The sequence below is a fragment of the Magnolia sinica genome, chromosome 3, assembly GCF_029962835.1.
Source record: "Magnolia sinica isolate HGM2019 chromosome 3, MsV1, whole genome shotgun sequence".
Classification (NCBI taxonomy): domain Eukaryota; kingdom Viridiplantae; phylum Streptophyta; class Magnoliopsida; order Magnoliales; family Magnoliaceae; genus Magnolia; species Magnolia sinica.
This window is the reverse complement of record NC_080575.1, coordinates 2110623-2182711: the sequence shown is the minus strand read 5'-3', so window position 1 is coordinate 2182711 and position 72089 is coordinate 2110623. Positions and strand designations below refer to the sequence as shown.

The window sequence follows — 72089 nt, the reverse complement described above, 5'->3', positions numbered from 1 at the left end:
GATTTTTTAGCCGAAGCTAGATCAAGTAGGCTAATATCAGCGTCCTCCAAGAATTGGGGACGAGCTGGCTAGGAGCCAACTTTAGACGTATGGTCATGGCACGCACGAAGGGGTGAATCGGAATTTGGAGCCCGCACTGGAGGGCGCAGATGAAAATTTCTACATCACCTTTAGCAAGGTCCCTAAGGGCATCCAAAGGATTTGGAGCATAGATATACACCGAGCTCGGAATTTGATAATTCGTTTGGATCTCATCCATCTGAGATTCTATCAAGACCGAGCCCTGGGGATGAGCTCGGCAGGTCAGCCACCCGCCGGTCCAGTAACCACCCTTCCCATCGGATCCTGAGGCATTCTCTTGGAGCTCTTAGAGCAAGCTCCAACTTTGGTACCCTTATCTTTTCTGGCATGAGGTCAGAGGGTATCACTTCCAGTGAACTTTCTGAAGCCTCACGCTTAGAGTCTGCACTCTCTGGCTCTGAATCTTCCTCAAATGCATAAACTTCACGAGCTCCACCCGACCCATTCGACATCGTAGAATGAACGGAAAATGAAAAGATAAGAGAAAAGGGGGGCCAGAAAGAGAAAAAACTCACCGGAAATCGCCTGCTCTGGGGATTTGCTAGCAGCAAGCGTCTTCCAGGAGAAATAGAGGAGAGATTCAAATGAGGGGAGGAACCAGCTTTTATAGCCTCAATCGACCGTCTATAATGATGGTAGACAGCTGTACCCGAAGCTAGAATGTCATAGAGCTGAACCCTGCGGTGTATATGCCAGTACACTGTTGGTTCAGACTCACGTCCACCGAGCCACGCGCTATTCGCATTTAATGGGAGTTAATGTGCAGACGTCTTTCCACCTGAAGTTCATGCGACAGCTCCCCGTTCACTCTAACAATTCGAATCCTTAACCATCGTCACGTGTTCGCCAGCTATAGGCTCAAAATCGAAAAGCTACCTCCGTAGTACGGTGCCTCAGTAACGGAGAATCATGATTACGATTATCTGCCTCGATTTGGTTGATTCCTCATCGTGGGGGGGCGCGACGTACCATCTCCCTAGGCATTTACTCCCTGAGTTCGAGTTCGAACTCAGAGAGTAGGGGGCTTCTGTTATGAGAAAATTTGAGCCGATTCCAATTGAGGTAAACATGGCTCAACCGGCCAAGCAAGATAAGCCGACTCGTGGTCTGGAACAAGCCATACTACTTTGTTCAAGTTCTTTTGTAGAGCTTTCATGTCAGCCTGGAACCTAGAAGAAGTCATTACACACCTCGTCCGCCAACCTCAAATAGGTGCTCATCAACAACGCGGCTAAACCGTCACAGGAAGGACTTGGATAATAAGGTTGGCTTGGACGGAGATATGCCCTACAATCACGCTCAAGTCTTAACTCTAGTAACACACGTATAAAGCAATATCCGGCGCATAATCTCAGGACAACTGCCAACTTCAGCACATGCATTGTTCCCGCTAAATGGCATAAGTTGTGTCGAGAATGATGGGCACGGTCACTCTATCCAAAAGGTATAAATAGGGGACTCATTCGCATGGACAAGTACGCAAAATCTCTCACCCAAACCCCCATCTACACGACTTAGACCCAGATTCGTATCCTGACTTTAGCATCGGAGGGTCTCCTCTTCTAGCCAGGGCCTCCTTTGTCTTTCTCCTATGCAAGCATAGGGGGCTCACCGCAAGTGCTTAGAGCTCAGAGGGGGTGAGCCAGATTTCTGCATAAACGGGGGCATACACGGGATTCATGCCACCTAGCCCAATCAAAGTGTAACATGTGCACCTGTAACTATGCGGTAAAAGTAGAGATTCCTCGGTGAAATAACTTTTTTGCCATCAAGTCTACATCTGAAAGTCCTCACTGCAACGACAGTCCTTTTCACTGCAACGTCCAAATCTGGCCACATCAGGACTGCAGGCAATTTGCGTGCCATATATAGTAAATTAGAATCATGCGGTTCTTTTGAGCGTGCAAGGAAAGCATTTGGTGAGTCTCTCTCAGGAGTGCATTTGGTGAGTCCCGGACTCACCCAAGACGGTGTGGCCTTCCATGGGGCCCACCTTGACGTATGTATTCTGTATCCACGCCAAGCTGTCCATCTGGTATTTTAGATCAAACTGATATTTGTTTTTTTCTACTTCATCCAGAGACTTTATCAACAGATTGGATGGCTAATAAATACTATATAAACATTAAGGTGAGCCCTGAGAAGTTTTTAATGGTAGGACGTTCAATCACCACTGTTTCTAAAAACGGATGGACGAATGACATGGATACAAGATACATACATTAAGGTGGGCCCCACAATAAAGGCTGCACAGTCTTGGGTGAAACCCAGGTCTCACCCGGTCTCAGCTAATCTGCTCTCATCCTTCCTTTTTTTATTCCCTCACACCCACACACACCACAATGGGTACTCGAATAGAAACTCCTGTGAGTCTACAGCTAAGCCATGAGTTTCATTTTAGTTATCAGTAGTTATCTATTAAAGATCTTAGAGATGATCACTAATACATAATTACTATTAACATGAACTCATTATGCACTACTGATCAAAAGCCATATCAACTTGTTCATAAGTACCTATCAATTAGGGCCTTGGGATTATGTGAAAAAATATAAAAATTATTGCGCAAATCTGCTATTTAAGATGGATTACATTTATTTTTTTTCTTTCACCATTGTCACCATTCCCATGATCATCATTGTTATCATCAATATCTCCAGCTGACTTATTTTAGAGAGTATTTTACTGAAATCCAATTTCCTATTGGCAAAACCTAATATTGCGGAAACTTGAGTGTGAATTGCATGCAATGACGGTCTAACCATGACATGCAACCAATGAAAAAACACTTTGTGCACATGTCAAATGTGAGACTTCCGATTAAAAGTAAAAATTCCTCTACACAATTTTGTGTGAGGGTTCCATTGTCTGAAATGCACTTGACACATTTTCATTAGCCTCACATCATCATTGGACAGTAAGGGTTAAAACAAGATTGGTAAAAAAAAAAATACTTGCTTAAAATGAAAAAAGAAGAAGATATTAGTAACCAATTTTAAAACTATTCCACTTCCCTTGGCCTTTAAAACATAGTCCATTCATGAATAACCGGGGTAAATCATTTGCCGGTTTCATATCCAAACAACCCCTTTGAGAAGAGATTGATATTTCACGCCTTTCCCTAGCGATTTAGAATGGTAATTTCTACTGCTATTGAAACATGGAAAGCTAGAAACAGGGGGTATTGCATGGAAAATAAAAAGGGCATTATGGAAATGGGACCACCAAAAAATAAAGGGTATGTCATCATTTCCTAGACCATATAAACAGTGGACTCTGCTTGGATGTGCAGGAAACTTGAATCCTGAATAAAGAACATTCAGTGTAATCATGAAGAAATTAAGAAAGGACATTCTATGTATACTTCCCAGTATTGTAGTGTGATAAAGTAGCCATCAAATGGCAGCTACCTTTACTTGGACTCCAACTTGCATTTTGCAGCTGAGGCCCACAACTCATCCCACTTCAATACCCTGCGTCCAAACATACCCTGAACCTCCAGCATGCAACACTGATCTATAGAACAGGAAAAAAAAACAAAAACACCAGCTTCCTATATATGTATCTTGTTTTCAGATTGAAGGGCTTTCACTGCGAACAACATAAGAGGAACTATCTGAACCTTGGCCTGAGGCTACATAGTGCTCTCAGGCGGCAGAGTCCAATGACTTCGAGCTTGGAGGACCCTAGTCAAAATCTGGGGTCAAATCTCTGGTTGTGTTCCGTCAAAGTGTGTGGACCGTGATGTCCTCTCCATTATCAGTCTATTTGCAGACCATCAATCGAAGGGTTAGATTCTTGCATCTGAATGATTTCAGGGCAACATGAGCCCATCAGCTCAGGGCTCAAGTGCAATGATTCAGGACTAAGAACATATATACAGTCTTTGAGGTGAAGTCAAATAATTCCTCTAACAAAAAAGTTCTGTGCTGAGTGCAGCGAGAAGAAGACTAGAAAGAGATGAACAACAGAGAATGCCATGATGTAACAAATAACCAAAGACGTCTGAGATTGCTCAACGCTAATTTGGCTATTAAGGCGCTTGTAATGACATTCAACCTAAGAGGGAGGAATTATATGATCCTTGGCCCAAGAATATGCGATGTACCCCCATGCCCAGAGTCCCTACAAGTGTGGACCACTTTTTGATGATCCACCAATAATCTCTTAGGCAACGCCGTTGATGAACCATTTACCAAAAATCATCTGACTGGAAAATCCATAACATCCACTTGCTGGCCTGCAGGCGGCAGTGGCAAGCCACATTCAAAGAGAAATGGCTATGATTGGATGGCTGGGATCTACCAATCTGGCGATTTTCAGGGCATATTATATCCAATGCCAGCCGAAAGATCAGCACTCAGATCACCAAAATGTGATCCACTTCACAGTAACCTAGCATGAAACATATCCCGGCCCGAGGATCATATTCTTTCTCAAGAAATGCATACCACTAGCCATAGTCCACACATGAAAGATTTCCAGCTACAAAAACACATCTTCTTAAATACAGTTCAAAACAACAATACCTTCTTCCATTCTTCAGATGCTTTGCAAGTCAGTGCATCCTGCCTGACTAAGGGAATGGAATGGCTTCAGTCAACTACCTATCTCTTGTGATACAACAATCCGCTTCTTTTTCCGTTGGCTTTTTCTACGTTGGCCCGGTGGCGGACAACCAATGCGACGGATACGGGGAGGATATATGACTGTGCCTAGGCTAACATCTTCATTTGTGGGCTTGTCTACATCCGGTACTGGATTGATCTGCTTTGAATATGTTAAACGGTAGCGGTCCAGTGTATAGTACCCGGAGCAGTAATCATAACTGTTCCTACTCATCCGATCAAAGACCGCAACTGCGTGCATGCACGGCAAACCAATGATCTGCCATCTCTGGCATGTACACTCCCATGTCTCAAGGTTCACAATGTTGACAGTGTCATCGCGAACCTCAAACATGCTGCCTGATTGGGATACCACATTGAGAACCTGTGAGCGGTGCATCTCTTTCCGTAGCTTTTGCTCCATCGCATGCGTGAGCGTTGTCGACCACCTGTTTGCTGCCTCCCGACGTGAACAAATCATCTCCATCATCTTACACCGTATCACATCTACCATTTTTATCACAGACAGCTCTCGCTCCTCCGATATCCAGCCCACAAAAAGCTCAGTGATGCTTTTCGGGACAGATACATGATCATACCGTGAACCCCTGAAGTACACATTCGACCAATGCTCGGGCGTACTAGCCAGGACCCAAGCAGTGATGCCTGGTGAGACGTTTTTCATGTTCTCAATGCATGAATTGAAATCGACAACCCTGCAAGCATGGGCGGCCCGCCTAAATTCACCCGACATCTGCTCCCTCATCGGTTGTGGGCACGACCGTGTCAGCTCTGTCTGGAAGTCCCTTATGAGGTGGCGTAGGCTATATGCATGATAACTGTCCTCAAATACTTGAGGCACGGCTTCTGCCAGACCCTTGTGCCTGTCAGACACAAAAGTTATGGTGCGGGTCTTTGACACTGCAGATTTCAACTCAACTAGAAACCAGTGCCAGCTATCATAAGTCACGTCCTCTACTATAGCAAAGGCAATTGGAAAAATACCATCGTCTGCATCGACTGAGGCTGCAACCAACAACGTCCCCCAATACATGTCTTTCAGAGATGTCCAATTGAGGAAAATAAGGGGGCGGCAGCCATGCTCAAACCCATGTTGTGAAGCATGGAAAGAGACAAAAAGGCGGTGGAACCTCGAGTCATCAGTTGTGGCCAATGTAACACGGCTGCCCGGGTTCGTCTCCCTTATCTTCTCACAGAACCAAGGCAGATGATTGTATGTTTGTGCGTGAACACTCTGAAGCTGCTCCTTCGCAACCTGCTTTCCATGCCTTACCTGATGGTATTTCAAGCTAACTCCGTAATCTCGGTGGAGATCATCCACAATGTCCTGGGTTTTATACAGTGGAAAGCTTCGCAGCTTGTCTTTTATAATATTCACAAGCCATTGCTTCGTAGCCAGAGGATGGCCATAGTTGCCTCTAACCCCTCCGCACGTATGTACATTGGTTAGCGATCTAACTCTAAGCTTTTGTGTACTCTTCACTTTGGATGCGTGTATCCGCCATGGGCAGCCGTCAGCTTTACACTTAGCATGTAGGCGGCCTGATTCGTTTCTAACAAATATGCAGACAAAAGATTTCGCCATGGAATACTTGCGTAACGCATCGCGGAAGTCATGGGCACTGTCAAATTCTTGGCCCACGCCGATGGTAGCTTTCTCCCCGGTGTTTGTTAGCCTCAGCTGCCTAATAGGGTCGGCAGGAGCAATAGTAGAAGAAATAGGGGTGACAGAGTCTACAACCGCAGTCCTGCTTGCAGTCCCGCTTCCCCTGCAAGATCAGGCATTCCATGTAATGTCATCATGCAAAGTATAATTCCTGTATGCACTGTGGCCTGAACTTAGGCAAAAGGAAATATACAATTTTCAATCAGCTTTTGTTCGGTCCAGCAAACTGTTCATGTTGAGCCCACCTTCCAGTGATCCAAATAATTTGCACAGAGGGCCCCATAGTCGATGGTAGATGCCCCAAGGATGTTCCTAATCAGATTATTTCTAACCATCCAATTCAACCCCAATTAAATGTAGACCATTGTAGTCGTTAATTTGCATCAGATGCGCAGGAGCATCTGGTTGGGAAGATATTAGGGCACTGGCCACCCCATCGTGAGTTCGACCACATCAATGGCTTAGGTTGCACAAAGGTGGGTACCACATGAACCATTGCAGGGTCAAAAAAAATGCCATTTCAGCGAGCATTATGCAAATAATTCAGGCAAATACCTTGGGCCAACTGTGTTCAACACAATGTGAGGAACAGCATTGTGATGAACGGTATCTCCTGCTACGATGTAAACATCTATCGTTGCCGACTGCTTGTGAAAATCAATCATGCGTTGCAAATCTTTGTCATTTGATACTGTGATAGGAGTTCGCTTGTTTCCTGGGAGGAAGTACTTAATGGAAGAGGTACCTACATCACATTTTCCCATCTCAGCTATTTCGGACTTAAAATCGTCCAAGTTTGTGTTGCGATCAACCTCCATTGCATGTGCTTCGCCGCCCATATATAACATGGTCCCATCATAATTTGGCACGAACTCCCCACCAAATTGGCAAATAACCACAATTTTCCCCGTCTGGCTGCAATTATCTAAGATTAGACATTCAAAGAGAATTCAACAAGTGAGATGTAAAACCTACAGAACAAAACAACCAATTTCTTATTAGATAGTCTAGCATTTGTGCATCTTCATTCAACAAAATATGATTAAAAGTTCAACATAAAAGCCAAGAAAATGCATATATGGCTCATGTACACAAGTTTTGATACAGTTCAATACATGTAGACAGTGTAAACAAATTATTACTAAAAGTTTAACATAAAAGCCATGAAACTATATATAAAGCTCATGAACACAAGTATATACATTTCAAAACATATCGACGATAACAATGACACTTTGAGATATCTATAAATCATTGTCGTCATCATAGTCAGCATCATAGCCCAGCCCTAAGCTATTTGGGGTCTGCTGGTTCTGAAAAAAGATTGGTTGGCAAAGTTTGATTATCTGCTGCCCATCTGATATTCATTATCAAACTTCATCCTTTGGAGTGTCACATCCAGGCAAAGTCTATAAAAAAATAATAAATAAAATTGTCTAGTACAAGAAAAACAAAAGTTTGAAGCCAATGCCTTGCTTAAATTAACTTGATATGCTTCACATTTACCGCCATGAATTCACATGCAAATGATAGAAAAAAATATCTGAGTACATGAGAAGAATAAATTCGAACATAATGACAAAAATAACTAAAGCAGAGTCATTGTCAGTGCCATCTTCATCATCATCCAAATGCCTGGGTAATGTAGGGGCATTTTCACACCGGGCTCGAGTGGGGTTGCCTGAGGGATGTAGGGGCACGCTTGGGATGGGTGGCCCGTGTGAGGTAGGTGGCTTGCATGAGGTGGTACCCATGTGATTTGGAGCCCACGAGGAGGGTTCGGCCGAGATCCTAACCCATGAGATGTGGGGCCTGGGCTATGAGATAAAGGGATTGATTCGCCATGCTCTAACAGTTCAAGCTTTTAGAGCAAGTGGTTAATTGTCCTACATCACTGGGTCTGATACACAAATCTTGTTTCGCCATTCCACTCTATCAAGGGCCAGACCTTCAGTTAGACTGTAGGTCATCAAATCTTTTCTTACTACCTCCATCCACATCCATTTGGGCCTTCCCTTGCTCTTTTAGAGCCTTCAATGTGTACCAACTCACTCCTAGCCAAAGCAGCTATTGATCTTTGTTGCACATGACCAAACCATCTAAGTCTACTTTCCCTCATATTATTACCTATTGGCACTACTAAATTCCCTCAAATGCATTGATTTCTAATTCTATCCTTCCTTGTCTTGCCACTCATCATCCATCTCAACATCAGGATTTCAACTACACTCATCCTATGAACATGTTCCTTACTTCCTTAATTGCCCAACATTCTTTCCCATAAAGCACGGTTGGTCTTATAGCTATCCTATATATTTTCCCTTTAAGTTTGAGTGATACACGATGATCACATAAAACTCCAGAGGCACGTCTCCATTTCTTCCACCCAACTTGAATTCTATGGGCAACATCTTTCTCAATCTCTCCACTCTCAAGAATTATTGACCCAAGGTATCAAAAGTGGTGATTTTTGGAAACTTCTTGGTCAACAATTGTAACTAATTCCTCGTTTTCACCCCTATTGTTACTGAAATGACACCCCATATACTCTGTTTTAGTCCAACTAATTTTAAATCCTTTAAATTCTAAAGCATCCCTCCATAAATCTAGTGTTGTGTTTACACTCCCCCTCATCTTGCCAATCAAAACTATGTCATTTGCAAATAACATACACTATGGGATCTCTTCCTACAAATGCCTCATTAACTCGTCCATAACCAATGTCAAAGGCACAAGTTCAATGGCCAATGCCAAACCCTGATGCAAGCAAACAATAATTGGGATCTCTTCCTACAAATGCCTTGTTAACTCGTCCATAACCAATGTGAAAGGTATGGGCTCAATGGCCAATGTTGACCACTGATGCAAGCAGACAATAATTGGGAACTCACTTGTCTTTAAAAAATAATAATAATAATAATAAAATAAAAACAACTAGGAGCTCACTTGTCTCTCCAATAGGGATCCTCAAATTTGTTACTGCTCCCTAACGTCATGCATATCCCTAATCATGTTAATATATCCTCTTGAAATTCCCTTCCTTCCTAGCACCCACCAAATTAACTCTCTAAGGAGTAAAGACCCTATCGTAAGCTTTCTCTAAATCAATAAATACCATGCGGAGATCCTTCCTCCTCTTGCTATATTTCTCCGTCAATTGTCTAAGTAAGAAAATAGCTTCAATTGTAGACCTCCTAGGCATGAAACCAAATTAATTTTATGATACATTTATTTCATGCCTTACTCTTTACTCAATCACTCTCTCCCAAAGTTTCATTGTATGGCTCATAAGTCTAATCCCGCGATAGTTAGTGTAGCTATGTATGTCTCCTTATATTCTTATAAATAGGTATGATGGTACTTTTCCTCCATTCATATGCATTTTCTTCAAGCTTACAATCTTGTTGAATAGCTTTGTCAACCAAAATAGCCTAGTATCTCTCATACACTTCGAGGCCTCCGTTGGTATACCATTTGGTCCAAGAGCCTTTCTTGTTTTCATCTTATCTTTCTCAAAGCTTCTTTCATTTCAAATATCATATCCTGCGAAAGTATCTATGGTTTCTGATACTATCTAAATCTATGATTCCAAAACAACATAAGTAGAGTTAAGCCTAAAAGTTTTGGAGATCCTAAGCCTTGAAATGGAAAAACGAGAAGATTTCCAAAAAAGGCCATTTGTAAAATAGGGGATTCACAATTTCACATATATGTATGTATATGTGCGTCTGTCTATGAGAAATTATGACATCCCTACCTTCATGGGATGCTATCGATGTCGCCAAACCTTTAGATTGACGTGTGGTACAATCTATCTTTAACATTCTTAATCATAAAGCGGCTAGGAAATTTTGGGAATACTTTCTGCAAGTATTAGTTGTATAATAGGTATTCTAGAGGAACTTAGCAAGATGCTGGTGAGTGATATGGTACTTAGGAGGCATATTTCTTTCGAAATGAACGACTGATTATGTGGAGAATGCTCCCTTTGACACTATGTAGGAACCTTGGAAGGATTAGGACACTAGGATTTTCAACAATAAAGTGGAGAATCGATGAAGGTAATGCTCATGATGAAGGACTTTATCAATGAACAGCCATTGGTAATTCAAGGTATGGCTATCGAACCTGAGAACGGATTTGAAAGAGGTCACTGAAAGTAAAAGGAAGGCACTTTCATTTCCTATTGTCATCATGTGTAAGCATACCTTCAACACTTGTCTTTTATTACCAGACAAACTCAACATAGAGAAACCCAAGAACTTTAGTCTCTAGACTCCCAAACAATCTTCAAATGTGCCCCAACTCATATCCACCAGCTTAAAAGAAAAATGAAAGTCTAGAATCATCTCACCCATGAATTGGGTTGGACATCCAAGGGCTGGAAATCCAACGGAAAGACTACTCCACTTCTGCTTTCGTGATTGGTGAAAACAGTTGCCAACTTGCCACTGCATTTCGCAAATGAGATGGTTTAGGCTTTTTGTTTGGATGCATTATTGAAATAGAAATGCAAAAGTAAGTTCAAGAAAATGGCAAAGGCCAAATTGCAATCGCATTCCTTAATCCTTAGTATTCACATTAATGGCTAGCTCCCAAGCAGTTAATTTCAAGGTGGACTTGAAAGGCTGTAAGCGTGATTTGAAGGGTACTGACTCATTATGATAAGATGATGAAAACTTGGGGATTCACTCTTTATTGAACTAATTCTTCATCATAGTTCAATTCAATAATGCATTAGCCTTAAGAATCAGCACCAGTTCACAAACTCAAAGGCATCTAACATCTAGAAGGCATATACAACTCAATTGGGCAAAACAATAAAATGAATGAAGTTCTTCGTAATGAACTTCTGTTTTACCTTGCTGCCGAAAGGGCAAAGCACCAGAATCTGCACCAGAAGAAGGAGAAGAAGGAACTGCTAATGCATCACAAAAAGCTCTATGTGCAATGAAGCTATTTTTCCTGACCAAAAAAAAAAAGACAAATAAAAGAAGTTACTGATTCAGCACAATGGTGATCCTTATAATGCAATTCCAGGATAAATGACACAGGGCACAGTAGTCCATGATCTGGATTGTTCATTGAGCATGTTCCACCATGAATCAACCACAGCCAAAAAAAACCTCACTGATCATGACAGGCTTCAATGCCTGATTAGTGACCTACAAACCGATGGTAGAAATGAATATTCACATTCATCAGCACTGAAGAGGAGAGGGCCTACTGTCCAATTCATAAAATTCACTAAGAGCAGTCAATCCACAGTAAGAACCACCTATCGAACAGGCCAGAGAGCATGGAGTTGTGCCACATGTGAACTTGAGTGCAACAGTGAACAAAAAGGATGAAATGTGCGACTGCTCAATCAACCTTTCTTTCCACCGAACAAACTGAACCTTGTCTTCTAGTTATCCACATCACTCACAAGGTGCTCACACAGTTTGCCAAACAAGTTGATTGATCAATATTATACGAATCCAACCGTTCAAATTGTTTGATTGATGATCTGGACTAGATCTGTGGTTTGATGATCAATCTAATGGGATCAATGGTTAGATTACATTGTGGGGCTGAGAGACTCAATGGATAGCCATTATTTTTTTAGGATTTACGTGTTTTAGTTGGTAATTAGGGTTTGACAAGTATTTAACAAATTTTTCGATTTTATATTTTTGTCACTTTATTGGTAGGCCACTTTTGGAGTACCAAATGATTTATGAATGACACCAAAATGGCCCATTTGGTAGCCTATTATTGAGTAAACAAGCACAAGATAATGCAATTTCAGGACCATTTGGGTGAGATATGGTCCATTTACATAACACCATATGGTAGTGACAGGATTTAGGGGCAATTTGGTCATTTTCTATTAGTAGGATTTCTCTTTTTTTATTTAAGCCTAAATAAGGCTGTGTTACTGTGAATGCTAGGAAATCGGTGCCCACACTGATTTTGTTATTTAGTTGAGGAGTGATTGGGCTGATTTGGATTGATGATGCAAATAGACTTGGAGTCGCCACTAGCCATTTAAATCAAAATCCCGCAGTCGGCTAGAAGCTACAAAATATGTAAAGCCAAAGAATCCAAGGACTCTCTTGCCTTAAGTTAACTCCTGATCTGCGACCTGGAATTCTGAGTAAGGGACCTTGGTTACAAAGAGGGAAGGTGTTAGGCACCCTCTCTGCCCGTACAAATGTACGGTCTCTATTTCGTGTAATAAGCTGATCTTAGGGGACAAAATGGTAGGATATGAAGTATTAAAAATGGACTATGCAGAATCGAATTTCTAATATGGCAGGTCCGAAATCCCAGCAAGCTGCGGAGCATACGTCCAGAGAATGTCTATAGGAGTTTTTGAACAGGTGTGATGATGGTAAAATATCATTAAAAGAGGACTAGGCTACCATAAGTTTCTAATGTGACAAGATCCGGTATTTGGTAAGTCACAGTGCATACATTCAATGGCAACTTAGAGAAGCGGGGAAGTTGAGAAGGGAAATAATGATGCTATTGATGAAATATAAATACCTAATGATGATTGCATGATCTTTGACTTGCACTTGAAATGACTTAAATGTTTGGATGCACCATGGTTGAGAATGATTGACCCAAGTAGGATTATAAGGCTAAGAGATGACTAGAGGAGGCTAGAGGGAGTTGAAGAGATGGGAGCTTGAGAACTCAAGTACTTCCTCTCTCTCTCTCTCTCACACACACACCCTCTCACCCTTTGTGGATTGGTAGTTGATTGTTGGTTAGAAATGAGGAGAAGTGAAGAGTATTTATAGCCTTTTAGGATGGCCTTTTGGTAATTCTCAGGACATTGGAGGGTGAAGGATGATGTGATGGCTTATGATTAGTTGAGAGAAGGGTAATGTCACATGGCATTCCCTTATATGCTCTTGAGCTTGGTAGGATGGTAAATAAGGTAAGTTTTGGGATTAATTGTATAGGAGAGTTGACTTTGGGAGGGAGGAACAGTTGTGTGCTCAAAGAGCACATTGGTCAAGGCAAGGCGGTAATCAGATTACTGTCTGGCTCCGCGCACATTTTTCGAGAGGGGCGGTAGTCCGATTACCGCCCGCGGTAGTCAGATTACCGCCCAGGTACAGTTGCTCCCGTAATTTGATTGGTGGGCCTATTTCGAGCCCGAAGAGTGGCCCAAAGCCCCTTTTTGGATATTTGGCCCAAAATAGCTAAAAATTAGCTCGATTATGACTGAAAGTGGCTTGGAAAATGAATTGATAATGGGTGAAGGTTTGGGCATACTTTGGTTGGGTAATGGCTTGAGATCGGCTAGGGTTTGGATCAGGTTTGGGAAATGGTTGCGATTTTGGGTAGGGTGTGAGGTTTAGGTTCAGTTCCTAAGGATCATCCATGCCTTATCAAGTTGCTAACCTGGGTGGGGTGTCTGCAGTTATGGAGGTGTAATATATTTTTATTTTTATTTTTTTGAGAAGTGACGAAATTTTATAAAAGAAGCAAGGAAAAAGATACAAGGGAGTTGGCCCGCTGAGATAGCAAACCAAAACCCCACAACTTAAGAAAAACTAAAATAAAACGCTCCTAGAAGCGTGCAACCCATGGGAGGCCCATTCCACTATAAGAAAATGGACCCTCCTAATAAGATACCCGATGACATTAGACTCCCCACTGAAGCATCTCCCGTTACGCTGTTCCCAAATCGCCCACCACACTGCTGCTAGCGCCATTCTCCAAATCTGATTTTTCTGATTACCGAAATATGCCCCATGCCAAGCTTTAACTAGACTAACGGTAGAGGAGGGGAGAACCCATGAAGTATTAAACCAAGAGAAAACCACTGTCCCTAACTGTAGCGTGAGGGGGCAATGGAGGTGTAATGCATTATTATGATCATCTGAATAAAACTTCTTTGGTTTGTTGTTTCCTTACTTGGTTTAAGAGGTTTTTCGCAGTCTCTAACATTTAGCTAGAGGATTGTTGGGTTTTTCCCACAATCTATTTCTTCCTTTCTTTGATCTCAAAGCAAGTTCCTCCTTCGGTAAACTGAAACAAGGTAATTTTCTCATCTCAATCATTCCCTTTCTTTTTTCCCTTTTCCTCAATCCTTCATCTTCCCTTTTCTTTTCTTTTTCCTTTTCCCTTTTCCCTTCCTTCCCAAATCAAAAACCCTAAACCATGCCCTTTCCTTTTTTCCCTTCCTTCCCAAAACCCTTCAAAACCTAATCGCATCCACCTTCAAAACATAAAAATAAAAGAAGAAGAAGTTTCCACTCCCTAAAAACACTTGGATCAGCACTCCGAGCCTAAAATCTGGCATATGTTCTTTCTTAGAGATTTTGTGGATAGGAAGATGGTCATACGCCTCGTATGATTATCCCTATCTGGATTCCTATTTCCCTCTATATCCCTCAAATTATTCTTATCTAGGTTACCTTGGCTATCATGATTGTCCTTCATATTGCCTTGAGTCTTACCCATCTCCAGATGTGTCTCATGGCAATTTCTTTCAACAACCCTCCCGATATTTATGAATGGCGACAACCACATGTCGGTTACTCCAAAAGCATTTTCTTACACGGAAATGTCAGCAATGGCTAAGAATGTTCAAGAGACGTGGGAAGAGAATCTTCATGAACTCTAGAATGATATTAGAGCATTATTAAGGGAAGATATTAGAAAAGAATTCAAGGACCTCCAAGATGCGGTAAGAGCTTACTTTGAGCCCTTGATTGAAAGGGAAACGCATATAGACTTCAAACTATATTATCTGGAGTTCCTAGGGATGACGTGGTTGTAGATAGTGTAACAACCTAAAAAAGAATCCTCCTTTGGAATGCTTAATGGATCTATGGATGGAGATGGATCAACAGTCAGATCAGAGGAAGTTCGAGTCAAACCAAAATATCATATGGCGGATAACCCAATTGAAAAGTTTGAGGGTTTAACAAATATGGACAATCTGATGTTCAAAGAGATGGAAAACGCTACAATCATAGTGGCAAATTCTATAGAGGTCAACATAATGGCACAATCTCAACGTCAATCAGGGTGCACGGATCGTAAGCAAACTGTGATGAAGGGGCCACAAGCAATGTCTAGAACACGGAGGACCAACAAGAAGTGAAATAAAAGATGGCGTGTATTTCAATGTTGTATTATGCACAAGCTGCTTGTTAGGTATGTAGGTCTCCACCATCAACTGCCAATGAAGCCAAAGAATAACTGCAAACGAGGATCTTTGCTGGAGATTAACACTACTAATTTAAACTCAAGGACGGGTCCTTTTCTAAGCCGGATGGAATCGATGCAACCAAGTGGCCACGCAAGTTGAGCGATCAAGATTTTAAAAATCCAACCGCTCACAATATCTTCATTAATGATCTAGGCCAAATCCATGGTCCGATGATCAATCTGATGTGATCAATGGTTAGATTACATTGTGAGGCAGAGAGGATCAACGGACGGTCATTATATTTCTACATTTTTTTTGGTTTGGCTAGTTATTAGGGTTTGATTAATCATTTAATAATTTTCCCTTGTATTTTTGTCACTTTTTTAGTGAGCCACTTTCGGGGTACAAACGATGTCCAAATGACTCGATATTGGTCTTGTTTGATAGCCTATTGAGCAAGCTTTCAAACAAGCCCAAGATCGTGCAATTTCGAGGCCATTTGGGTGAGAAATGCCCATATGGTAGTGGCATAATTTAGGGGCAGTTTGGTCATTTTCTATCCTTAGGGCTTCTCTTTTCTTGATTTAAGCCTGTATAAGGCTATGCTATGGAGGTGTAATGCATTATTATGATAATTTGAATAAAATTTATTTGGTTTTTGTTTCTTTATTCAGTAGAAGATTTGGAAAGGAGGTTTTTTCATGGTTTCTAGCATTTGTGTAAAGGATTGTTGAGTTCTTTCCGACGATCTCTTTCTTCTTTTCTTTGATCTATTTGCATCCCCTTTTGGGGTTTGCATTACAGTTGATGGGAGATGCCCCTCGAAAGATTCTCCACATCATGACCTGAATCATCCCAGTTGGTCCCGTTCAAATGACAGCCACTTCTTACAGTCACCCATTTCGCCCAATGGCTATGATCATTTAGCGGGCGAGATATTACAGCAGGGCCCATACAAAGATGAGGTCCAAGTGATCACCACCTCAGTCCACTGAATCATAGGCCCAACAATAAATGTAAACCACTTTTTGTATCACCCACTTCACCCAACGTCTACAATCATCTAGAGAGCAAGATGTTAGAGCAGGAGCCCATTCCAAGATGAGGGTCCACCTGATCAACGGCTCAGGCCACTGAATCATGGGCCCCACAAGTAGTGTTGTCCAATTAAGAATAAGAGGAGCAACTTATCAACATTCTGCTGCATTTGGGTAGGCACATCTCTAAATAAAAATTCCTAATCCTCTCGAGAACGGAGGAGGAATGGCAAGGTAGAAACCTGGAGAAGACGCTACCACAGCCGCAGCGGTGCCCCATCCTCCTGCTCCTACCACATGTCTTGGAGTGTGTCTTCCAGTCAGCCTCCACCGCATACTCCCGCTCGCACCGCCCACACTTCCACTTCTTCTCTCCGTGCTTCCTCCTGTAATGCATCTTGATCGCCGTCGGGTCGCCAAGCGCCCGTGCTGGGTCGTGCCGGTCGCACGTAGGCTCTGGGCATATGTAGACCCGCTTCCGGCCTGCCGCTTCCTCCTCCTCCCTCGCCCGCCGCTCCAGCTCCTGCTGCTGCTGCTGCAGCAGCTGCTGCGGCAGGTTGTGTGTCCGCAGGTGCATCTGGAGGTTGTGGTCCCGCTGGAACTCTTTGTTGCAGATAACGCATATGTAGCGGTTGATGGCCGTTAGTGTTTCGGGCGAGAGAGCGATCACCTCCGCGTCTGGATCTGCGCCAAAATGAGAAATGCAAATATCGTATTAGAAATGCTTCTAGGGTTTGACATTTTTGCATCTTTTCCCCCTTTTTTCGTCCTTTTACCTGGTGTGAGATCTCGCTTTCTCTTAGCTGTCGATGCCATTTTTGCAGGTTTTCCTTTCTTCTTTGAACAGCTCGGGATGGATTGGGAATTTCGGATTCTAGGGTTTTTTTTACAGAGATTCCAGTGGGGGTTGGATGGAAAGAGGGGAACAGGAAAAGGAGCTTTCGACACACCAACCTTGCAGAGCAGGAATTATGAGAGGTGGACCCTAGTACTCGGCGAGTCTACGTACGGTTTACTCACTCGCGGGGTTTTTGTGTGTGGGGCCCACTGGTTTGTGATTCTAGCCGTTGGTTTTGATGGGGAAATATGTAGGTGGGGATGATTCGGACATCTCCTTGGTTTCGGTAGATCCTGGTCGCTACATTGGTGGCCCTCAAATAAACGGTTAGGAGAAGGTCGATTAATGGCTGTCAGAGTTTTGATCGCACATGAATGGCGCCCGCGTGCGCTGCATGCGTAGTGCGCGTACCCGACGAATACTTACATATTTAAAAAATTAGCACTGGAATTGTGTGTTCGTCGGGGGCATGGGAGTTTTGTGTCCAACACCCAAACAATAGAGCTCGTGGCACACGTGTGTGTGATACTAACCGTTCGTCGAGTGGAAACAGCAGCTGATGGCTGCAGAAAGACAGACTGATCCGATGATCTAATCCATCAAACTGAAGAACTTAGCCTGCAGTATGTGTACCGCAGCTTTCTTCCTAGTCCGTTAGTGCCCATCTGCAGTAGAATCAAGACCATCCGATTGGACTCTCCAATGTGGGCCCAGTAATGGACAGTGCAGATCTAGCCCACGTGTTTCAACTGTGCGCTTTAAAGTGGACTTGAAACATGAGTGGGCCCGACCTATTTAAAGCTGAAAGAAATCATCCGACATGTCACTGCTCGTTTTTTGTAGCTGGCGGGGTACAGCGTCCTAATCTGCTGTTTCTCACAGCTGAGGCCTTTATTTCAGGGATCTGGACCGTCCATTTTACGGATCCCAGTGTATTCAGTACATATTCTAGCACCCCAATACCGACACGCCACGTGTTCGATAAAAATACGCACTTGTCGAAATATATGGCTGAGACCCATCTGGGAGTTTTAATGTCCATTGCCATCTATGGCTGTATAAGCAGGGCGTGCTCTGTCGGTTTTATGTCGATACTGGCACGTGGGTTTTCTTCACAGACGACGTGAACTCCGGTACGAGGGCCAGGTGCGGACCCGGTCCAAAGATCAGCCAGTATCATTATCAGGTGGGCCATGCGAGAATCTTCTATATTCGATGCACACGTGTAACCTCATGATAAGTGAGCTGTTCTGGTTTTTTGGGCCAGTGCTCGTGGACAGTGCGTAACGTGAGATGAATGGCTAAATCCTGCATCCACGTGAGGGACACCGGGCATGCTTCAGACCTGACTTTTCATCCTTGCCTGCAGCAGATCTGGCCCTCATGGTACACCGTACACGTGCGTGAGTTCCAGCCCATTCATCAGGTGGGGCCTGTCCTTGTTATGAATCGGGCTGGTTCAGTTATACCCATTGGCTTTGTCGGTGGTTGGGAGAGGTTGGGCTTGGCGCATATGGCCCGATCAATTCTCAGGTGTGCTGCAGGTTAAGGTTGCAGGAATGCATTCTAACGTGTTGTGATATGATAATTAAGGGTGTACATCAAGTTGAATCAAGTTGGGCCGGCATTAGCTTAACTCGGCTCAGCCACTAATTGGCCTCAGCTTGAACTCGGTTCAGATCGGTCCCCTTGAACCTAACTACCCAGCTCAGCTCAGTTCAGTCAGTTGCTTAGGCCAATTCAAACCAAGTTATAAAAAAGATCGAGTTGCGTTCGCTTGTGCAGTATTTTCACAAACACCTGGATTGCACCTTTAAAATACCATTGTATGTAAAACAACAGCAAAAGTTTTTCAGATATTTTATCAAACACCTTTTAAATAATATAAAAATCAAGAAAAAATTGGTATTTGTTTCGGAGATATACCTTCCTTGCCGTCAGCCACACTTTGTTGAGTCATTTCATCAAACACTTGGTGAGCAACATCAATATCAAAATAACCAAGTCACCAAACTAGTTCGATTCGAGTTGGGTTTGATTCGAGTCGAGTCGAGTTGGAGCCAGCTCAAACTCAGCTTCGAACCGAGTTGAATAGAGCTTTTTCGAGTCGAATCAAGCTAACCCATGTACACCTCCAAGGACAATATACATTCCTAGCATCAACATCTACAAATGTATGGCACATTTGAATATATGGAAATATATTGTGGGAAGGAAAATTGCCGAATGTGTCACGTTAGTTAGCTTTGAAAAACACTTACAAAATTGTTGAATTTTTTGATAAAATTTCAAGAGACGTTAAAAATACATCATCACATGATTAAAAATAAAAGATCACATTAAAACCAGGATGCAGAATACATTTTCTCCATATGAAGTATTACACTATGCATTATTTGACACAAGCTATACAATTGCATACAAATCCATTCATATCATTTGGAGCTCTAAAAAAACTTGTTTGAAAGCATAAATGAACATTGATTAATCTTGAATTTTTAAAAATATTTTTATATATTTAATTTTAAAATAAAATAAAATCATCAACCTGTAAATCAGCCTCCAATGCATTCAATGTGATTTTTCCGCACTCTACTTGTAATTTAAATGTGTGAAATGAGAGAAATTCGGATTTCCTTTTCCTCCAATTTTTTCCAAATTCACTATTGAATGTTAAAATTCGTGATTAAGTACACAAAACATGCAGAAAATCATGTGATTTATATGAACAAAATGAATTAAATTTGAAAAAATATCACCAATTAAAATTGGGCTCACCTATTGTCCAATCTCAATTTCCATACAAAAAATCTCATTATTTCTTCATAAAGTAGAAGAGGGATGATTAAAATTAGTTTATAACTAAATAGTAAGAAAAAGAGTTGGAAACAATACAATTTTCAAGAGTATTTTTAGATTATTATTTTTTTAACAGGGAGCTCTTGTGGTTAAAATTGTACGAGGAAATTGTTGCAATGTAGCATAGATGCCGATAAGTTTTTAACTATGATATCATCACTGTATCAATATGTTGTGGATGCAGTGTGATATTTTACTGTATCTCATGCAGTGCTTCGAAGTTTCAGAATGTTTCATATTTGGCCCATTTGGTACTGATAATTGCTATACTGCGAACATTGGTGGTAATTACTCGATGCATTCCAACATATTGCAAGGTAATGAGTGAGATTGCATCTGAATCTTGATCACCTTCCATTGTTCTTAAACTTTAATACGGGGCTTTTTATTGTTCGTATTGGATATACAACAGAGAAAATATCTCATATTTGACTATTTCAATTGACTGAAAATTTGAAAAAATAAATAAAACTAAAAATTCTTTGAAAGTGGAAAGTGAATGATGAAGAGCTTTTATATAATAAAATAATCCAGATACTCAATGCGAGGTATTTTTGGCACGTTTCCCATGAAAGCATTGTAAACTAAATTATTTGGCTCATTGAAAACAAACCAAATCCAATAGGATGAAATCCCAACATACTAGACTGCAACATTGAGATTATTCAAGCAGGGGTTGTTATGCAAACATGCTAGTCCAATTACATGTCTAAAGGAAATGGCAGCATAGCTCAGCTTTTTTAGTCGAGGGAGTAGTCAGGTTCACGTAAGTTGGACAACTTGCCTTTGTTGAGATTGTCTAGGGAGAGTGATTGGTTGAACTGAACTATAACTAGTCCAATCAAGTCCAAGTCAACTTTGATAAGCTGTATTTAATTCATCCAAGTTTAAAAACCATGGTTTGGTCCTTAAGGGCCTATTTGGGTGCCACCCCACTAATGCAGAAAAATGTACCCTCTTAAGTCAAGTTGGTCTAGTAAATAATCTCCAAAAGTAGCTTGATATTTTAAAGTTGCTTATAGCCATAAAAAATTTATTACTTTTAACCTTTATAGTTTTCTCCTCCCCCTTTTCCTTATATAATGGACAATTCATGTCAAAGGTGGCCCCACATGATGTACAAACCACATTAAAGGTTGGGTCCACATGATGGATGGTCCTTATCAAAGGTGGGCTCATCATAATGACTAGTGGACATTGAAGGTGGGGCCCGCATGATGGAAATTAACATATGATGGGCCCACACAATGATGACCCACATCAAGGCCCACGTGAAGATGACCCACATCAAGGTTAGCCTCAACACAATGGGTGTTCCACACCCAAGGTTGGACCCTAGTGATAAATGACCCACATCCAAGGTGATGATGACATGTACTGTAGGAAGCAATAGCGATAATGATGTCTATCTTTGAAACCTTCACGGGGCCTACGTTAATGTTTATTTACCGTTAAACCCATTCATAAGGTTGTACGAACTTGAACGAAGGCACGTAATGAGTATTAGCTTTATCTAAAACTCTTGTAGCTCTTGAGAAGCTTTTAATAGTGACGTTTAATCCCTATCGTATGGTCCACTTGAGCCCTGAATGTGCTTCTTTTTTTGGGTTTATATCCTAAAGCGATATGGCAAAATAGATGAACAATGTTGATAAACCCATGTATCAAATGGGCCATATTATTATGAAGAAAGAGCAATTGAGTGAAATTCACCCGCTCAATCATGCTTTTCATTCAAGTTAGTGGTGCACACAGTTTGGTTTGGTCCGGTTCTAGAGTGAAACCAAAATCGAACCGTTCCTTATGGTTTTAGGATTTTCATAACCGGAACCAAACCGTTAGCACCCCAGAACCGAACTGGAATCGGACAATGAAAATCAGTTCAGTTCCAGATCGGTTTCACGATTCTGGGCTTTTTATAATCCAGCCCAATTACATGTTCTGTTTTATAGTTTGGCCCATGTCCATTTGTGTTGTGATCCATTTGATGAATGGTTTAGATATTGTATGTGGTGTAAAAAAAATACATTTATAAAAACAGTCAAAGGGTGCATTGTAAACCATAAATCACAAGTCAAATATACAACCAAAACATACTGTAAACTAACAGTTATAGGTTCGGTTCCACAGTTCGGTTCCAAGTTTAGTTCCACAAATCGGATCCACGGTTTGGATCACGGTTCGGTTCAGTTCTACATACTCCCAAACCGGAACCGAACCGAACTAAACGGTTCTTTAATTTTTAGAATCAGAACCGATGCACTCTAGAACCGAACCAAACCGGACCGTTTGGTCGGTTCTGGTTTGGTTCCACGGTTCTACCGGTTCGATGTACACCCCTAATTCAAGTACAGGTAATGAGAGGACTTGAATCCAATCACCTAACCCAAACCTATATTAATTATAGGTGGGGCCGTCTCATCGACCAATAAAAAACAAGCGGTTTTTTTATGTTTACTCACCATTAAACTTGTTCACGAGGTCACGTGGACCTAAATGAAGGCAAAACATGAATATTAGCCTTATTAAAAGCTCATGCAACTCTCAAGAAGTTTTTAATAGTGGCCATTTAATCTCCACTGTATGGTCCACCTGGGCCATGGATTTGCTTCTTTTTAGGGCTTATATCATAAAATGATATGCCAAAATAGATGAATAATGTTGATAAACCCATACATTACAATGGATCCCTTGGAGCCCAACCTTGTTTCGAGCTCAAGCAAGGGGTGGTGTCTAATATGCGCCTTATCAATTGAGACCTGAAACTCATGAGTTTTGACGTGGTTGATAGTGAATCATCTGCTTTTATGTATATAGATCTCGTAATCAGTAATTTTTTCTATATATAAGTTGTATCTCTATAAAAACCCCATTGAAGCTATAATAATATACAAAAAACACATAAGAAATCTCCATATCACCTCCATTATCATAGTATCAGACTGGTTTAGATGGGCATTCGATTGTTAAGCCCATTTCTCTGAAGATCACTGCCCATTGTCGCAGTCTATCGCTCCGTCACAATTCCATTCATAGCTTGCTATTAGCACTCCGCACGATGTCGCAGGACCCATCTTTCCAAAGATCCCAAGATCCTGCCGCTCTCGTCTCCTTGATTGGCTCCAAAACCCAAACCTATTTGCCTTCAAAACCCATTTAGGCCGCACCCATCTTCCCTACTCCAAATCCATCCCCTCTCTATCAAACTCTTCATCACCACTCTCTTCCCAAAATAAATCCAACCCATCCTTGCTTGCTGTTGCCATCTCTAGCCAACCTTAAACCTATTTGGTCGCATGTCATTACCATGGGACTCTAGCCGCATCATCATCTTTCCCAACGTGCCTCGGCCCATTCGCGCCCCTGCCTCGCCCCACTCTTGCCTCTATCACACCCCTCCCGTGCCAAATATCGCCCCTTTGCTGAGGTACTTTCTGCTTACAGTGAGATCGTTTGGTTACGAGGCCTCATTTTTTTGTTTTAGAATTCAGGTTACTACACCAACTCTTCACCATACAGATGATACTAGTGCCATCCAAATTGTTTTTAATAATATATTTTATGAGCGGACAAAATATATTAAGGTTGATTGTAACTTCATTCAAGAAAAATTTTAGTATGGAATTATTTGAATTTCACACATGGCGTCTCATAATTAAAATGCGAATATTCTTACAAAAATGATGGTAACTATCCGACATTTTTTAATAATTCACGAAATATTGTTGATTGATCTCCACATCATTTTTAAAGGGTGATAGTGAATTACCTCATTTCATATATAAATTTTATGACCTTTGTTATCAGTGACAATATTTCATCGGGTCACAAGCAAGGCCATTGAAGGTATGTTTTGAGGGCCTGTTTGGCCGGGCGAATCCCATGGTATCACGAGGGAAGGGATTGCTATATCCCACCCGTCCATCCCGCGTCCTTGTTTGGGTTGAGCTATATCCCTCAGTACGGTGCAGTTCCACAGAATCAAATGAGGGAGAATCTTCGAGCGAGGGATTCTAATCCAAGCCAATGCGTTCTAGGGCGCTTACGTGTCAGGGTTTCTAATCCACGCGCGCATGGGGAACCAACCATCAACACATAGCATACGCGAGAGATATGAGAATGTGTGAGAGATCCGAGTCTTCCATTTGATAGTCTATAATACTTGGATCTTATGGCCTGAAAATAAGGCCATTCCATAGGTCAAGTGGGCCACAATATATAAAACAATTGGATAGTCTTAAAAAAAGTTAGAACCGTTAGTATAGTTGTAATATAATTTGAACCGCATGATGAGTTTCCAATCAGATGGAAAGACATATTCTATAATCGCACGTGCGTGTTTGTGTAGATGGGAATCCACATGCATGTTTAATGAGCAGACCTTCATTCACCTGAGTCATCCCAATATGAACCATGTGCTACCCCTTATAACTCGTTGCATCTCCGCCTACATCCCACGGACGTCCCAAACAGGCCGTCCGTTGTGGTCTGGGATTGGTCTATCCCATGGGATTCTTAGCAATCCACTGACACCACCATCATTACCTTAAAATTGGTCCCATCCTTCCTAATACCACCGATTGCTCCACCGTATTCCAGTCTGTCCAGCTCCACCTATCAGGTACCACTAAGGGCCCGTTTGGCTGGTCGGATTGGAAGGGATTAGATGGTATTGGAAGGGGTTGGAAGTTAAATCCCGGGATTGGCAGGCGTGCCAAACAGAGTCGGTGATCTGATCCCAATCCCATGGATCTTAAGACAATCCACTGACAACACCATCATTACATTTAAATCCCATCCAATCCACCCTAATCCGTTTAAATTTGCCTGGGACGTGTTCGGTTCGAGGGATTGGAAGGGATGGAAAGGTTTAATCCCAGGATTGCTCGGGCGTGCCAAACAGACTAGATATAACAATTCAGGGATATAGCAATCCCTTGGATCTCAAGACAATCCACTGACAACACCATCGTTACCTAGAAATCCATGCCATCCACCTTAATACCATTCAATCCCTTCCAGTCCACCCGGCCAAACGGGCCCTAAATACATAGCCGAGATGACCTAACTCGTGCTAGGTAGCTGGCGCAACAAGAGCCACTGGGATGGAACTTTCATGAGATCCACCCCGTCCATCAGATACTCTGCCTCATTTTCACATTGGAATCCTTAAATCATGACCGTCCAAAGTCAGGTAGCCCATACCTTAAGAAAAAATTAGTATGGGAGTCGTACCATTAGTTCTGTGTCGGGTCACAATGGTGTTTATATGCAATCAAATCCATTCATCTGACATGCTTCACTTGGACGAAAGAATTACCGATAACGCCGGTGGGCCATACCACGTGATTATAGGTTTTTGTTATAATTTTATGGTACATCCCACCTGACCGTTGAGTGATCTTGCTCTACGGAGAAAAAGCCCAAAAATGGGTGACGTACGTGATGGACGGGGTGGATTTCATGCACGTTAGGTCATTTACCCCAGGAAGTGGGAAACGGATTGGCTACTCCCCCTGACACCAGCCAATGGCTGCTGGTCGGTGCTCTGTGGGCCTCACCATGATGTATGTGTTTCATCCATGCTGTCTATATATTTTTACGGATCATTTTACAGTACGAGACCAAAAATGAGATATATCCCAATCTCAAGTGGATCACATTGCAGGAAACAGTGTTGAATGAGCAATGACCTTTAAAAACATTTTGGGGGCCAAAAAAGCTTTGGATCAAGCTGATTTTTGTTTTTTCCCTTCATCTAGGCCTGTATGACCTAATAAACATATTGGATATCAAATAAATAGTACAGTGGGCCTTAGGAGGATTTTAATGGTGGATATCCAATCACTATTGTTTTCATGTAGTGTGGACCACCTAAGATTTATATACCTCTAATTTTTTGGATTAAGCCTAAAATGATCTTTAAAAATGGATGAACGGAATGGATGAAACACATACATCATGATAGAGCCCACAGAGCACCGACCACCAGCCACGGGGCTGGTGGCAGGGGGAGTAATCAATCCGTTTCCCAGGAAGTGACCCTTCTCCGAATTGAATCCATGGTACACACGTGCCACATCCCAAGCGCGGGAGAGCAGTCTGTCAGAGCCAGAGGTAGGCTTGTGAATTCGTTGAAAACCAGGGGCATTTCTTGTCTCCCTCCTCGAGCAATAAAACCTTCGGCCTTCCAGGACAGAGACAGAGCCCCAACTTGCAAAAAGGAGGGAAAAAAATAAAGAACCAAACCCTAGAAGAAAACAGAAAATCCCACTGAAATTCTCTTATTAAACCCCGAACTCTCTCTCTCTCTCTCTCTCTCTCTCTCTCTCTCTCTCTCTCTTCTTGAGCTCGAACCTTTACAGAGAGACAGATGGCGAGGCTTCTTATCAGAAACGCTTCTATAAGGCACTCTCTCTCTGCAGCAGAGGTCTCCCTCTCTCTCTCTCTCTCTCTTGTTCTCCTTATTGAGATTTTGGATTTTAATTTTATTTCTTGTTTGAGTTTTGTGGACTATGAAAGTTTTAGAACGGCATTTCTACCCACGTCAGTTGATTGCTTTCACCATGGTATAACAGTAACATCACTGCGAGATGGGGGAAAATGGGAAAAAAAGGTATTAGCGAGAAAAAAACCAAGTAAAGAGGAAAAGGGAAGGGTAATGATACATTAGAGACGGAAGAAGTGCAATATGGTAGAACCATCTCCAGGCATATCAATCGGGAGCGTCCATCTAGTGGGTCCTATCATAGATGACTTACAACTCATACCTATTATACAACTGTAACTGTTATTTTACTCGATTTCACTGAGTGATTGTCGATTGTTGAATCCTTTTGTTTCCTACCATCTACTTGAATGATGCTGATTAGATTTCTAGGATTATCGGATCAATATTTATTCTGAATCACCAACCATTCATCCACACTAAAGGAAACTATATGGACAGTCGATATTGATTCATCATATTCTCATGTACTGTGTGGATATGTCTCTACCATATTCCGGTTGCTGCTGCTCTACTCGTAATCCACAATGTATAACTGCTATGGTTAAAAGGATGGTTTTCATACATAATGGCCGTTGTTCCATCATATAACTGCTATTATTAAAACAGGCCTTTTTCATTACATAACACAGCAGAGATGACGGCTCGCTTTATAGCGACCATTATAATGGGTGTTGGGTACTTCTACTGTTTCTTATGTGGTCATAAACTTGGTGTGAATGTATGCTAATCCAGACCCACCATGCTGTGGGCCCCATCATAGATGGAGCATATCCTGAAAATCACACTGACATAGTGATCCAATCTATCCAGTTGGTGGCCATAGGATGGATGGTTAGGAAAGACAATGTTCTGATGTTCAAATTCTATGGAGGAAATAAGATGGTTGAACTTCTCTAATCAGGCTGATATTCAGGCCATGCTCCATCCATAGTGGGGCTGATGCTTCAGGCAGTCTGGATAAGCCATATGCGGGGTGGAGGCACCACCACCATGTGACATGGTGGGTGAAAAGCAGACCTGATCCTTGTCTTCTTCTTCTTCTTCTTCTTCTTTTATTTTATTTATTTTTTTTATAAATAAAATAAATTTTTTAATTTTTGTATAAATCTGAAGCTGAACTTGTCTTCTTCTTCTTCTTCATTTCCCTCCCTTTTTTGGGACATGACAATAAGGAATTTTGTTTAGAAGATCACCATCTTGTTTGGAAAGAGTGTACAATGCCTGGTATGAACTTCCAGCATCTTAATCCAGACCAGTGTTCCATACAGATCTGTTCCACCTTTTAGTGACTTAGACCATTGATTTGGTAGTCTTTACTGTGGATGGCAATGTTGCAAGAAATGCCCTCTTGGGATAATCTTAGCCATCCACCTGTTGCCTTCAAATGGATGGTTGATATTAAAATTTAGGAGCTGGTCCATGTGCACTGGAAAAAGGTCACGTCAATGGTTTTGATCATCTAGTGGAGGAGATTTTGGTTTTAGTGCCTAGTCGATGGGTTCATTGAAGCATGAACCTTGCTGGTGCTGAATGCTGGCCCAAAGCAAAATCATTGTTGGGTTAGGGCTAGATACTATAACCAAGGTTAAAAATACAGGTAGAGCATGTATTGGCCACTCCTAAAACCTAGGTGAATCAGTATGAATTGATGCACTATGTATTGGATTACCCGTGTAAATTTTGCTCGATTTAGTGATGCATTGCTGATAAATACCAAAAACACAATAGTATCTTTTTTTTGCACTCTCTCCCAGAATACATTCACCTACCAGCTTATATTTTAACCTCGAGTATAATCCTCTTTTTTTTTTTTTTTTTTTTTTTTTGTGGGCATTTTTTCGGATTAGCATGGTATCCTTTCCTGCACAATGCTTCCTTGAATCTTGTGGTTAGGGATCTGCTTTTTGTTGATAAAGGCTCTGTCCCTGTGTCGAAAGTCATCCATTTCAATGATTTTTTTTTTCTTTGCATACACTATGCTTTATATGGTAGCCTGGTTTAGAGAAACGTTTACTTGAATCCTCTTTATACAAAAAGGCATTTTCTGTGAGGATTTTCATTTGTTTTTACAATTTTGGATTTTATATTTGCTTTGATTTCTTCTAAAGACGGTCTAGATATGTCTGCTAATTTCTATCATACAACATGCTCTTTTTTATGTTTCTTTTCCCTTAATGATGGATATTATCTGGGGATGTAGTAGGACATACAGCGAAATGTTCAGAAAGAAGAGAGCTGTAATGGTGTTATGTGATCCATGCCCATTGTCATGTCTTTAGTTGTTTTTTATGGCAGGGTTTTAGGCAAGGAATTTTGTGGTCAGCCTTCCATTTCCACAGCTCTTCTTCAAAAGGTGCCAAGGGATTTCTATCAATATTTCATTTAATGAATTTTGAGCTAAAGCGCGCACAGTATGCTTGAAGAAATCATCTGTCTATTAACTTCTGTTTCAAATTGTTCAATACTGAAGATTTGGGATTTATTTGTGATTGTTTTCATTTTTAATTGATATTGAAGTAATTAAAGAAATCGAGGGGATCACCAGGCACAGGGACCCCAGATAGCTGGGACTAGGCTACAATGATAACAACGACGATGGTGTTGAGAGAAATCCAGGGTATTATGGATGTAGTTTATGGATTCTGTGAAATGGTGGAAGGTAGATGTGGCAGTGTGGCTATGTTATGTTTTCTGTACATTCAGGTGTTAGGTGTTATTTCCAGCACAGCAAATAGAACATTGACAAAAATCCTTTATTTTCCTTTGGAAATCCAGGACCCTGTTTATATGCATTGTCATCCGATCATTATCTCAGTAACCAGATTAGATAAAATGAATAAAAAAACATATAGCATACTATCAAGTCTAATTCACTAAAAATTCTAAAAAAAAGTCTCCTTATTTGTATTATTTTTACAAATTACCAACAACTCATATTGGGTTCGTTCATGGGCTTGAGTGTTTGCCAGGTGATTACCTTGAGTCGGTTTTATAGATCTTGACGTGCAGGTCAGTAACACCTTAATTTAGTATTTGATCAAATAAGAAAACCAAAGCTCCTTGTTGCCTCACGCCTCAGAAGTCATCCTCCACTGAAATACGTAAACCAGTCAATCTCTGTTTGAACTCTACTTTTTTTTTTAAAAAAAAAGGGAAAGGGAACACAACTCTCTGTTTGAGCTCCATTACTCAGTTATCAAAAAATTATTTGATATGAGCAATCCAGTGTTTACCCAAACACCAATTTTGAACCAGTACCTTCTGCCTGTTTGGGCACGATGCATCTGAGTATTCCTGTCACGTTGGTTCATAAGGCAGCTGAGCGTTTTACTTGTGCATCCACTGTCATATACCATATCTTTGATTATGAAGCTTTGGAGGTGTCATATCTGACATGCAACCCATAAGTGTGCTGTGTCTCAAAGTTCCAATTTGATTAATTCAGAGCAAATGTTTGCTGACCTGAATATGTTGATACCGATTTCAACCGTTAGTTGTGGAGGCCTATTAAAAAAAACCAAGAAAAAAAACGTTGTAGAGGCAAGATGATGATGTCCTTTTGGTTCTCTCGGTTTGGGTCGTCACTTGTCACATTTATTTTATGCACCGTAGGGGGTTGCTAATCATATGTATATGCGAAAGCCTTTTTTCACATCTAGTCTTGTAAGCGTACTCTGCTTTTTAGGTGATTGCAGTTTCACCATTGACATTTCCATCTTGTATGCAACTGGTATTGTGATTGGAATGGACATTTGCTGCCTCCGTTACATTGCTACTATGAATTTCTAATGCATCTTGACTGACTTCTGGTTTTCAAGCTAAGCTCCTAACTTTGCTATTTAGCCATGCTGAAAAGTAATTGCTTTTGCATTGTTTTCTTCTTTCAGCTAGAAAGAAATCTAAGTCTGATGGAAGTGATTCTAGTGAAGAGAATATGTCTAAGAAAGATTTGGCTCTACACCAAGCTCTGGATCAAATCACTTCCTCATTTGGAAAGGGGTCAATCATGTGGCTTGGTCGTTCCGCTTCTCCTAGACATGTTCCTGTGGTATCGACAGGATCTTTTTCTTTGGATATGGCATTGGGAATTGGTGGGCTTCCAAAGGTAATTTGGTCACTAGAACTGTAAATGGTTCTCTCTCTTAGGCAACTGGGACATGCTTTACGATCTCTACTGTCAGTATGGTACTTCTCTTCAGTGATGGAACAAATCCAACAAGCAGTATCTTGAAATGCCGTAGAAAATTTGTTTCTGATTCTCATTCTGCTGCATGTAGCAGTCCAATAAGTAGTGACAATTATAAAGGCCCTTTTATTATTATTGGAGAATCTATCAGTGTATTGTTTTGGTGATCATTTTTCTCGAGAAGCTGTGGGTTAAACTTGGAAAAACCAGAAATACTGAAAAATTGATTTCTTTAAATAGCAAGATCTTCATGTATTAATTTGATAGAGTGGAATGGCACAAAAGGATACATGTAGCCTGCCCCAATTAGTTGGGATAAGGCTTTAGATGATGATGATATTTTGTATTATTTGAAACCATTTTTCTTTGTGTGATGTTCATTGCTAATAGCAGGGCATGCATCATTGGCATCCTCCTAGACCATGTGTATAGATGAGAATTTTCTATTTGTCATCATTGAAGTATATGTTAGAATTCATGATGGGGCCAATTGAAGTTACAAATGTTTGGATATTCAGTATCTTTAACATGCATTAGTAACAAGAGCAACGATATGCTCTATGGCTAGCATGATTGAATAATTTGAGTCATGGCCATCCTTCTGACTTTTGACCCCTCTTGTTGTGGCTGCTGCTCAGTTATTCATATTTTTGGCTTTCCGTAGGGACGTGTTGTGGAGATATATGGTCCAGAGGCTTCAGGGAAGACAACTCTTGCTCTTCATGTGATTGCCGAAGCACAAAAGGATGGAGGTAACTTTTACTGTATTTCCACATCCATTCAGCTCTCCCCATCATCCCCATGACACTTTATTTTAAAGGAGGCTAAACAATGCATGTACCTTTTTTTTTTTTTTTTTGGATGTTCTTCAATGTTGAATAGGTCATCAATCATGCATATGTGCCAGATCTTGTATCCAAAATCATTTGGGTTTCTACCCAAACTATAGTCTTTCTGGAGCAGTTTTAACATATTCATTCAGTTACAACATTATATTTGATATTCTTAACGAGAATACCAATTACCAAGTTAAAGAAGCTGACCAAACTATCTAGAAGCTATGATGATGATGATGATGATAAGAATGCGTGTGCAATAAATATATTTTCTACTGTCTTTTTAAAAGGCCACTCCACTCGAGCTTGGTGTGAAAATGCCCCTGCATTAATCACCCCCAGTGAGGAGTCTTGAGCTTGGTGTGAAAATGCCCCTGCATTAATCACCCCCAGTGAGGAGTCTTGAACACCAGACCTCCCGCTCTGATACCACTTTGATGCAGGACAATTAACCACTTGCTCTAAAAGCTCGAACTGATAGAGCGTGAAAATCAATCCCTTTATCTCATAGCCTAGGCCCCACATCTCATGGGTTAGGTCTTTGGCGAACCCCCCTCATGGGTTCCACCTCACACGGGCCGCCCACCCCGAGTGTGCTCCCGCATCCCACAAGCCACCCCACTTGAGTCCGGTGTGAAAATGCCCCTGCATTAAGTGGTTTCCAATTTCTTACCTCTAACGATTATGAGGAAGAGAATCAGTTCAAGATTAGTCATTGCATTTCACAATGCTTGTTTGAGAAATTTCAGGTATTTCTAGGATCATCCTGTAAGCTCTTTCCATCTTAGTAACATGTTTTTTGTATTTCTTTTTATGTAGGTTATTGTGTTTTCGTGGATGCTGAGCATGCACTTGATCCAGCTTTGGCAGAATCTATTGGTGTAAAAACTGATAATTTGCTGCTATCACAACCAGACTGTGGCGAGCAGGCTCTTAGTCTTGTGGACACCTTAATCCGGAGTGGTGCTGTTGATGTTGTAGTTGTGGACAGTGTAAGTAGAGTGTTCCAGTCCATGAATCTTCTATTTCTCATGAAAGCCAATCTTCAGTTCATACTCAATTCAGTAATCATTCCTTGTTTTCTTGTTTTTCCTTGGCTGAGTCTTAACAATTTAGCAATGTTGTGAAAATCATCTAGGGAGATGATTGACTTCGTCATTAGTTTGTGTTTAGACTGAATATGCTGAGTTCCATGTTTACAGTGATGGCCTAACATTGGTGGAGTGGTTGCCTGTATGATTTTTAGGCATATTTCTTGTTGATATGCTTGTTTCAAAAGCCTTAGCATTTCTGTTACAGATATAAGGAAACATATTTTATACTTGAAATCTTTGAACCTGCTTCCTCGATTTCTTTTATATTCTGATAATATACATATGGTTGTACTGCTTATTTGCAATTTCATTGTACTTCAAAGATGGGCATGATTTCTTGATAATGGCTTAGGCCTGAAGTTAGAAATAGTTAAGAAAGCTTATATACAGATAAACAGACATTAGGGCACTACCAATAGGGGTGGCAATGGGCTGGTTGATCTGGCCCTGCAGGACCAGGGTCTGGGCCCTTAAACCTGGCACGAGGGCTGGGCTGGGGAGAATGATGAATGGCCTGTCCTGATCTGGACCGGCCCTAAAGTAATTTATGCCTCCTAAAGTAATTTATGCCTATCTTTTGTGGTACATCTTAACCATGCAAAATGTGGGTCACAAGTCACAACCGAAAAATCTCATGATGCTAAAATCAGGGGCTTACTCCATTGAAATTAATGGACAACTGATGGTCTTCGTCAATGTGCTTTTCGCCCACCTAATGAATGCATTGGTCTGATTTTTTTTCCCCAATTGACCTTTTTGGCTGCCCTAGCCAGGCCCTGTTCTTTAGGGCTATGGCTGGGGCTAAAGCCTTTTCAGCCCGATTAGTTCTAGGGCTGGGTGAGGGCTAATCCTGGCCCATTACCACCCCTACTTACAGGGAATATGCGACCAGTGTTTATTTCACCATCCAAGAGTCAATCCTATGTGTATCTAGATAAATGATTTGGTGAAGAGTTTAAAAAATCAACACTATCTTGAACTATTTTTGGAATTTCCCATTTGCGCAAAATGCAGGTAGCAGCTTTGGTGCCTAAAAGCGAACTTGACGGTGAGATGGGAGATGCACACATGGCACTACAAGCAAGATTGATGAGCCAGGCTCTCCGCAAGTTGAGCCATTCATTATCCCTCTCCCAAACTATCTTGATCTTTATCAATCAGGTGATTCTTCAAATTTTGACATGTCAACCAAATGTTCTGATGCAAATCAACCCATTCATTTCAACTACTCGAAGTGCTCATGGCATTTATGGTCTGCAAAATGTGACTAGAATTAGAATTCATAGTCTTACTAGCAGGAATCTTCTACCCAAAATGCTAATCTTCCACTTCAGAATATCTTGCCTGCTCTGTTTCCCGATTCTAGTACCTCCAGCTCCCATCAACTTTTTTTTAGAGGAACAAAATTTATTAAACTAAAAAGGAAGTTTGATGAGGCTTAGGCGTCATCCAAATTACAAAGTGAAACACCATATCAACTAATTAAAAAAGAAGAAGTTAGAGTAACAAGTTTTATTAACGAGAAGAAAAAGGGCATAAATGAGGAATTTACACCAAAATTACTATACACAAAACCAGAATCCATGGAGTCTAAGCACAACTGGCAAGGGACTTGATAGATGAGGCCCAAGTCATGACATCCCACTTTGCCCCTTTGAACACCTCATCCAGCAACATAAGCTTGTTAAGGAAACATCTCTCATACCGCTCCACCCAAATGGACCATAAACCCACTAGAAGAGAGCTTCTGCACCTTCCCTTTTGACCCAAGCCATTCCCATGCCATGGAAGGAAAAAAAGGTCCAAGCAACTACTACTATTACATGAAGAAATGTCAACCGCTTCCTCCCACCCACCACAACCCACTCATGATGCGTGGTGGGTGTGGTTTCAGAGGAAGAAAGTGAAAAGGAGTAGAAAATGGAATAGAAGAGATGCATCTCATCACACGCTTTTCTCACAATTTGAAGAGGTGGTTTTTTGGGGTTTCACCTCTGCAAGATGATCGCTTATTCTAAAATACAATTCCTTCTCTTTGTTCAATTCCAAGCTTATGTCTAGTACAAGACAATCTATACCGTAAACAAAATCATAGTCTAAACCAACTATAAATCTCTATTAGACCCCAATTCCAGCCCTTGATTATCACTGAAAAACCAAAAAATACCGTAGCATACTTAGCAGGTACTGCAGCATGCTACTGCATTGAGGCACTGTAGCACTCCCCTATATATACAGAAAGGGTAAAAAAACTATTAGAATCTATGTGAGAAATAGGGCCCATAACTAAAGCGTTGGGGAGCACATCTTTATTCTGTGCTTCTTGCTATCATCCCAGCTTGCATACCTTCTCTCCCCAACCCTTCCCCCGTGCAATGCTTCTCCAATTGATTGCCATCACTGATTCTAGATACTTTAAACTGTTTCGTGTAGCAAGATCCGAGTGCCCCACAGGAAATGGGTCTTTGTTCGGTGGGCATGATGGCAAAATGTTTCTGATATTTTGTTGCTATTTCTGCAAAAGATGAAACGAATCTGATGTGTAAAGCTGCCAGAAGATATCAGCAACAGAAACCAGTCACAAAATCTATTTGTTTCAAGCCTATGCAGAGAGTTCCTAAGTTCCTATAGACACCATCACTAACAAAGTTGATTTCTGCATCTTGTTTTAGATGAAAACAACTCAAATAAAAAAGAAAAAGGAAAAAAAACTCAATCTTTAATGTATTTTTAAAGTCCTTCCTATCCATTAAAACCTCAAAATTTTAAACATATTTCATATGGATGCTTCCTCTGGTCAGCATTTGTTCACAAAAAATTCAATAACCTGCATCTGAACACAGCCTGTTCTTCCGAATAAGTTCCTCTTTCCCCAACTTCAAACTATTCTTCACAGTTCACTGCTTTACTAATTGCTTGTTGCTTGCCATTCACGCCCATCTTCTTGTAGTAGAGATCCAATTGAGACGGGGTTGAAAGTTGTGGGCAGTGTAGGTGAAAATAAGAAGACCATTTTAAGCAACAAACGCTTTGGAGATGTTCTACTTGTTTCTCACATGTTCAAATTCTTTCCTAAGTCCACAAAACATCTTAAGGGCTGTTTGGAGAGAGGGATTTGGGTGAGGGACTTGAAATCCATGGATTTAAAATCTCCCCTGTTTGGGGACTGCCAAGTCTGTGGGAATTTCCAAATCCATACCACCACATGTCCATGAATTTGGGTCAAATTCCAAATTCCTCCCGAAACTAAAGACTTGGCAAATCCACAAAATGAGAAACCATCTTAAAAGCAATAAAGTTATGCTTTTGCAATAAATGCTCTCTATGTTGCTTGATCACCAAACCAGGGATTTTGGGATCTGCCAAATCCAATTTCAATGCAAATCCATGAATTTGACAAGTTCATGGATTTACCTTATGCACTTCTGTGATGGAACTTGGAATTGTGTAGTTATATTCAAATCATCTGTTGACAACCTCTGAGTGGGAAAACTTGTATTTGTAGGTAAGATCAAAGTTGAGCACGTTTGGAGGATTTGGCGGGCCGACTGAAGTCACTTCTGGGGGAAACGCCTTGAAGTTCTATGCATCCGTTCGCCTAAATATCAGAAGGATCGGACTAGTCAAAAAGGGAGAAGAAGTAATAATAACTCCTGCCCATTTGTTTTGTCATTACACAATATGTGTGTTTAATTAGTTGCATGTACTCAGCTCTTACTATGTGGTGGTCCTACATGTATTGGGGCATTAGCTCTCAGTTGTTAGCCGTGTTAAAATTACGTCTGGTGGTCATGAATGCTTTTCTTTTCATTTCTTTTGCTATTGTGATGACAAAATGAGTTGTTTTTCAGACCGTTGGAAGCCAAGTTCTCGTGAAGATCGTGAAGAACAAGCATGCTCCGCCATTCAAGACAGCTCAGTTTGAGCTTGAGTTCGGTAAGGGAATCTCCCGCGATTCGGAGATCATAGAATTGGGATTGAAACACAAGTTCATAACGAAATCAGGAGGCGCATTCTACAGCATGAACGGGCAGAGTTTCCGTGGAAAAGACGCCATCAAGAGGTATTTCACTGAGAATGAAGGCGCCCGGGAAGAGATGATGGTGAAGCTAAGAGAGAAGCTGATGAATGAGACACAGAAGAAGAAATGCCCAGAGATGGACTCTCCAGAAGGCGAAGCATCGGAAGAGGTGGTCACATCTGAAACGACGGATGATGAAGTGATTGCTGCAGTTGAGGCATGAGGTACAAACACAATTGCTCATATGGGTCTCTCTCTAGTCTAAAGACCCAAAATTGCTCGTATGGGTCTCTCTCTAGTCTAAAGACCCAAACTTTTTTCCAACTGCTGCGGCTGTTAAAACAAACAGATGCGGTACCCTCTTAATCGGCTCGGGATGCTGTTCATGGTAAATGAGGAAGCTACGAGATGGTGGGATTTAACATTGTCGAGGATCAATGCTAAGGAATTCAGTGTCGCTAGCATCAGTAAGTGGTCTTTTTTGTTTCATACAGTGGTTGTATCTGTCGGTGTATGTATGTTGTATTGCCAATGGATGCTTTCTAGAGGGGATGACATGGATGAAATTTTGTGGGCTATATTTAAGCCTTGCGCCAATGGAAGGTCTGACAAGAAATGCATGGTGAGCTGTTCCATTGTAGATTCAGCTGGTTAATTGTTTTTTTGGTAGTTCTAAATGTGTTGATGAAATCCGTTGCAGGATTCTGACTGTTGCTGGTTATTATTGTAGGAAATACATAAATTGGATGGATTTTGATTCCCTTTTTGGGCCCTGTAACTGCTCTGCATTGTGGTGGCCGCCGCTGTTGGACACAGATTTCCTACAACTGTTGTAGGGAGCTTGCGACAAGGCACATGTTTGGATATCGCCAATTCCATGGAAATCTGGAAATGGAAAAGGTTTTCCATTGATGCGAGAGCTGAGTTGTTTGGATAGCAAAGAAAAGGAAGGATTCCACAATGTAATTCTAATTCTGTTAGTGGGATTGTCTGACACAAGAAACCATTTAACCATTCTCACAAATATGAATGTGCTATCCAAACGAGGCCTTCAAAATTTATATCCAGTTTCAATAGTGGTTGTGGAAATAATTGTTGGCTAATAATTATCGTTTCTTTGCCTCTTTCCTTGGAATACATGCATGGCCAAAACCATTTCCTACAACTGTTGTAAGGAACTTGAAGCCAAAAGCTTTAGGCCCATGCGATGTGGGTGCAGCATCCATTCTGTCCACCATTTGTACCAGCTCAAGTTACTAAATGAGCCCACAAATCAGGCCTATCCAAGACTCGGAAGTGGTTCACACCAGAGGGAACAGTGGGAATGGAGATGTCCACTATTGAAACCTCCTTGAGGCCCACCGTTATGTTTACATGCCAATCTAAACTGTTCATAAAGCAATTCCCACCATTTCCAAGCATAAGCTAGCACAAATGATAGAGTGGATGTCACACACCCATACACACACACACACACACACACACGCAACTATCTCTTCCATGGGCCCTTGCATCAGACATCGGAGATTGGTGACCGTTGTATGTTGGCGGTATAGAAGGCACCATGGCTTGGAAGAACCGGAATATGGTAGAACCACCTCTCTCTACATAATGACTGGAAAGGAGATGAATAACTAAGGTCCATCCATCTATTGGGTCCTGTTGTGGATGGCTGATTCTCCAAAAGTCGCGCCTTTTAGAAATCTTATTAAACTTCAATTTACCCAATGAATATTTATTTGGTCGTCTAACTTTTCTGTTTCTACCATCGGTTTGAATGATCATCCGTTTCATGTGTATTTTGAACCATCCAAAGGGCACCTATCTGCATGCGTCAATGAGCTGGGCTGGTTCAAAGCACTATAGTTTTCGGTTCGCCCATCTGGGCTTGGTCTGCGACGCTGTTCGATTCAGCCCAGAAAATTAAACAGACCGAGCCCTGGTTTCCATTTCGGGAGCCCTTCAATTGAGGTCCAGACCGAGGCTGCATTTGGGCCTTTACCTGATTGACATGGTCTGGAACTCGGCCTACTGGGCTCAGCCTCAATTTTAGACCCATAAAGGTTACTGGTCCGGCCTTGGCCTTAAATTTGACCGAACTGAGCTCGGCTCAATGATTTCCCTCCGATTTCTGTAATTCACCTGTATAAGTATTGGAGAAACAACATACCTGGATTGTTACAAAGAACTCAACAGTGTTGTCGTCAGAAAGATGTATTAAAACAATCTCTCAGAGTTGCCTTTGTGATGAGGGGCTTCCTGTACATCTCCGACAAAGGACCCGATGCCGAATGAAAAGTAGCTAACCGATTCTTCAGGGCATTGGACGCCTTTGAGGGAGATGAAGAGAAAACACCTCAGCTTTGATTCTTCAAGCCACCACCATCATCATAGCCATGGCCCAGCTATTTTATATGGGCCCACTCACATGTACACTACCGACTCGATGAGTCTGCACAGTGACTCATCTTGAAATGTAACCAACTGAGTCGACTCAATGAGTCTAAGAACTAAGTTGTACACGTCGCTTCTCTTTTGAAACTTGCAAACTAAACTACACACCATGGATTTATATAAGGAAGATCTTAATTCACCATCACGCTAATGGTGATGGAATCTCAAACAACCGATGTTGACATTTCTAAATTCGTTTATATCTTATTGTTGTGTGCAATAGCAAATCCACCATGTGAGTAGTAGGTGGATAATCGGATATATGGCCTGTGAAAAGGAGTTCTGATTGGGTGTGATCGGCGGATAGGATTGCGGGTTCGATGGGGCCCAGTTGAATTGACATTCATTGAGAATAAAGGGTTGACGACTCCTTGCCTAATCCAAGGGTCAAGACCATTTTGAGAATCCATTCCTCGATGGGATGTTCGAATGCATTTGCCAAAGCCAACTTATCCATAATTCCTGAGGACCATCACTCATGGATCATTTGGGTCAATAGATAATACTTGGGAATTGGAATCCATGAATAGGTGTAAATTCCTATGTTTAGGAACCTAGAAAAGCTTAGAAATAGTTGGAAAGGTCTATTCATTTTATTTAATTATTTAAATAAATCAATGATCCTTTATTAGAGCAGATAACAATAACTATTTCATTGGACCCAATGCAACTTTTTTATTTTCCAATAGATTTACATATTTTATTAATGAAAATTGTTTGATGTAATGAGTAAAAGATTCTCATCATGTTCACCATTCAGTTCAAGTATTCTTGTCTAGACCCTTCTTACCATGTATTAAATTATACTCCATATATTGCTCACAAATTCAAAGGAAATGAATTAGCTTTGATTAGTTACTTTGTTTTATGGAATTTATCTTCCATAAAAGATACCTGCATTCCAATTCTTTTTAATTCTTTTCCAGTACTCAAACACAAATTATAAATTTCATATAATCTCATTCCAACAGGCAATGATGAAAAACGTATCTCTATTTTGACTGATCAGGTGGACCAAATAAATGGATGGCTTTTAAAAGTTTGATGATGGTCTATCTCAAAAATCAGGTTCATCTATAACTCAAAAATGCTGTGCTTTAAAACTCTAAAATCATTTTTGGTGACCTGCCTAAGGTTTAAAATGGTTTAATTTTTTGAGTATCCATTTATACTGGTAGGATGCATCTTCTGAATAGATTAGATTGCAGGTAAAAATAAAATAAAATGGTAGGACCCACATACAATCTAGGAGTTTTTTAATGGTGGGCATTCCCATCACAACAGTTCCTTTTGGAGTAGCTCACATGAATTTTAGATGAACCAAAATTTTGGATGAAATTAGAAGCTTAGGTTGCCTAAATGATGGACGTATTAGATGCAAATAAAACATCATGGTGGGCCCCACACATTAAGGATTTGCATTGGATCCGACCAGGCCTCCGTGCTGGCGCTCCTGATAGTGATAGTTGACTGGACTGATTTTGGGCCAGGTCGTCTGCACACCTGTGGACGTGGGACAACCTGACACGGTCTAACGTCCCACGGATGTGACCATGGCACGTGCGGTCTTGTGGTGAGGACTAGAGGCGGATGTGTTTGTACGTGCGATATTTTCAGCGTATCAAAAGAACAATAGTTATATAATGTGGTAATAGCCAAAGGATTTGATTCATCCAAGTGGTGTCTTTATTTATTTAAATCTGTATTCCAGATGAAAACTATTATCCTTGGGTCCGAGGATACGTGGTGTCCTTGGGCTGAGAGTAAATCCGAGTGGGGCCATGGTTCATGGTGGGCCTCACTTGCATTGACAGAGCGCCCAAGGATAATACTATCCACGAGGTATCTTTCAATCCGTCTACCACTTGAACTATGGATCATATACTCCGTAATTAGGATAAAGAAGGGTATACATCTGCAAATGGGTAACGGATATCCACGTGATTTTAGAGGTTTTGTGCATCATCTTACACAGCTACTGATGGATTGGCCCACCTGAGTTTTTGGATGATTTTTTTTTGGATCCCAATTTTCTCAACAGAACGCATCAGATACCCTGTTTGGACGTCTGATACACATCACGGTGGGCCCCACATGAAGTCGGCTCTACAGTATTTTTGACCCTTTGGGATCATTCTTCATGTAAGAGTGATCATTGGGCCATAAGATGTTTTAGAGGTAAGGTAAGAGGTAAAGAGGAATCAATGAGACCTACAGAGGTATGATGAAGGATTAGAACCTGAGAGCTCTTCTAGAGGTAATAGGATCTACAAACCTTTTTAGAAGCCTAATAGGAAGTGGGGCCCACATACACTTCTATAGGTAAAGTTGGCCCACAAGGTTTCTTTGTGTGTAAGAGATGGAAGAAGGCTCACTAGATGTTTTAGAGATAAGGTAAGAGGAGGAGGTAGATCCACAGTCATTCCTAGAGGTAAAAAGGAAGCAATGGGACCCACAGAGGTATGTTGAAGGAGATGAGCCCATAAGCTTTTCAAGAGGCAATAGGATCCACAGGCTGTTATAGAGGTCAACTATGAAGTGGGGCCCACCAGCACTTCTATAGGTAAAGCTGGCCTATAAGGTTTTTACATGTAAGGGAAAGAAGTGGGCCCACTAGATGTTTTAGTGGAAAGGTAGGAGCGAATATGGGCCCACAATCATTCCTAGAGGTAAATGGGAAATAAGAGATAGAAGTGGAACCACTTGATGAGATTTTTTCGGAGATGTGGAGCGAAATGTAATTTTTTCCGGATCCAAAATAAAATCCCAATTCAAAGATCTTCCAAATACAATCATGTTCAATAACTATTTCATAACTATTTTAAAAGGTTAGATGATAATTGAAACCCCGTGAAAAGATTTAAATAACTCATGAAATTTTCTTTGGTAGGTGCCATGAAATTTCATAACTATTTATAAGAATAGAATACATAGAGATGGAGAAGATGTGGTAATGATGTTGAAGATTAATGGATGATAAATGATAATTACTCTGAACATAAATAAGAAATTCTTCAAACTTGTAGGATGCAAGAGACAACAAGATTTTTTTACGTGGAATACCCTCCAATGCGAAGGGAAAAATTACAAGACCTAATCCGCCACATATTCACTATAATAGAAAGAATGAAAATGCAATATCACCCAGATATAAATTAAAAGCAATACAAAAAAAGGAATTTCCGACCAACTATGGATTGTAAAAAATCTCAAACACAACCTTTGGAGAAGATAATAAAAGAGATCAGCACTGTGGATAAACTCTTATGAACTCGGATGTGGAGATTTTGGTGGTAGAAAGCTTTTATTATTCTTCTTTTACATAATCCTCTCTCTCTCTCTCTCTCTCTCTCATCTTTTTCTACAAGAAAAAAAAAAATCCCTTTATTGGTAGAGCTCTCTAAACAAAAAGTCCTTTTTTTTTTTCCTATCTGTTTACTTGCTTGGCTAAAAGACCAAAATATCCCTTACACATGTATGGCAAAGTAAACACTACTTAAGTTACACATGTGGGTCCTACCTTCATATGAGGAGGGACCCCCAACAAAAATGAAACTTTAACAATTAAAATCTGTTGAAAAATTAATTAAAACATTTAGAGTGTTAAGCTTAGTGAAAAAACCATTGACAAGTCCCTGATTTATTCGTATCAAAGCCATAAATATGTTCCTAGACAAATCAATGGATCCCTTGTTAGGCCGTTTAAGAATCAACGGTTTCTGATAGAAATAACTAGCTACGCCTACTTTATTGGCCTATTGCTTGGCCATTGTAAGAAGAGCCAAAATCAATCAATTAAGATTGTGACCCTTAAATGTCTTCAGGTCTAAAGATTAATCATCCTTTATGTATCATCAAGTTCTGATTTCATCATCACAATCCAGACTAACAGGTCTTCATACTATTAACTTGAATTCGATTCACAAATGTAAGTGGCCAAAAGTTAAAATTCAAAATTTTAATTTATAGCACACTCACACTCTTACGCAAGGTAAGGATAATGCATAAACTAACACAAAGTCGGCTCTAAATGGTGGAGACCATCCATCCTGATCTAACTCAGTTCTCTCAAACAAGATAACCATACATCTCATGAATAGATGTCCACAAATGTGTCCTAGGCACCTGTGACGGTCATTGTTTAACAGGGTATTGAGATTCATTATCTACTTCTTTCCTAACTCAATGATAGTCATATCCATTCTCGGGCTAAAAAATTATCAAAATAACCCCTTCTCAACAAACCCATAATTTAAATTTAAGACAATATCACACACATAAAATCAATAAAATGTCCACTAAGGAATTATGGTAATCATAATCTATGATTGAGATTGTTCTAATTATATCCACATGGTTAATGAATTACGACTCATATTAGTTTTTCTAGACATCGGTTCCAAACCACACTATATGTTTTGAAGGCATGGTAAAAGAGGAGGTGGGCCTCCAATTATTGCTGGAGGTGAAGAGGAAGCAACATGGCCCACAAGCTTTTCTAGATGTATCAGGAAGAAGTCAAACCCACAAGCTTTTATGAATATAAAAAGAATAAGTGGGGGCATAAAGTTATGCTGCCGGGTTGATGGCCCTTTGGGTTCTAGCAAGTTATTATTATTATTTTTTCTTATCACGAAAGATTTGAATTTGTTCCTTTTGAATATTGTTAGATCATGGTGGTGGGGTTCTTGCTGATTGTGGTCCGTTGTCCTAGTATTGGTAGAATATGGTGCCATAAATCATTATCTGTTAGATTTGGTGTCATATTTCAATGATTTGAACTATTGACCTACCGCGATACACAACTGATAGTAGCTGCCTACGAAACGTTCAAATTGGGCTGATCCTAAACTTAAGCCCACAAAACAGTAATTAAGGGTGCAGTCCATATCCAAAGGGAAAGGATCAAATCATCAAGTGGTTGAAATAATTCAATCTGACATTTTTAAAAAAATCCCCATTCACTGAGGAAAAAGGAAAAAATTAGCATTGTAGACACTTTCCTTCTATGCCATTTTTTTTTTGTCGGCTGAAAACTTATATTGCGCAAGTAGATTTCTAGGTATGGGAAAAGGGTTTTAGATAAAAATATTCCTGATTTTTAGGGTAAAATAGCTAGAAAAAGTAAGAGTATTTTCATTTTTATCGATTCATCTATATAGATAGAGGCCTACTTTGATAAGATAGGTTTTGTTCCAGTCGAATTAAAAAGGTGGATGATAGGTAGCATCTAAGCTAAAAAATTACCCAAAAATAAGTATACTGAGAGGCTGCGTTGGTGGCAAGAAAAATATTGCAGGTGAAATATTGGTCAGTCATCCTCACTCAAAATGCAACACACATGCATGTATCCAAGACATTCAAATTTCATGGCATCCCATGGATGGAGTACACACTTAAAGTCACATTGATCATCCAATCTTAGCCGTTCAATTGATGGCTATCAAATAGATGGTTTAAAGTAAAAATATGGAGTAGTCTAGTTTCCTGAGAAGTGTTGGTCAGCCATTTCACCAGTCCAGACTGCCGTAAAGCTAGCCATGTTTAGTACATGTGGCAGGCTATGTATCAATTTAGGTTATCCATCTAGTGGGCCCCAGCATAGATGCAAGTTATATTGCATGATCATAGTCATCTCAGTAGTGGCCTTCCAAGCGAAATCGGATTGCGTACTGTGTTACTCACTAGGCTTTTATCGTACTGAGTAAACTCAGTTGGGCCTACTGTTAATGTTTGTGGATTATCCACGCAGTCCATCCATTTTTCCAGCTCATTTTAGTGGTTGATCCGAAAATTGAAAAATGCCCAAACCTCAAGAGGACCACACCACAGGAAACAGTGGGAATAGTGAATTCCACCGTTGAAACCTTGGTAGAGCTCACAATGATGTTTATTTGTCATCCAACCTGTTAATAAGATAACAAACACATGGATTAAGGGAAAACAGAAATAACAGATTGATCCAAAACTTCTGTGTCCCCAAGAAAGTTTCGACGGTAGAATTTCAATTCACACTGTTTCCAGTGGTGAGGTCCTCTTGAGATTTGGATATACTTCGTTTTTGGGCCAGAGCACTAAATATATCTCTTAAAATGGATGGACGGAGTGGATAAAATATGTAAATCATGGTGAAGCCTATCATTTGGTCACCTAGACCGTTGATCTAATGGATCAAACCATGGACAGATATGCGCTAAGAACAATCTCTGCCCTCTTTGTCATCAAGTTTAGATTGCCGTGCAATTCAGTTTGCATCTGTCTATTTGCAGGACATTATCGAAAGTTTAGGATCTTACGAACTGAGATATTCATTGGATAGATCTCACTTTCATGCTGGCGCACATCAGATCAACGGCCTGGATAATTGAACCATGGCTCCACTCGGATTTACTTTCAGCCAAAGGACACCATTTCCATCGGCTATTACATGTCCAGCGGCACGGGAAGATGCAGTAAATGCACTCATTTCCACCATTTGTTTGTTTTAATTTAAGTACGGGGTTGACTCCCGGGTAAATACGTATTTAATGTAAAAGTCGCTGCTAATTAAATAAAGCTGATATGTGATCTACTAATAATCGGATAATTGATTAAAAGTTAGGAAATTATAAGATTCTCAATTCAAGTAACTCATGTACTTAGTTGATGGCTATAGATTTTCTGAAGTTTAATAAAGTAAGAGATTAAGTATCATTTTTTATTGGCACAATGTATGATTTTTTACTTTATGGAATTTTAGTGCTTGTTTGATTTTTCAATTAGGTGGTAAATGTAATGTAAATGCATAATGATTATTTCCTTCTGTATATTTGATTTAACCACTGACTTTTTTGATGCAAAAATGGAAAAGGTCATTAAATAATTGTGGGTCCCACCATGATGCATGTCGCTTATCCACATTGTTCATCCATTATGCCAGCTGAATTTATGGCATGAGCTAAAAAATGAGACATATCCAAAGCTCTAGTGGACCACGCCACAGAAAAAAGTGAATCAAACACTTATTGTTAAAAATGTCTAAGGGCCACTGTTTCTTTTGGTGTGGGCCACATGAGTGTTGGATCTACATAATTTTTTAGTTCATGTCTCAAAATGCTGTAGTAAAACGGATGAACGGAACAGATATGTCATATACTTCACCGTGAGTCAAAAAATTTTAACTAACATTTTTGAATTGGTTTCCAAGGCAAAAATTTCAAAAATTTTTAATCAGGTGAAAGTGTCATAGTTACTCATTTACCAATCAAACAGGCCCTTACAATTTTTTGGAGGGTTCAAAGGAATTTCAACGTTACTATATCTACTAGTGCTTTGCTAAGCTGAATTTCAACGTTACTGTATCTAGTAGTGCTTTGCTAAGCTTAAGCTTCTGAGCCGGCAGAAAAATAAAATAAACGGCACCTGATTTTATTGCATAGAGTTTAAGACCTTAGGTAGGTAAATAAAATAAAAAAGAAAGTAGATATAAGAGGTGATTACATGAATAAAATAAAAAAATAAGTGTGTGTATTGGTAACATGTTTGAAACACATGGAATTGAATACATGTTGATTTGATATGCAAGAAAGAAAATGTGAGGCTCAACACCCTCTTCTGCCAAATTAATGATCAAAATATCTTTGATTCCAATTATACTCTTCGATGAAAGCAGCTTTTTATTGCTTTGAATATTTATGCTTTTAGTTGGGTAAAATAAAGGATGCACTTGGAACTTTTTGAGAACTAGCAAGGGGTTGGAATGAATCATTAAATTAGATTGATGGCCATATAGCTTCGGCACAACTCGAGAGAGCTTCAACTAGCCATAGATGCTTCAGCAGCTCCCGCCCCACTCAACTCACCGGCTCTCTGTCTTTTTCTTGTCTTTATTTTCTTTCGTCTTTTAGCCTGTTTGCAGTGAGCTAGGCATGGGAAATCTTGATTACTGTAGTTTTTAGGCATCTAAGCATTACCTACCGCTTGCCAGGCACATTGAAAAAGGAACCGCAAAAGAATCGAGTTAGGCTCTGTAGGGGAGCTAGGAGCTCTGGTTAGGCGATACTTAGAAACGGTCCTTACTGGGCCGTTTATACCTAGAAACGGTCCTCCTTAGCTCACCTTTTGAAATTCAAGAGCAGCTTGTTAGTTGCAACTCCGGTGGTATTTGGAGATAGAGTTGGTACTCTGGTGGTGTTTGGAGATAGAGTGTTTCCTCGCTTTCTCTTCCGTCTATTTGCTCCGCAATAGTCAATCTGATCCGATGGTCATCTCCAAAACTGACCCTGAGCCGTACAGATACTTTAGTTAATTTTAATTTCATTTAGAGTTGGGTGTCTGCACATATTATATAACTTCTGTTCTTTTAATTCTTAAAAAATGTCGCACATGCAAACGCATTCACCTCTAATCCTCCCCACGAGACCGCACGTGCCATGGTCACATCCGTGGGACGTCAGACCGTATCAGGTGTGTCCCACACCCACAAGTGTGCAGATGACTTCCCCAAAATCAGTCCAGTCTACCATTAGCAGCGCTAAAATGGAGGCGAATCCGGGTACAATGCAAATCTCTAGGTTAACCTTAATGTAAAAATGTACGTGTGGGACCCACCGTGATATTTTATTTACATCCAATGCGTCCATCATTTAGGAAATCTAATTTTCTGAACTTCTTCCAAAAATTAGGTCCATCTGACACTCATGTGAGCCACACAGTTGGGAAGGGAAAGCCCACAATTAAAAACTTCTAGATTGTGTAAGGGGCCTACCATGTTTTTTTTATATGAAATCTAGTCCATTCAGAAGATGCATGCTAAGAGGATTAATGGACCCAAAAAACAATAGACCATTCTAAAACTTATGCAGGTCACAAAAAATGATTTTAGCCTTTTTAAGTTTTAGATTAACCTGATTTTTGAGATGGACCATCATCATACTTTTAAAAACCGTCCATTATCCTTGCTCATATTTGGTCCACCTGATCAATCATTTCCTTAGAATTCAAGTCAGTTTGGGATAGAAATTAAAAAATAAATGGTACAAATCATGGATTCCAATTCAAGAATAGCCAAACGAGCCATGAGTGGTGGTCCTTGGGAATTATGGATAAGCTGCTTGGCAAATGTATTCAAACATCCCATCAAGGAATGGATTCGATCTCAACATGGGCTTGACCCTTGGATTAGTCAAAGAGTCGTCAATCCTTTATTCTCAATGAATGTCAAGTCAACTAGGCCCCACTCGAACCCATAATCCCATCCGTTGATCAGACCCAATCAGAACTCCTTTTCAGAAACCACATATCCGATCATCCACCTATTTCTCATATGGTGGATTTGCAATTGCACGCAACAATAAAATATAAGCGAATTTAGAAACGGTCGGCATCAGTCGTTTGAGATTCCACCACCATTAGCGTGATGGAGAATTAAATCATCCTTATATAAATCCATGGTGTGTAGTTTAGTTTGTAAGTTTCAACAGAGAAGCTATGTATACGCCTTAGTTCTTAGACTCATTGAGTTGACTCAGTCGATTACATTTCAAGAGGAGACTCTGTGCAGCGTTGTAGAGTCAACTGGCATACACGTGAGTGGGCCCACACCAAATAGCCATGGTTATGATGATGGTGGTGGCTTGAAAAATCGAAGCTGAGGTGTTTTCTCTTCATCTTCCTCAAAGGCGTCCATTGCCTAGAAGAATCAGTTGGCTAGTTTTCATTCGGCGTTGGACACTTGGAGGAGGATGAACAGGAGTCCCTCATGAGAAAGGCAACCCTGGGAAACTGTTTTCATACATCTTTCTAATCGAGCTTGATGCGTTCTTTTAACTATACAGGTATGTTGTTTCTCCAATACAGGTGAATTTCCATAAATTGGGAGGCTGGCAATTGGCTAAGATTGGTTCGGTGTCAGTAGACCGAGGTCTGGACCGTTAATATTTACGGGCCTAAGGCCCATCCGCCCAAGAGGCCCAGTTCCAGACCATGTCAATCTCGTAACGGACCAAATCAGCCTTGGTTTTGGATCTAAGTAGAAGGGCTAGGAAGGGGGCTTGGGTGCTACCCAGGAACCAGCTATGTGGGTGCGACCGTGACTGTAGGGCCACCTAGATGAATTCATTGTATATCGATGCCGTCCATCTGCTTTTGTAGATTATTTTAGTTTTTGATCCTATAAAATTTTCATGTAGAACACACCACAGGAAACAGTGGTCTCATTGAAATCCCACCATTAAAATCTTCCTTGCATCCGCTGTAATGTTTATTTACCATCCAACCTGTTGATAAGGTCATACACATTTGGATGAGAGGAAAAAAAAATCAGATTGATCTAAATTTTTTTTGTGGCCGACAAAAGGTTTTCAACGGTCATTAACCATTGTTTCCTGTGGTGTGGTCCACCTGAAATTTGAATCTGCTTCATTTTTGCGAACATGTCCCACAATAAACTGGAAAAACAGATTAATTAAAGGTATGGATGTACAGTGAATACATCCAAGTGGGCCCATACGGTCAGGGTCTTAACATCGCTGGTTCGGGTGTCTCACCCAAGTTGCGCTCAAGGACTAGTGGAATGGAAAGCAGCGCTCAGCCTGTTTAATTTACTGGGCCCAATCGAATGGCTGACGCAGTCCAAAAGCCCAGAAGGGTCCCAATACAACGCTAGAGGAGGTTGGACTGAAACCCGTTTGATGGGAATCAGCTCTTCTTCTTTCGGCGAAACACCGTTTGATGGGATCTTTTCCACAGAATCTCTGCCCATTCATGCTGTAGAATGCGCCTCCTGATTTTATTATGAACTTGTGTTTCACTCCCAATTCTATTTAATAGAGACTAACAGTTGGTTTACGCTATATTTTCTTTTTCAGTATAGAATATAGATAATTTTGTAGATGGGGTTGGAATGGAATTGAGAAACATGGGTGATGAGATGCTTCTCTCATCTATTCCATTTTATTCTCCTCTTCACTTTCTTCGTCTGAAACCACACTCGCAGCACATCATGATTGGGTTGTCGTTGGGGTTGCAAGCACTTTTTATCAGATAAAAAATGGATAAAAATATTTTCCTTGTAGCATATGATTTTTTTTTTTCCTTTATTGGATTTATTCTTATACATTAGAAAAGAGACGAGAATTTTAATTTTTTATATTAGAATTCTCCACTAATTGTTTGCATTGAAAATCAAGAATATACCTTGAGTCCACCCTCATACATGCCTTAATCAGATCTTTTGTTTTCTCTCCATGCATAATGTCATGATCATACGTGGATAGAGAGCCGTCATGCATTGAAATAAAATTTGATGAGAGCCATTATACATTTATTTGCCTAGAGCCCAACAATCATTTTTTAAATATCTATAAAAACAATATATATATATATATATATAGATATATATATATCCTTGGAAAAAATCCGCTTTTAATATGCTTCATTTTTTGTTTAGGTTTTCTTTCAAATCTTCTTTCTGGAAAAAATTGTCTTTTTAATATGCTTCATTTTTTCTTTAGGTTTTCTTTCAAATCTTCTTTTAGGCAAACTAGTAGGAGCAACTTGGGTTCATATAATTGAGATTGTGCGTACGTGTGATCGAAGCTGTTTATCATACGAGAGAGATGCTGTATCCTAAGTATACAATTACTAAGACTCGGTTCATCGATGTTCTTACTTCCAGAGGTAAATTTGTCATTAAAACAACAACTATAATGTGCCTCAATTCTCAAAATTACTTATTATATCTTCTCTGTGATAGTTCCATTTTTTTGCTCTATCTCACTGTAACAACTAATATATTTTTCCATAAAAAAGGTGTGAAAGCTCTTTCGTCCAGCATGTTTACCGTCCATTTGAATGGAGCGGAATGAGAGAGATGTTTACTTGGCCAGCCTTGTCGGTCATGTCCCTTGCTACTCACGCGTGCTTCGCACTCCATGGATTCTGGTCCGTGTATAATAACTTTGGTGTAGATTCCTCGTCTATGCTTTAAAAAATAATAAAAAAAAAAAATTCTTCTCCTTTCATTAATAAAACCTGTTATTTTAATATTTTTTTAATTAAAAAAATAAGCAGTTGGCTGATTGCATAGTTACTCGAGCGAACTCTATAAGGCCTACTTTAGATGTATGTGTGTCATCCACGCCGCCCATCCATTTTTCCAGATAATTTTAAGGCATGAGTCGAAAATTGAAGCTTATCCGAAGCTCAAGTGGACCATAGCGCAGAAAAAAGTGGGGATAATGATGTCCACCGTTGAAACCTTCCTAGGGCCTACAGTGATGTTTATTTGTCATCCAACCTATTCATAAGGTCACACAGACATGGATGAAGGGAAAACACAAATATCAGCTTGATATAAAACTTCTGTAACCCACAATAAGTTTTCAAATGTAAGCATTCAATTCCCACTGTTTCCTGTAGTGTGGTACACTTGGGCTTTGGATATAGTTCAATTCTGGGATCATGTTGTAAACTGATCTGGTAAAATGGATGGACGGCCTGGATATGACACATACATTTTTGTGGATCCCACAGGGTTTACTCAGTACACAATCCGCATCCGAATAGCAAAGCTTTGTATTTTGGATGACGCCCCATCAAACTTCCTTTATAGTTTAATGGGCCTGGGTTAGTCCTAGCCCAGTCCAGCTGATTATGGGGTGGCCCACAGATTCGAACAAATGATGAGACGTCCAAGAATTTATAAAACTGTCGATATTGGGGCATCTTATTCTGTTAGCTTTATGACGTAGAGTGCACTCAGATCCTTTCTATAAAAGCCCATGGAAGTCAGTAGTTTTATACAGCAGTTGGGTGAACTTCCAGCTTCCCTTCAAAGCTCCTGAGCCACACCGTTGGAGCCTTTGAAGTGTGGAGGCTGGCGGTAAGGTTGAAACTGGGCCCTGTTGGACCAGGCCTGGATCTTGTCCAGCCCATGCTCCTAAAGGCTCATGGGTCAGTCAGAGATAGGGCAGTTGGTAGGGCTGTCAATAGGCTCGGTGGTTCTTAAGACTTTCTGGCCTACCCGGCTATCCGGCCGGGCTCAACTTGGAATGCTAGGCCCGAAGGCCAGGGTGGGCCAAAAGGTTAAGCCCGTTTAATAACCAGGCAGGGCTGTAGCTATGTTTAAGAGCTCATCGGCCCGGTCTGGCCCATTTAGGAATCAAGGGCATTTTTTGTCATATATGATGCATGGTGGGAGATCTTGTCCAAGTGGTTTGTTGGGCTCTGGTTCAGTCTGCACTCGGACTTGAGCCATGCATAACCATCGTAACCTCGGTTCGGGCTTGTTTGTTTTGGCCCATCATGGACCCAGTCCAGGCTCAGGTCTATGTTTTACTTTGCGAGCCAACAGGCATGGACAGGCCAAGGTCTGAAAAACGCCTGGCCCACATAGTTTTGGCGGGCCAAAACAAACGGGCCTAACCCATAATGATTATGCATGAACCAAGCCTGATTCCGGCCCAAGCCCAAAAACCCACTTCTATGCAAGATCTGGGCTGTTCATTAGGTGTTCCCATATGCATGATATTGACAAAAATGCCCTTGAAACCTTCAGCGAGGTGCAGGGGAGATGATGGTCTCATATGCAGAAACCCAATCACGGTCTGTTTAATAAAACAGGCTAATCGGGTTAGAATTTAATCCAAGAAGGCCCAACGGGCCATCAACCGACCATTGACGGGCCCTAAGGAAAGTATTTGGACTTGCATCTGCTTGAAAGACTGACAAGTAGATATTTCTCATGCTTAACTAAAATAGATGAGTCTAAGATAATGGATGTGGGCCTGGCCCAGTTTCAACCTTGTGTAAACCCATGGAGATATTGGGAGGACAGTGGCAGTTTGTCTGTGTTGGGCAAGCTTCCGATCTCCCTTGATAGGCTTCCGTGCTCTTGGCTAATGTCCATATGGGTTCGGGTGCCTTCAAGGGGGATGGAGAGCTTACTCCTCATGATTCTTGGTGGGCCTGACATTGAGTGGGCCAGGGTTGTTTGAGGCACGTTTTTGAACTGGTTGGGACAGCCCTGTTCAAAATTTTGATTTTGCTGGGCCCGGGACGGCCCATTAGCGGCCTTGGATCTTGGGTCCCTATGGTCTCCACAGAGACTATCCGAGTGGACTGGAGGGTTGTGGTTCTTCCATGCCATTGGATGTTATAAACCGTTAGATGGGCAAACCATGATCCAGACCGTTTATCGTGTTGGGACATCTCTTTTCTTTTGCAGGTATTCCCGTGCCGTGAAGACAGGTAAAATTACTCTACCGTACTACTTGTATGAGAAGCTTTGGCACAATCCAGCTGTTTAACATCACATCAACGGATGATTAGATCACATCACATGAAACAGTGGTGCTTGAACGTCTACCGTTAAAAACTTCCGCAACTGTTGATTAAGTCACACGGAACTGGGTGAAGGAAAAATACAAATATCATCTTCATCCAGAACTTTTGTGGCCCAAGGAAGTTTTTAATGGTGGGTTTCAATCATCACTGTTTCCTATGGTGTGGTCCACCTGGGACATTTTTTTTTGTAATAAACTCTAAAATGAGTTGGTAAAATGGATGGACAGCCTATCTATAAAACTGTATATTCCGTATATAACTATTTATATTTCATGTATATTTGTTAAGATCTTTCATAAATCTTTTCAGATCTCCACTTCATCCCATCTGTAACTGTACTTTTAACATGTAAGATTTTATTAGTTTAAGGACAGAGTTTGCTATTCAATTCTTGAGCTCAAAGAAAAAACAAACTCTCTAACTTTTCATTTCAAAGCAATAAAATGTCTTTTATTCTACAATTTTTACATCCCAAAATCTATGAGGGTCCCATTATTTTGATGTCCAAACCCAAAAATCAGGTGTGCCACAGTTTAGCATGGCTGGAAAAAAAAAAAAAAACTGAGAAATGGTTTTTTGAAGCTTCTTAAACAACGGCATGTCCACTTCAAAAGTAGAATTAACTGATTTTTTGGTGGAGAATGTCTAAATAATCAGACCATGTCATGGACAGCTTAGATATTGTGCCAGTCTGCCACAGACCATGTGATAACATCTTAGACATTGAGGCGGTCTGCCATATTGGCGGATGTGGCAGCTAGTGTATGTTGTGCCTTTTGCATGCGCATAGCAGGCATCTACTGACCTACATGTCATGATCTTCAACATGTTCATCTACATTCATGTGGTATGGACATCCTAAGTTTTGGAATGGCATGAATTTTTAAGGTATCTATTCATTTTATAGTAGGGCGTCTTCTGGATGATTAGATGGCATATACAGAACTTGGTGGAACCACACACAATCTAAATATTTTTTCATGGTGGGCATCCCTATCTCAACTATTTCCTTTGGTGTGGCTTACCTGGCCTCTGGAACGGCTTGATTTTCTGGTGTAAAGGAGAACATAAGGGGGCACAAATGATGGATGAATTGGATGTCTACTCTTTTCTAGGCGTGGGTTCGACTTCCCTCCCCAACATTACCCTATGTACGTGGTTGTGTGCATTCGAGGGAATAATCTCACTTAAAATAGGGTAGGGACACCCTATGTTGTAAAAAACAAAGCTTTGTAAATAATTGTTTCATATATTAGAAAGAAAAGGAGACAGTTTAGTCGTTTCTTCATTGCCAAAAAGGCAAATGAATTTTGGACCCACTCTCCCTAACTTAGTAGCATCCATGCGTGATAAACAAAAAAGATAATGGCAAATGCATGAAAAATGTTTACACCCATTTTTGGTGCCATGACATGGACCAATGGAAAGATACCATGTGAAGACACTATGTGTTTGGTACAGTCAAAAGTATACTAGCACTTGGAGAAGATTTGCATCTTTGGCGTTGTACATTCTGTCATTAATGCAACGGTACAAACTCTTATCAAGACTTTTAAGAGAATGAACCGTCGTATCTTGCATGACCATGATTAACATGCCCATTAAATGAGGAATGTACCTAGCACGACTATAAAAGACTCGCCGAGCGAGCATATCATATCCCACAACTGGATATGATCTCATTCGCAAGACCATATCTTATAGTCCTTCTAAAATGTGACATTTTCTCAGAGACGTTTGGAGAACTAGTAGCGATCTAGAAGTTTTCAAAGATTCACATATTAGGCCAATCTCTAAACGAACCTAACTTAGGATCGGGTCATGATCAAGAGGAATAGAAACATCATCTAGGTTGGTCTGCAACCATGACTCTATCAAGATAAAAAAAAATGGGGGAACTGAATCTGGCCTGGTTCAATAACAAATCGGTATCGGGTGTCAAATCCCACTCTTGTTAGGAACTAGACGATTTGCATTAGATCACCACAATAAATGGTTGTGATTAAGCGAAGGATGCTCCATTCATCGAACCAAAAGTCCTATAGGGGAGCATCTATGAATAGGAATGGAAATATGAGATCCAGCCACTATTAACGTTTTAGAGATCTTCCTGATTGAGAACCTTTAGATTTGCAAGGTAAGAGATTGTGCATTCAAAAAACTTGTACAAATAATCTCAAAGGATGCAGAAGCCCAACAAGGGGCTTTCACTACTTTAAGAAAGCTATAAAAGGAGCACTCGAAGAAGAACTAAAAGCCCCACGCCAAGTACATATATTTACATGTTTACTTTACATTCATGTTTACTTTACCTTTCCTACCCTAGCCTAGTTCACTATTGTCTAGTAGCTCCTACTGCGGTACGTTTATCTTAGGAGTATATTAAATATTTACAACCTTAAGTTGCTAGATAGCCATGTCTATTTGAGTTCTGATTCAGTTGTTCATACTCCTATCACATTTTGCTAACAATTTGCCTTGATCGTTTGTTTTGATAAGCACATCATGTATTTATCTTATTTGTCACTTCAATTAGATTATAAAACATGACGGTTGTAATATGGCCAATATATTAATAAAGATTGATCGCGTGATGCTAGTCTTTATTTTGTTATGTGCAAATGTTTTACTTTAATTGAGGAATATCATATTAAAGCACTGGTAAAAAAGAAAGTCATTAAATCGGCCGATTCTGTAATTGCTAGAACAAGATAAAAAAAACTTATTCATAGGGCTAACCCCTTCCCTTGCTCAAATTGCTTGAGTACGACGCGCATTAAATCAATGAATTAGTGATGAGACAACTTTGGGTTCCGATCCAGTCTCCAATCTGTCTATCTTGATGCACGGGTACCAGCCAATTTAGTCAATATCCTTAAGTCGAGTAGATTCTAGTACGCCCACGTAATTATACATGCACATGTATTTCCCATCCAGAAAGATTTCAAGTTTTAGATTTTAATAGCTTTGTGAAAATATCAGCTACTTGATTTTCTATTTTGCAATATTAGAGCTTAACTTCTTAAAATTTTTAGTAGTACTGCGAAGGGCCTTAATGAAGGACAAATCTTTCGACCAGATTCTAGGACCTGTTAGAGACGTGGTATTAAATGGCATTGAATTGAATTAGGTGGAATTAATATCATTATTGCATAATGATTACATATATGGAAATACCATATTATTTTGATCTCCCACATTTGGGATGAAATTCTTCCACTGAAAAAACAAACTATGTATTAACTATTAAGTGAAACCCGTAATTAGTGGACCATGGAATTGTAATAAATAGACTAGATTTCACAACTAATACCGGTCACCTACATACATATGTAGCTCGATTGTCACTTTTAAAGGGTGCATATAAATGGATGGTGTGGATAAAACATATGTATGAATGTGGGGCCCACAAATATAGAGGATTTTGAAATCCACTAGAAAGCTTATCGTATCTCCTATTAGGACCGGATGATATGATACTTGAAGTAATTCAATCCTTTCAATCATTTTCAAACATTAGATAGGATTTATATTAGACCAAATGCAATTCCATTCCACCTAATCCCACGTTCCAAACAGGCCCAAAGTTACGAAGACGAAAACCTAAGCCATATAACTTCTGGACCATGTGAATAATCTATTGGATTACTTAGACTCAAAGTAATTATTTGCATATCCTGAAGAAGGAAAGGAAAGAAATTATTTAGAACAAAAAAGGAAAAAAAAAGAAAAGAAAGAAAGAAAGAAAGACAAACTAGAGAAAATTGGAAACACATGGAAGAGAATTGCATGTAGGAGGCCCTTTTGTCCTAACCTTCTTTTATTAAATCAATTACAAGAGTAATGCTATAACACTTTGCATGAATCACCCATTAGAGAAGATTTGTGCTTCCCATCGTCCCATTGAACACAAGTTTATTGGCTTGTTGCTGAAGAACAAGCAATCAGTTTCTTCCCATGTATTTCATTTAGGATTGTTTGGCAAAGTGGATTTAAAATCCTGCGATATTTGGTGGATTTTGAAACTTGTGAAATGGAGTAGATTTTATAGACCATCTTTGAAATGGGAATGATGTTGGAATAGATGGCTGTTGATGGCCTCTACACATAACGGTTGAAACTCTCCACAATTTGCAACGGATAAAACAACTCCATCTCTTTTATAACAACTTCTTCAATAATAATGGAAGATTAAAAAATGACTGCAATTCAATCTCTATAAAAGTAATAGTCATAAACAAGATCATATGAAAGAATACTTGTTATTTTAGTGAGAATTAAATGTCAAACAACACTATCCCAATTTTCAATCACTGGTATTATTGGCCCCTTGCATGAACCAAGTTATGCCCTCATGGAAGTAACCAGCTATGCCCACTTTATTGGCCCAGCATGAACCTTGCAAAAAGACCTAAAGCTGATCAATCAATATTGTGACCTTTACACGTCTTCAGGTCTAAGAATTAATTATCTTTTATGCATCATTAAGTCTTGATCTCATGATCACAATTCAGGTTAATAGATTCCCAGATTATTAACTTAATCTCAATTCACCAATGTAAGTAATCAAAAGTCTGAACATAGATCATTTATTCATGACACACTTACACTCTTGTATAAGGTAAGAACAAAACATAAATCAATACCAAATCAACTCCCATTGGTGGAGATTGTCCATCATTGACCAAGTTAGTCCCTTCACACAAGATGAACACACATCTTATGAATTAATTTCCACACATTTGTCCTACACACCTATGATGATTATGGTCTAATATAGAACTAAGATCCATAGACCACAACTTTCTCATGTCAATGATTGTCATGTCCAATATCAAGATGAAGTACTAGTACTAAAAGAATCACTTCTCAACAACCCATGATGTAGATTCAAAGTAATGCTACATACTGATGATCAAAAGGATATTCGCCGGGGACTCATAGTTATCATGATCTACAGTTGAAATTGCCCCAGTCACGTACACATGGTTAATGGATTTGGGCTCACATTAGTCTTCTAATGCGGCTCACATTAGTCTTCTAATGCACCGGTTCCAACATCAGTGGATGTTTTAATTTAGAGGTATGATAAGAAGAGGAGGTGGGCCCACAATCATTTTTAGAGGTAAAGAGGAACAATGGGGATCATAAGCTTTTCCCGAGGTATGAGGAAGAAGTGGGGCTCACAAGATTTTATGGATATAAAAAGAGTAAGTGGAGGTATAAATTTATGTTGTCTGGTTGATGGCCCTTTGGGTTCATTTGCATGTTATTTTTTTCTTACTTACCTTCAATTGTTTTTCTTATTATGAAAGAAACAATTTTGTTCTTCTTTTAATATTGTTAAATAATGTTGGGTTTCTATCTGATTGTGGGCCATTGTCCTGGTTTTGATAGAATACAGTGCCACAAATCAACCATCCATTGAATTTGGTGTCATATTTCAATGATCCTAACCGTTGATCTAGCCAGATAGACACCTGATAGTAGCTGCCTCCGAAACCCTCAAAACGGGATGATCCTAAACTTAGGCCCACGTAACAGTGGTTAAGGATAGGTCGATATCCCAAGGGAAAAGAGTTAAATCATCAAGTCTCTGAAATTAATAATTCAATCTGACACGTTTTTTGGTATCCCCATTCACAGTAGAAAACGTCTACTGATCAAAAGATACATTTGTGCCACAAAATGTAACACTCATGCATATATATATATATATATATATATATATATATATATATATATATATATATATATAGTATCCAAGCCATTCAAATTACATGCCATCCCATGGATGGAGCATACACTGAAAATCACATTGATCAAGCAATCTTAGCATTTCAATTGATGGCTATCAAATGAATGGTCTAAAGTAAAAATATGGAGTGGTCCAATTTTCTGAGATACGTTGATCAACAATTTGATCGGTCGGTCTAGATTACCATAAAACTAGCCACGTTTAGTACATGTGGCAGGCAGGCTATGTATCAATTTTGGCCGTCCATCTAGTGGGCCCTAATATAGATGGCAGTTAAATCGCATGATCATAGTCATCGTAGTGTTGGCCTTCCAAGCGTAAATTACAGTCGAGAAAAGCAGTAGCTATGATCACTTGATCATAAGTGTGAATTTCATGGTATAGGACGTCCATCACAACATCCAACGTCGTGGATATACTGTATTTGGCAGCATCATTTGGGGGATTTGTGATGATTTCAGTTTTTCCATCACTTGAACGTAAATATTTTGAAAGATTTCGATTTTGATTCTTCCAAAAATCCCTCAAAATAGCCTTTATGGCATTTGAAGTTTGTAGAAGGATGTGGGTGATTGGAAATCGGGAGAGTGGTGCGGTTTGATAATAGATAACTGGTAAAAAGATTTCTCACCAAAACAACGTATTTTCTTTCATGTGATCTTGTTTATGGCTGTTCTTTTTATAAGGATTGAATTGTAGCCATTTTGGGTAGAGGCTATTGTTATGGGTAAAAATGGATTGACTAAAGAGAAGAGGTCGGCTTGGACATCTCATCAGGACATGAGGGCGGCCAACACTTGTCATGACCAGTGAGCTCCTCAATGGCCAAGGTAAAGATGTCAGCCAAAACCAGCTCGGCCTCAATCGACAATAGCTCGGAGCGATTTAGTTGTGCTTGGGTGAATTCGAGTCGTCCATGACCAAATAATAGAGCTCAATTATGGTGAGCCCAGTCCAAATAGTCCTCGGTCATTTGACATAGCTTGGTTGAGATAAGCTCGACTCTGGACATCTTTACTCGACCATGAAGGTTCGACCAGATCAGTTAGGTATGAAATTCTCTCCCAATAACACACGACAGTAGTAACCACCCATGACGCAAGATCTCGCACCCTCACTCTACTCTACACCACTTAGACCCTGTTACCTTAGCCTGACTTAGGCATCGGATGGTCCCCTGCTTGAGCCAGGGTCTCCTTTGCTTATTGCTTTGCGCATGACCAGGTTTTGCTCTAAGCACTTAAGGATCAGCGGAGGGTGATCCAGATTTTGACATCAACAGCTATCACTGGCCATGCGTTCCAACAGCATTCTCATTTCGAAGGTAGTCTGCAAAATCTAATCTATTTTACAAGTTTCGAAAACCACTAGATTCAAATCCACATTGCCAAACGGCCCTATATGAAATACATGGGAAGAAACTGGTTACTTGTTCTTGAGCAGCAAGCCAGTAAACACGTGTTCAATGGGATACAAATATTCTTTAATGAGTGATAGCATTACGCTTATTCAGTTGATGATTTAATAAAAGATGGTTAGAAGAAATTGGGTGCTTACACAGAGCTCTCTCCCAAGTCTTTACAATTTTTTATAGTTTGTATATTTATTTTTCTCTCTTACTTTCGTTTTCCTTTTTTCTGAATAATTTCTTTCTTTAGGACGTACAGATAATCGCTTGGAGTTCAGGTAATCCAATAGATTATTCAAAGAATGGTACTCTAACTAGAGCACATAAATCAACACAATATATATGTGAGCTATCAGATACATTATCTGGAGCATACTGTTGCTTCGAGATTAAGGAGCTACATAATATGGAACCGTGGAGAGGGACTATTCGATGGGTGCATATGAATCCGGAACGTCCATCATCTCAATCTGGAGCGAGTCTCTTATCATATTATATGCTGGTTTGTCACCAGAAGTCACGGCTTTTAACCCCCCTCGGCTGGAATATCATATGTGAGGACATTGCCCACATAATATCTATCCATGTTCATTTTTTAGTCCGGTACATGCTAAGGTGGTGTCCAAAATCAATCCCCTCTCTACATTGCAATGGATCGTTCAACACGTCTCCTTTCGCTTGTCTTAGTAGTAATTCGATCTTAAGACAACACACACACACACATATATATAGTATAGATAGCTATCTATAGGAAAGGTGGAGGTCTTAACAAATATATACATTAATTTATCTAAATAGTTCTATTATATACAGTTGTATAGAAAGGCATTCTATGTACTCTTAACAAGAAGAAGAAAAAAAAGAAAGAAAGAAAAAAAAACTCCAACGACTGTTGCAGATGGGTCGCAAATTCGATGTTGCTGATCTAAGAATGGTTGTTTCCAGCCTTCTTTACAGGAACCAGATTGGGCGAGACTGGGGAAACACTGAACTCGGTGAGGCCCTGTCGTGGTGAGATTTGATTGGTCTAGACCTGTGTGGCTTTGAGCCCGAACCACCTTCAAACGTCTTCTGCGTGGCTTCATTTCTAACAGGGAGAGTATTCGGTGCGGCTGGGGCGTCAACCAGCATGGTAGGGCACTGATGTGGCCAGATTTTTTTCCTGGTTGCGGCCATCTTGATTAGTGTATTTATTACGTTGATTGTCTTTGGTGTATTTTTAACCGTTTCTTATTACCTTGCCGTGCTTTTTCAACCGTCTGATCATCCCACACAGTAATTTTAATGCTGCCACAAGGGACTCGGATTGCGTAGTGTGGCACACATCACTGACGTCCTACAGCACCTACGTCCCTGCTGTGCTGCTGGAAAAGCTATGTGGCCCCCACCATGATGCATGTATTCTATCCACACCGTTCATCCATTTTCCAGCTCATTTTAGGATACGTTAGTAAAAAAATGAGGCAGATCCAAATCTCAGGGGACCACACCATAGGAAAAAGTGCATATTGAACGCCGACCATTAAAAACTTCCTAGGGGTGACAAAAGTTTTGGATGAAGCTGATATTTGTGTTTTCCCTTCATCTAGGTCCATATGATCTAATCAACCGGTTGGATGGCAAACAAAAATTACAGTGGGCCCCAAGGAGCCTTTAACGGTGAGCGTTCAATCACCACTGTTTCGTTTGGCGTGGTCTGATCATTCTTTAATGTGATGTTGGACAGCTGGATTGCCTGTTGCTACGTGCCAAGCTTCTCATACAAATAATACAGTAGGGTAATTTTACCTGTGTCTTCACAGCACGGGAATGCCTGCAAAAGAAAAGAGATGTCCCAACACGATAAACGGTCCGGATCATGGTTTGACCATCCAACGGTTTATAACATCCAATGGCACGGAAGAACCACAACCCTCCAGTCCACTCGGATAGTCTCTGTGTGGAGACTATAGAGACCGATATCCAAAGCTGCCAATCACGTTGGACGCAACTCCTAAAGCGATGAATGAAGAGTTATAATTAAACAAAAACTTATTATTTATAGTAAAAACGAAATTAAAATAGAAACGACAATCAATCTAGCGGTATTTCACAAATCCACTTGGGCAACTCGGTGTAGCTGGGTTGGTTGGCTAAAGTAGCTCGTTCTACCCCAAAATTATTTATTTTACGTCAGATAACTCATTCCGGATTGCGAGATACGCTCGATCTAAGGTCCGATGGTCCGGATCTGGTCTGATCATTCTTTAATGTGATGTTGGACAGCTGGATTGCCTGTTGCTACGTGCCAAGCTTCTCATACAAATAATACAGTAGGGTAATTTTACCTGTGTCTTCACAGCACGGGAATGCCTGCAAAAGAAAAGAGATGTCCCAACACGATAAACGGTCCGGATCATGGTTTGACCATCCAACGGTTTATAACATCCAATGGCACGGAAGAACCACAACCCTCCAGTCCACTCGGATAGTCTCTGTGTGGAGACTATAGAGACCGATATCCAAAGCTGCCAATGGGCCGTCCCGGGCCAAGCAAAATCAAAATTTTGAATCTAATCAGTTAAAAATCAGTGCCTAAACTAACGCTGGCCCACTCAATGCCAGGCCCGCCACGAATCATGAGGAGCAAGCTCTCGATCACCCTCGAAGGCACCCAAAACTCCATATCGACATTAGCCGAGAGCACCAGGAGCCTACGAGGGAGATAGGAAACTTGCCCAACAAACACAAATTGCTACTGTCCTCCCAACGCTTCTATGGGTTAAGTCAAGGCTACAACTGGGCCGGGCCGACAATCAGGTTTCTTAGGCCCATTTATGTTAATGGATCATGGGCCATATCTACTTGTCAGGCTTTCAAGCAGATTCAACTTCAAATACTACCCTTAGGGCTGTCAACGGTCGGCATATGGCCCGTCGGGGTTTCGTGCCTGGCTGTTTTATTAAGCAGACCATTATTGGGCTGTACGTAAGAGCCCATCATCTCGCCTGATCCTGGCTGAAGGTTTCAAGGGCATTTTTTTCAATATCATCCATGATTAGGTACACCTAATGAACAGCCCAGATCTTCCACAGAAGTGAATGGCTGGGCTCGGGCTCAGGCCGGAGTCAGTCTCGGTTCATGGATAATCATTATGGGTCAGGCCTGTTTGTTTTGGCCTGCAATGGGGATGACATGGGCCTGGGCCTGGGCATAGGTTTTACTCTGTGGGCCATGCTTTGACAGACCTTAGATTGTCCATGCCCAGCTCACAAAGTAAAACTTAGGCCTGTGCCTGGCCTGACTACATAATCGGCCTAAAAAAAAATAAAAAACGCCCGAACCTAGGCTATGATGATTATCATAGCTCAAATCCGAGTCCAGCCCGAGCCGGAGCCCAACAAACTACTTTGGACAAGATCTCCCACCATGCATCATATATGACAAAAATGCCCTTGAAATCCTAGATGGGCCAGACCCAGCCGATGAGCTCCTGTAGAAAGCTTGAGCCCTGTCTTGTTAGCTTTTACACCCACCCTGGCCTTCGGTCCTTCCAGGCAAAGCCCAGCCAGATAGCGGGCTAGGCCAGAAACACTGACGGACCTCCGAACCCGTTGACAGCCCACTACTAACTGCCCTATCTGGGAGTAACCCATGACCCTTGAGGAGCCTGCGCTGGAAAAGACCTGGGTCTAGTCCAGCGGGGCCCAGTTTCAACCTTACAGCCAACTTCAAAGGCTCCAACGGCGTGGAGCAGGAGCTTTGAAGGGAAGCTGGAAGTTCACCCAACTGCTGTATAAAACTACAGACTTCCATGGTCTTATATAGAGAGGATCTGAGTGCACTCTACGTCATAAAGCCAACAGCATCCGATGCCCCAATATCGACAGTTTTCTAAATTCTTGGACGTCTCATCATTAGCACGAATCTGTGGGCCACCCCAACAGCAGATGGACTGGGCTAGCGCTAATCCCGGCCCATTACACTAAAAAAAGGAAGTTCCACGAGGCATCATCTAAAATACGAAGCCAAACGCCGCAACAACGGATGAGGATTGCGTGAGTTACTCAGTACGCAATATGTGGGGCCCACAGGTGATGTCTGTGTCTTATCCATCGCGTCCATCCATTTTTAAGGATCATTTTAGGGAACGAGCCCAAAATTTAAGCACATACGGAGCTCAAGTGGGCCACACCTAAGGAAAAAGTGGGATAATAAGGTCCAGCATTGAAACCTTCCTAGGGCCCACAGTGATGTTTATTTTTCATCCAACCTGTTCATATGGTTATAAAGACATGGATTAAGAAAAAAATAAAATCAGCTTGATCCAAATCTTCTTTGGCTCCTAAGAAAATCTCAATGGTAGGTGTTCAATTCCTGTTGTTGGTCTACTTGAGCTTTGGATATACTTCAAATTTGAGCTCATACCCTGAAATGAGGTGATAAAACGGACTGACGGCATAGATAAGACATATATATGATGGTGGACCAACGGAGTTTACTCGCTATACTATACTGAGTAACTACGTTACGTACGCAATCCGCCTCTCATGCCAAATAATAATAATAATAATTTTTTAAATTTAAAGTAACAAGTTTTATGAATGAAAAAAAGAGGCATAAACAAAGAATCTACTCCAAAGTTACTATGCACAAGAACAGAATCCATGGAGTCGAAGCACAATCGCTTTGCTTTCTGAACACCCTTCCGGCAACCTGTAGCGCGGCTTTGCTGCGACCCTGGAACCAGCTATATGGGTGGGACCCGGATCACGGCCCCCACCTAAATGTATAAACTTTTATCCACGCCGTTCATCCGTTTTTCCAGCTTATTTTAAGACATAGTCCCAAAAATTAAGAAGATACAAATCTTAGGTGGACCACACCACCGGAAACTAGTTAAAATACAAAGATCTTTTTCTCTAAAAGACAATTTCTTTTTCTCTGTTGAATTCCAAAGCAATGTCATTTACAAAACGATCTATATTGAGGCACAATGTTTGTATCTGTATGTATATATGTTACAATGCCAACGGATGCTTTCCAGAAGGATAGCATGGTTGAAATTTGTGGGCTATATTTAAGCCTCTCGTCCAAATGCAAGGACTGACAACAAATGCATGGTGAGCTGTTCCATTGTAGATTCAGCTGTTTTTATTTTTATTTTTATTTTTATTTTTTTTATTATTTTTAATTTTTAAATTAAGTTTTTTGAGCGAGTTCTAAATGTGTTGATGAATTCTATTGAAGGGTTATGACTGTTGCTGGTTGATATCGTAGGAGATGCAGAAAGTGGATGGAATTTGAAAATTTTTTGGGGCCTCGTAACTTCTCTGCATTGTTGTGGCCGCTGCTGTTGATGTTTAACTGACGCTGATTTCCTACAACTGTTGTAGGAAGCTTGCAACAAAGTGCATGTTTGCATATCACCAACTCGATGGAAATCAATGGAAATGGAAAAGGTTTCCATTGATACGGGAGCTGAGATATTTGTATAGCAAAGAAAGATTCCATGGATTAAGTCTTTAGTTGGGATTTTCAGACATAAAATACCTTGTGAACATCCTCAGTAATATGAAATTTGCATGTGCTGTTGAAACAAGACCTTCAAATTAGAGTTTCCAAGTTTTCAATAGTAATATTCTGCCTATGGCCAAAAACCATTTGCTTCAACTATTGTAGGTAGCTAGGAACCAAAATCTCAAATGGACCACACGATAGGAAACGGTGGGGATTGAACGCTTACCACTGAAAACTTCTTGGAGCCCACGAAAGTTTTGAATCAATCTGATATTTGTGTTTTCCCTTCAGTCTGTGTGACCTTGTAAACAGGATGGATGACAAATAAACATCATTGTAGGCCCTAGGAAGGTTTCAAATGTGGATGTTATTATCCACACTTTTTCTGTGGTGTAGCCCACTAGAGCTTTGGATATGGTTCAAATTTGGTCTCATGTACTAAAATGAGCTGGAAAAATGGATGGGCGGCATGGATGAAACATATACATCATGGTGGGGCCGACAGGGCTTTAACACTAGCTAGCTGCACTTCCTATACCTTCCGAACTAGATGCGCCATCCCCATGACGAGACACTATCTCTACAGTTCCATCCTCCGCTGCAAATAGCCAATTGAGCTGGGCTAGCCTAGGCCGGGTTTCAGTCCAGCCTGCTCTTGCGTTGTCTTGGGTTGACCCTTCTGGGCTTTTTGACTGAATCGGCCATTTGACTGAGCCCAGTAAATTGAACACGCTGAGCCCTGCTTTCCATTCCACTAGCTAGCCCTTCAACTCAGATCCAAAACCAAGGCTGATATGGTCCTTTACGAGATTGACATGATCTGGAACTGGGTCTCTTGGGTTCGGCCTGAATTTTAGGCTCGTAAAGATTAACGGTCCCTCTAAGATTGGGTTTAAACAAGACCGTACCAAGCTTATCCCATTGAAAGCCCTTTAATTTATGGTAATTCACATGTATGGGAGAAACAACATACCTGGATTGTTAAAAGGAAGACATCAAGAAGCTTGATGGTTTCGTCATCGGAAGAATGTATGAAAACAGTTTCCCAGAGTTGCCTTTCTCATGAGGGGATTCCTGTGCATCTCCCCCAAATCATCCAATGGCGCCGAATGAAAACTAGCCAACCGATTCTTCTGGGCTTTGGATGCCTTTGAGGAAGATGAAGAGAAAACACCTCAGTTTCGATTTTTCAAGCCACCACCACCATCATAGCCATTGCCTAGCTATTTGGTGTGGGCCCACTCATGTGTACGCTAGTTGACTCGATGAGTCTGCGCAGAGGCTTCTCTTGAAATGTAACCGACTGAGTCGACTCAATGAGTCTAAGAACTAAGGCGTACACATTGCTTCTCTGTTGCGACTTGAAAACTAAACTACACAGCATGGATTTATATAAGGATGATCTTAATTCAAGAGCACGCTAATGGTGATGGAATCTCAAACGAGGGATGTTGACGTTTCCAAATTCGCTTAATATCTTATTGTTGCGTGCAAATGCAAATCCACCATGTGAGAACAAGGTGGATTATAATAGGATATATGGTCTATGAAAAGGAGTTCTGATTGGGTCTGATCGACGGATGAGATCATGGATTGGAGTGGGGTCGAGCTGAATTGACATTCATTGAGAATAAAGGGTTGACGACTCCTTGCCTAATCCAAGGGTCAAGACCATTTTGAGAATCCATTCCTCGATGGGATGTTCGAATGCATTTGCCAGAGCAGCTTATCTATAATTCCCAAGGACCACCGCTCATGGGTCATTTGGCTTCGTAGAAAAGTATTCTGGAATTGAAATCCATGAGTAGGGGCAATTTCTTATGCTTGGGATCTAACTTCCAGTAGGGCAGCTTTTGTGCCATTTATTTTTTAATTCCTGTCCCAAGCTGGCTTGGAAATTCTAAGGAAATGAGTTGCCTCCAATGGATTCTCTCTCTCTCTCTCTCTCTCTCTCTCTCTCTCTCTCGCTCTTATTTCTTCCTTACTCTCATTTACTTTCCCTTTATGTAATCTACACAAATTGTAAAGTTCATAAGTCTAATGCACCTTGAATTCCTTCTTTAACAAGCCTGTTAATTCTCTCATGAGAAATGTGACCGAGTTGCTTATGCTATTGTGAACGTTGGAAATCGGCGCCTACATAGATTTATGTTTGTTTTGGGGGTGATTATCTAAAACTTAAAAAAGCTGTGCCTAAAACTTCTAAAATCATGGTATGTGACTTTTCTAAGTTTTAGAATGGTCTAATGGTTTGGGTGTCCATTCATCCTTGTAAGATGCATCTTCTGAATTGAGTAGATTGGACATAAAAACCATAGTAGCCCCGTATAGAATCTAAAGGTTTTTTTAATGATGGGCAATTCGCAACTATTCCTTGTGGTGTGGCTCAATGAGCTTTAGAGATTTACCAAAATTTTGGAAGAAATTCAGAATCTTGGGTGCCTAAATGATGGACCTATTGGATGTAAATAAAACATTACAGTGGGCCCACATGTCCATTTGTACACTTAAGGTTAACCTATAGATTTGCATCGGATCCGGCCTGGCCTCCATGTAGGTGCTGCTGATAGTAGACCGGACTAATTTTGGGCCAGGTCATCTGCACAACACCTGTGGGTGTGGGACACACCTGACATGGTATGTGATCATGGCACGTGCCGTCTTGTGGAGAGGAGTATAGGTGGATGTGTTTGACCTTGCGACATTTTCAGCAAATCAAAAGAGACGAAGTTATACAAGTGGTAATAGCCAATGGATTTGATTCATTCAAGTGGTGTGGTATTTTTTATTTTTCATCTAGAAGTTTTTAATGGTGGGCGTTCCCATCCCAACTGCGCGGCTCACATGAGTGTCAGATGGACCTAATTTTTGGATGAAAATCAGAAACTTAGATTGCCTAAATGATGGACGCATTGGATGTAAATAAAACATAACGGTGGGTCCCACACGTACATTTTTGCATTAAGGTTAACCAAGAGATTTGCATTGTACCGGGACTCGCCTCCATTTTAGCGCTCCTGATGGTATACTGGACTGATTTTGGGGAAGTCATCTGAACACTTGTGGTTGTGGGACACACCTGATACGGTCTGACGTCCCACGGGTGTGACCATGGCAGATGTATATTCACTAGTGTCAAGATGTGATATGGAAAATAGACTGTGTCGTAGGGTTGATAAGTAAAAGATATTGTCTAGGTCCAAATAATGCCATGACTTTAACCTCAACATGTTAGAAAATGAGTGAATCTTGTACACAATGGAAGATAGAAGAAAAAAAATAATGAGACGATCAGATCTATCGAGATCAAGGCTTGACTTGAATAGTCAAATCTCAAGATAGATTTGCTACCCTTTTCTGGTAGTTCTAGCAAGTGCAAATGTAGAAAATCTGTAAATTGTCTTCAAGATACAATGAACTCCCAATCCAAATTTCAACATGAAAATTTGTAAAATTAAGTATTGAACATATCACTAGATTTGACACCGATATGCCTTTAAGACATTCAAAAAAAACTTAGCAAGAGGTCAGATTGAGAGTACTTGCACAGAAGATGATATGCCTTTCAATTATGTATGTTCGATCCCTATGTTTTTGGCCCACATAAGTCTTGGACCTTGCTCATTTTTGGCCTCATATCCTAAAATGATATTACAAAACGGATGGATGGATTGAATTTCTCAAAAACATCACTATAGGTCCCACCAGATGACGAGATTTCTGCAAAAGGCTTTCGCAGAAATCCGCAAACACGGTTTTTTCGAACGCGGATTTCTTGCAAAAGTCTTTCGCACGTTGGAAACCTAGGTGGGGCCAATTATGATGTTTTTGAGAAATCTACTGTCCATCCGTTTTTGAGCTCATTTTAGAACCTGAAGACAAAAAATTAGCAGGATGCAAAACTCAAGTGGGCCAAACTAAAGGAAAAAGTGGGTAGAGAATTTCTTCCCGTTGAAACCTCCTTGGGGTCGACGGTGATGTTTACATGCCATTCATACCATTCATAATGTCATTACCACTCGGATGAACTAAAAACACGAATTAAACTGTGGCAAGCTTCTGAGCCCCAGGAATATTTCAAATGTGTGTGTTCATTCCTTATGTTTTCGACATCAAGTATTGTATCCTGCTCATTTTTGGCCTCATGTCTTAAAATGATCTCACAAAACGGATAGAAGGATTGGATTTCTCAAAAATATAATGGTGGGTTCCACTTAGGTTTCCAGCACAAAACTTTGTGAAAGGCTTCCACCACATCCTTCGGAGAGTTAGAGAATAAGCTTAAGAGGTGCGGGAGAAGGAAACTCGCTTTTTCAAACTCGCGCTAAGAGCGCCTTCATCCAGATCGTCTGCCTTATTTGACGGTTGATAGCAAGGTTCGCATGTAATGACATGCGAACCGGCGTAGTTGAGCGTTTATATATATATATATATATATATATATATATATATATATATATATATATATATATATATATATATATATATATATATATATATAGCAGTGGTCTCACCGTACCGCATGAGACTTCGTGTGCACTAAGGCCGGCATACTTAGACAGTAGGTTGAGGGTGGACGCCACTGTGATTCGTTTGTGACATCCATTCCAACCATTATATGCCTTGTTAAAATTCATGCACGGTAATGAAAAATTTATACGTATGTACTATTGATGTGACCACACCACATGAAAATGTAGTTATTGAATGCCCACCATTAAAAGAATTTTAAGGGCTACAAAAGTTTTAGAATAAGCAGATATTTGTGTTTCCCTTCATCCAAGTTTGTATGACATAATCAACAAGTTGGAAATCAAATAAACGTTATAGTGGACCCTAGGAAGTTTTTAATGGTCGACGTTTAATCACCATTGTTTTCTGTGGTGTGGTCCACCTTAGATTGGATCTAACTCATTTTTTGAGCTCATGTCATAAAATGAGCTAGCAAAGTGGATAGACTTAGATACAACCAATAACAAGGTCCATATTAGCGAAATTGGATTGCGTACTGAGTTACTCAGTACACTCTTATTTTACTGAGTAAACTCATTTGGGACCACCTTGAATGTATGTGGTCTATCCATGCCGTCCATCCATTTTTTCATCTAATTTAAGGGGTTGAGCCCAAAATTGAAGCATATCCAAAGATCAGGTGGATCATACCACAGGAAACGGTGGGGATAATGATTTCCACTGTTGAAACCTTTCTAGATCCCACAGTGATGTTTATTTGTCATCTAACCTGATAGTAAGATCTTAAAGACATGGATGAAGGGAAAAAAACAATTATAAGCTTGATCCAAAACTTACGTGGCCCTTTACAATTTTTAATGGTAGACGTTCACATGCATAATGGAATCCACGTCTTGTTAGTCCTGCCATCCTATGCCAATAGGATGTGTTGGGGATGCCCACCTCGATGTGTATGTGAAATCCACTCCAGCCATGAGGTGGGTGATAAAAAATTATCATTAGGAATCAAACATCAGCATGATCCGTAATTTAGGTAGGGCACATTAATGGAAATAGTGTGGGAGGATGCTTACCATCCAAATTAATTCACTTGTTGTAGCCCACATAAATTATATATGTGCCTAATTTTTTTATAACCATGCATGAATATTTATGAGATCGGTAATGGTTGGAGTGCATCACGGTGGGGCCCTTTAAAAATTCATGGTAAGTATTCCCTTCTCCCACATTTTCCTTTATTGTGGCCCACCTAAAT

General features: G+C 40.5%; 2 protein-coding genes and 1 long non-coding RNA gene across 6 annotated transcripts; 1 reads left to right on the top strand and 2 right to left on the bottom strand.

Moving 5' to 3' along the window:
* Nucleotides 1-3307: 3307 nt before the first annotated feature.
* On the bottom strand, nucleotides 3308-17556 carry LOC131239257 (uncharacterized). 2 transcript variants are annotated; one of them, XR_009168110.1, is made up of 6 exons: nucleotides 17349-17556; nucleotides 16815-17256; nucleotides 11237-11340; nucleotides 6931-7300; nucleotides 4611-6478; nucleotides 3308-3597 (listed from the first exon to the last, which is right to left on the bottom strand). XR_009168110.1 is itself a non-coding variant. In XM_058236862.1 (5 exons), exons 1-5 carry the CDS (start codon nucleotides 17386-17388, stop codon nucleotides 4681-4683), a joined length of 2754 nt encoding a protein of 917 aa, XP_058092845.1. In that variant the 5' UTR covers nucleotides 17389-17556; the 3' UTR covers nucleotides 4545-4680. The 2 variants fall into 2 exon arrangements, 1 of the variants encoding a protein (XP_058092845.1); XM_058236862.1 differs by lacking the exon at nucleotides 3308-3597 and having other exon boundaries at nucleotides 4545-6478.
* An 8911-nt stretch (nucleotides 17557-26467) lies between these two features.
* Nucleotides 26468-37557, top strand: LOC131239255 (DNA repair protein recA homolog 3, mitochondrial). 3 transcript variants are annotated; one of them, XM_058236859.1, is made up of 8 exons: nucleotides 26471-26699; nucleotides 29076-29133; nucleotides 30668-30885; nucleotides 31631-31718; nucleotides 32622-32794; nucleotides 33911-34057; nucleotides 36402-36536; nucleotides 36748-37557. In XM_058236859.1, the coding sequence occupies exons 1-8, from the start codon at nucleotides 26643-26645 to the stop codon at nucleotides 37138-37140; spliced, it is 1269 nt and encodes a 422-aa protein (XP_058092842.1). In that variant the 5' UTR covers nucleotides 26471-26642; the 3' UTR covers nucleotides 37141-37557. The 3 variants fall into 3 exon arrangements, with proteins under 3 accessions (XP_058092843.1, XP_058092842.1, XP_058092844.1); XM_058236860.1 differs by lacking the exon at nucleotides 36402-36536 and having other exon boundaries at nucleotides 26468-26699; XM_058236861.1 differs by lacking the exon at nucleotides 29076-29133 and having other exon boundaries at nucleotides 26480-26699.
* Nucleotides 37558-63403: 25846 nt separating this feature from the next.
* On the bottom strand, nucleotides 63404-64806 carry LOC131239254 (uncharacterized). The gene is made up of 2 exons (XR_009168109.1): nucleotides 64258-64806; nucleotides 63404-64208 (listed from the first exon to the last, which is right to left on the bottom strand). It is a non-coding gene; the product is annotated as an uncharacterized LOC131239254 (long non-coding RNA).
* Nucleotides 64807-72089: the final 7283 nt, after the last annotated feature.

Bases quoted from the DNA above. Each gene is read 5' to 3' on its own strand.
- LOC131239257 (XM_058236862.1), bottom strand. From the start codon at position 17,388: ATGGCATCGACAGCTAAGAGAAAGCGAGATCTCACACCAG. The intron at 11,341-16,814 runs GTTTCTACCTTG...TTTTTTGGTCAG, and splicing joins TGTGGTAGCGTCTTCTCCAG to GAAAAATAGCTTCATTGCAC. The intron at 6,479-6,930 runs GTATTTGCCTGA...CTGATCTTGCAG, and splicing joins TTGAACACAGTTGGCCCAAG to GGGAAGCGGGACTGCAAGCA.
- LOC131239255 (XM_058236859.1), top strand. From the start codon at position 26,643: ATGGCGAGGCTTCTTATCAGAAACGCTTCTATAAGGCACTCTCTCTCT. The intron at 31,719-32,621 runs GTAACTTTTACT...CTTTTTATGTAG, and splicing joins CGAAGCACAAAAGGATGGAG to GTTATTGTGTTTTCGTGGAT. The intron at 36,537-36,747 runs GTAATAATAACT...GTTGTTTTTCAG, and splicing joins TAGTCAAAAAGGGAGAAGAA to ACCGTTGGAAGCCAAGTTCT.